This window comes from Zea mays, chromosome 4 (assembly GCF_902167145.1).
Source record: "Zea mays cultivar B73 chromosome 4, Zm-B73-REFERENCE-NAM-5.0, whole genome shotgun sequence".
Taxonomy (NCBI): domain Eukaryota; kingdom Viridiplantae; phylum Streptophyta; class Magnoliopsida; order Poales; family Poaceae; genus Zea; species Zea mays.
In genome coordinates, this window is record NC_050099.1 from 246,280,474 (window position 1) to 246,350,568 (window position 70,095).

At 44.9% G+C, this 70,095-nt stretch overlaps 6 protein-coding genes across 11 annotated transcripts; 4 read left to right on the forward strand and 2 right to left on the reverse strand.

Moving 5' to 3' along the window:
- Window positions 1-3,503: 3,503 nt before the first annotated feature.
- Window positions 3,504-9,600, reverse strand: LOC103654921 (splicing factor 3B subunit 1). 5 transcript variants are annotated; one of them, XR_566435.3, is made up of 3 exons: window positions 5,550-9,574; window positions 4,072-4,123; window positions 3,504-3,978 (listed from the first exon to the last, which is right to left on the reverse strand). XR_566435.3 is itself a non-coding variant. In XM_035967564.1 (2 exons), exon 1 carries the CDS (start codon window positions 9,395-9,397, stop codon window positions 5,555-5,557), a length of 3,843 nt encoding a protein of 1,280 aa, XP_035823457.1. In that variant the 5' UTR covers window positions 9,398-9,600; the 3' UTR covers window positions 3,504-3,855; window positions 5,550-5,554. The 5 variants fall into 5 exon arrangements, 4 of the variants coding, with proteins under 4 accessions (XP_035823457.1, XP_035823456.1, XP_035823459.1 ...); XM_035967564.1 differs by lacking the exon at window positions 4,072-4,123 and having other exon boundaries at window positions 3,504-3,855; window positions 5,550-9,600; XM_035967563.1 differs by having other exon boundaries at window positions 3,504-4,123; window positions 5,550-9,580.
- A 100-nt stretch (window positions 9,601-9,700) lies between these two features.
- Window positions 9,701-11,437, forward strand: LOC100273614 (DNA/RNA-binding protein Kin17 conserved region). Its single transcript, NM_001148030.1, has one exon. It carries the CDS (start codon window positions 9,855-9,857, stop codon window positions 11,124-11,126), a length of 1,272 nt encoding a protein of 423 aa, NP_001141502.1. The 5' UTR covers window positions 9,701-9,854; the 3' UTR covers window positions 11,127-11,437.
- A 1,638-nt stretch (window positions 11,438-13,075) lies between these two features.
- Window positions 13,076-15,386, forward strand: LOC103654922 (SAUR-like auxin-responsive protein family). Its single transcript, XM_020552932.3, has 2 exons — window positions 13,076-13,488; window positions 13,591-15,386. Exon 2 carries the CDS (start codon window positions 14,623-14,625, stop codon window positions 15,019-15,021), a length of 399 nt encoding a protein of 132 aa, XP_020408521.1. The 5' UTR covers window positions 13,076-13,488; window positions 13,591-14,622; the 3' UTR covers window positions 15,022-15,386.
- Window positions 15,387-19,601: 4,215 nt separating this feature from the next.
- Window positions 19,602-22,988, forward strand: LOC100191310 (uncharacterized). Its single transcript, NM_001136744.1, has 3 exons — window positions 19,602-20,172; window positions 21,209-21,467; window positions 22,437-22,988. Exons 1-3 carry the CDS (start codon window positions 20,074-20,076, stop codon window positions 22,745-22,747), a joined length of 669 nt encoding a protein of 222 aa, NP_001130216.1. The 5' UTR covers window positions 19,602-20,073; the 3' UTR covers window positions 22,748-22,988.
- Window positions 22,989-28,666: 5,678 nt separating this feature from the next.
- LOC103654924 (L-arabinokinase) lies at window positions 28,667-38,047 on the forward strand. Of its 2 annotated transcripts, XM_008681731.4 has the most exons (29): window positions 28,732-28,933; window positions 29,055-29,458; window positions 29,541-29,717; window positions 29,822-29,905; window positions 30,019-30,095; window positions 30,305-30,371; window positions 30,931-30,988; window positions 31,074-31,141; window positions 31,225-31,287; window positions 31,777-31,830; window positions 31,916-32,018; window positions 32,115-32,224; window positions 32,342-32,461; window positions 32,757-32,813; window positions 33,130-33,293; window positions 33,402-33,561; window positions 33,793-33,876; window positions 34,452-34,574; window positions 34,925-35,055; window positions 35,133-35,214; window positions 35,407-35,494; window positions 35,985-36,028; window positions 36,110-36,205; window positions 36,309-36,385; window positions 36,487-36,702; window positions 36,778-36,943; window positions 37,089-37,160; window positions 37,331-37,534; window positions 37,660-38,047. In XM_008681731.4, the coding sequence occupies exons 2-29, from the start codon at window positions 29,339-29,341 to the stop codon at window positions 37,780-37,782; spliced, it is 2,988 nt and encodes a 995-aa protein (XP_008679953.1). In that variant the 5' UTR covers window positions 28,732-28,933; window positions 29,055-29,338; the 3' UTR covers window positions 37,783-38,047. The 2 variants fall into 2 exon arrangements, with proteins under 2 accessions (XP_008679952.1, XP_008679953.1); XM_008681730.4 differs by having other exon boundaries at window positions 28,667-29,458.
- A 339-nt stretch (window positions 38,048-38,386) lies between these two features.
- Window positions 38,387-39,326, reverse strand: LOC100284923 (uncharacterized). The gene has a single exon (NM_001157818.2). It carries the CDS (start codon window positions 39,209-39,211, stop codon window positions 38,642-38,644), a length of 570 nt encoding a protein of 189 aa, NP_001151290.2. The 5' UTR covers window positions 39,212-39,326; the 3' UTR covers window positions 38,387-38,641.
- Window positions 39,327-70,095: the final 30,769 nt, after the last annotated feature.

Below are 70,095 nucleotides of genomic sequence, written 5' to 3' on the forward strand. Positions count from 1 at the left end.
TGGCGAACTGGCCACTCTTGGGAATTCGTCGGCGGCGTACGACTATAATTCACCGGACTGTCCGGTGGTGCACCGGACTATCCGGTGAGCCAACGGTCGCTAGCGCAACGGTCGGCCGCCAAATCCGCGGGCGACGTGTGGCTCGCTCCAACGGTCAGCAGGGGGCAACAGACTGTCCGGTGTGCAACGGACAGTGTCCGGTGCGCCAACCAGCCCGAAGATCCAACGGTCGGCTGCACCAGGAATGGAAGGAGATCCGCACCGGACATGCTACAGTGGTTGTCCGGTGCGCCACCCGACAGAAGACAAGAATTGCCTTCCTTGTTGGGTTCTAACGGCTCCTAGCTGCCTTGGGGCTATAAAAGAGACCCTAGGCACATGGAGGAGTCACCCAAGCATTCCTTAATCACTCCTAAGCACCAAGACTCCACTCTCGCGCATTTGATTCTTTGAGATAGTGACTTGAGCCTCATTTGAGTAGAGAACTCCTCGAGTTATGTTGTGAGCTCAAGTTGTGGCTTGTGTGCGTGATTGTGCTCGTGCTTTGAGTCTTGTATGTGTTACTCTTCCCACCCTTACTTCCGTGCTTCTTTGTGATCATCAATTGTAAGGGCGAGAGGCTCCAAGTTGTGGAGATTCCTCGCAATCAGGAGAGAGTACCAGAAAGAAAAACACCGTGGTATTCAAGTCGATCATTGGATCACTTGAGAGGGGTTGAGTGCAACCCTCGTCCATTGGGACGCCACAACGTGGAGTAGGCAAGTGTTATACTTGACCGAACCACGGGATAAATCACTGTTTCTCTTGTGCTTGTTTTCTTTGTGACCATTGTGTGTCACAAGAGTGCGGTCCTTAGCCACTTGATTCCATTGTGCTAACACTTAACCAAGTTTTGTGGCTACAAGTTTTAGATTTTTACAGGATCACCTATTCACCCCCCTCTAGGTGCTCTCATCTATAGCCTCTAAGTAAGCTTCTATACGAATTTTCCAATATGGAAAACCGTCTCCATAAAAAACGGAGAGGAGGTTCATCCCCGCTGACATCACTACTCTAGCGGTTAAGCTAATCTAAGAGCAACAAGGCTCTGATACCAATTGAAAGGATCACGATGCCCAAGAGGGGGGTGAATTGGGCTTTTCTAAAAATCAACAACAATTAAACCCTAAGCAAGAGTCCAACTTCACCTAACTACTAGCAATAAGAGAATACTACTAGAAAGACAGTAATACTAAGACATTACTTCAACTACTTGCTAAACAATTAAACAAGGTAAAATGCTTGATGCGGAATGTAGAGCAAAGTTTAGAAGACTCCTCCAATTTTTTGCCGAGGTATCGAAGAGTCGGCACTCTTCCCTACTCCTCGTTGGAGCATCTGCGCAAGGGTATCACTCCCCATTGGTCCTCGCAAGAACCAAGTGCTCATTATGAGATGATCCTTTGCTACTCCGGCGCGATGGATCCCTCACGACTGCTTACAATCTCGAGCCGGGTCACCAAAAAAACCTCCGAGGTGATCACCGTGCTCCAAACGCCACCAAGCCGTCTAGGTGATGCCGATCACCAAGAGTAAGAAGCCATATAATTTTACTTGAGCAAGAGAAGTCTAATGCATGCGATGTGTGCTCTAGGTGGCTCTCACTTGCACTAATGAGGTCCTAACGCGGGATTAAGATTTTCTAATCACCTCACTATGCTTTGTGGTGCTTGCAATGCTCTAGCAATATATGGTCATCAATGTGGATAGCAAGACACTCAATATGGTAGGTGGAGGGGGTATAAATAGCCCCACCCGCCAAAACTAGCCGTTACCCGGGTTTCCTGCGCATGGGCGCACCGGACAGTCCAGTGCGCCACCACTGCGCCAACAATGTGCCACCGGTCGATTCCAACGGCTAGTTCTGACAGTTAGCCGTTGGGCTGATGGCACACCGGACAGTGAACAATTCATATCCAGTGCACATCGGACAGTCCGGTGTAATCGCTAAAATTCAACTTCGCAACTCGTTGCTCTCGGGTTTTCTCGGGGGCAGAGGCACTGCCCCCAGGCCTGGCTGGCCCCACTGCCAGGGGAGTACCCCTAAGACAGAAACCCTAACTTCTTTTTCATTCTGTTTTTCGAATTCGTTTTCGTTCTAACTCGTGAGTGTGTTATCGAATGACACCTACCACTAGATGTGAGTGTGAATATACACCAACACTACACTAGAATTATCTTGGTCAAACTACTCATTCACAACCCCTCTTTATAGTACGACTAAAATAAAATAGAAGACCTAACTCTATATCGAGTGTCTGCAACTCCTTCGACACTCGGAATACGAAGACCTTCGTCTTTTGATTTGTCGTTTCAGCCGTCGCTTCAAGTTCTCATCTCAGGGATTGTTTTCACCGTTGTAGTACAACTTTCTGTAATGCGACTTAACTTACCATTTGCTCCGCAAAACACACGTTAGTCACATATAATATTACGTTGTCATTAATCACTAAAACCAACCAGGGGCCTAGATGCTTTCAAACATTTAGTCACTAAAACACTTAGAAATGACTCAATGACACATTTCCCTTTCAGCAGGTCAAGAGGAGACTCCTCGTGAAGCAGAAGGGGAATGAAGCTAAGGTCCGACGAGAAGGATTCCATTCCAGACGAGAAGGATTCCATTCCAACAACGTCGGGGAGATGCTCTGCCATGATAGCTGCCCCTCCGCTTTCCACCCAGCGTGCCTCGCCATGAAGGCGTGTGATGCAACATCAAAGGGTGTGATTGGTTGCCGTGCTCAACGGCGTCGGGCTCGCGGCGGCCTGGGATGGCTAGGGAACCTCCCTCCCCCGAGTCTCCATGTGCGTAGGTGGACATGCGAAAAAGCGCCTAGGTTGCATCTGCGCGTGCAGTCAACCAATCACGTGAGAAGCACAGTCAACAAGATGTAATGGGTCTAGGCACATGTTCAACAGGACACGATGGGCCTGAGCGCACCTGGCCGAGTAACCAATCACGCCTAAAGCTTCCAAAAATGTGAATCGATTTACTCGTGTTGCTTAGAGCATCTCCAAGAGTCTTTCTAAATTTCACTCCTATAATTATCATTTGAAGAGCCATTTGCATAAAAAATATTTTCTATATCTTTTTCAACCTCCAACAACTTTTCTATATCTTATTTAAACTCTAGATAAGAGATGACTATATTTAAATAGCCATTTAGATAAACTATCGAAGATTTTTTTTTTTACAAAAATCTCTATCTGTATATATTAGTAAGAATATAGAGAACCTGTTGGAATTGCTCTTATCTGGAAATCGATGGTAGCCATTCTGCCATCTGATTCCATTCGTTCAACCCAATCACAGGATCTGTTAAGGCTTTTATGTAGTACGACTGGAGAACATTTTATGTCCGTCTGTTTCTGTTGCTATGCCTATACCGAGTTACACCCTCGCGTAGTCCTCTAGCGCTCACCATAGCGCCAGATGGATTATCACAAACAAAATGCCAAGAACATAGGAGTAACAGATGGATTATCACCAGTAGCCTTTGCAAACCGAGATACACAAGCTATTTGATCAAGGCACGCTAATAACAGCCATCTCAGGAATACAGCGAGGAATCAAGGTCACAGAGGGGTTTGCAATGTTCCACTGTCCACACCTATATATAACAACAACATCCACGGCTATCACAAAAAGTTCAAGAACACAGAAGGTGCCAACGTCTAATATTAAGACAACACGCTAGGATCGTCATTTCTCCTTCAAAACATAGGATCATGATGGATTAATTAAAGGGTCCTCTGCAGCCTCGAAATCGGTCCTCAATCCAGTGGAACTCTTCAGCAGCTTCAACACGGACTATCCTGAAAACAGAACATTTCCCAAATGGTTAGTAGATCAGATTACGACAGTGATTTAGAGTTGCATTACAGTAAACCATAATAAAAATTCCTAAACATTGTGCACCCCCTTCGGAAGGAACAATCCTGCAAATACAGAAACAGATGCAAATTTAATTACATGCACATCACAAGAGGGGTCACCAAGTAACTTAAATATACAAGCTCTAACTCAAATACCACCCAGTTCAAGCTTCACAACAATATGGATGAAGATACATGGACATCCAGCCTGTCAATGCGTTTGCATATCAGATTCTTCCTTTGCATTCTTAACAAACAGGAAAAAACATAAGGCAGAAAATAAACACAATACAGTCATACAAATCAACTACTGCTTGATAATACATGTTCAAATGGTAACAAGTGCCCAACTAGCTGACAACAGTCAAGCATCACAAGTGAGTACAACCAGCAGCCCAAAACAGCGCCTCCCTCTGCAGGGACTCCACCAGCCACCTTTCCTCTCCGAGAGACCATGCCCCAGCCACCCGCCCGGCCTCCAGCCAGCACAGCCAACAACGGCCTGCATGATCAGCCGCCTGGCCCCAACCCTGGCCACCCTGACCCTGCTGGCTATTGTAGCCACACACAGCCGTCCCCTACACCCACCAATGGTCAGCCCCTACAAGCTTGTGCAGTTGTGCTGTTTAATGGATGGATATGTTTGCATGGAGACATATCAACACTCAATAGATAATCCCATTCCTATACTTTGGTGCTGAACTGGCAAAACATACATGATTAATCTACTTCATCTAGGCTGTTCTTGCACAGAGCTGTAAAAGCCAAAGCATCAGATAAAGTATGTAACAGGCTTTTAATGGGGCTTCAAACAAATGAAGAAAATGAAAATACAGTAGTTGTCTAATGTCTCATGCTTGTATTTTGAGTTTCCATCAGTATACAAGTCCAGAATCTAGTTTTTGTTGTGCTCAAATCAGTGGCCAAAGAACTTGATCCATGATTTGCTTCTTTCCTAGATTCACTTATTTGAAAGATTTGCATTTAACCTTAAGTACAAGCCTTTGGTTACCTAATTAATGTGTAGATTTCTCCATATATCTGTTAGCAGAATATGATACTTTAAAATTAATTCCAGATAGTTTCCTAATTACTGTAGTCAGATTTCTTAACTAGAGTACTATAAATATTCTAAAACTGACCATATATCCTCCTTTTAAAGGCTGGCACAACATATTGATTAGAACCAAAATCAGCATATATAACTTATTTTTTTCAAAAATAAATAAATCCAAGCATAATTTACCCAACCTTCATATTTGTTTATAACACTTTCAAATATAATGTAGAAATTGATTCAATTTGTAGCCAGCCACTGACATTGCCATTTTTGTGCTTTTTACTTATCATATTATCTATTGCTGTATGGCTAGCACGATTTGTAATCTTCTATTATTTAGCCCCCCTGCCCCATTTCTGGATCCGCCACTGATACACAGCATGAAGTTGTATATATTCATTAAAGAACAAGAAATCACTGTGGCGAACTAAAACCATACCATGAAGTTGGTTCCTAAAATACAGAAGTCATCTACGATAATAGATTTGAGCTGCATAATCTAAGGATATAGAAAAAGAACTCAAAACAGAAAAAAATATTATTGTACACAAAATTGGGAGTAAGAAAGACTCACGTTAATCAGACGAACATTGCCAACTCTGGGCGACTAAATATGTTATCCCCATCGTCTTCCAGGGCAGGATAAGAAGCAACAAGTGAATCCTGTGCACCAATGTACAGAGAGTTGTATATCTTCCAATAAACTTCACGTACTTTCCTTGCTGGATGGAAGAGACCTTGCAGGCAATAATTCAAAATCACAGCTGCACCTAGCGCAACCCTCATACCCTCAATTGCCTCCATGACAGCATTTATAACGTGGGGAGATGTCTCAAATATGTTGGGCCAAACATAGTTAAGCAGATGAACAAGAGCATCCTCACAACCCAAGCCAGCAACACCTAGAGCCATGTGCTTAACAGCAGATGCAGCAGTCTGCCGGTGAACCAGATCTCTATCCATTAAAGCATCTTCAAGTAAGGGAGTGACAGCATATATGTAATCTTTACCCATCTCACCAATATACTCAAAGAGGAAAGAGAGTGACTTCAGAACACCATTTTGGACATTGAGCTCTGGGACCCGGTACTCATTCATAAGGGCAGGTAAAACTGTGAAAGGTGAGCAAGTTTCAGCAACTATGGCAATTGCTACAGTTGTGCAGACACGGTTCTGCCGCTCCTGCACCTTCAAATTATTCAACAGGGTGGCCAGCACATCCTGTGGCCCTATAGCCTTTGCAATATAACCAAATGTATTCACAGTGGCTCTCCTAATACCTTTCTTATGAGCCTTCAACATCTCGAGCAGCTCAAAACAAATCCTCATCCATTCCCTTGCTGGCACAAATTCTGCTCCACGATCAGCAATCCTACCAACAAGATCAATGCAGTTCTCTTGGACCTTCTCATGCCTGTTCTTCAAGATGGGGGTTAGACGAGGAAGAAGATCCTTGATTGGAGGAGTCATTTTAGTCATACCGATGACATTGACGATAGCCTTCAAGGCTCCAAGAATTGAACCCAACACCTCAGGATACTCTTCTCCTAAGTACTCATACAGCACAACACCCAAGTGACCCATGAGTTGCTCCTCCTGGCACTGCTTCATGACAATGGCTATCCTGGAGATCAGATCAGCAGCTTGCTGCCTAACTTTTGCACTCTTATTGTTCAATCGCCACTTGATGGTACCACAAATCTGAGGAAGGTAAGGCTTAACTCTTTGTCCAAGTGCATTAACCACAGCTCCAAAACCATTAAGCATAACATTTGCATCATCACTAGTCTGCTCTTGGAAAGCATACAAGATACCATCAATAAGCAGCTCCTCAAGACGAGCATCGATATCTGAAGCACCCAAGTTGGCCACTACCTTCTCAATTGTTTCCATCACCATTCTTCTGTAAGGCTCGCTCTCATCTTTCAGATCCTCAACAATCCTCCCCACAATATCAGCAACTCCAACCTTGTTTGCTATCTCCACTGTAGTTTCCACAAGCTGCTTATAGTTCCTCCGATCTAGAGCCATTCTCCTCACCCAGAAGTGCTTGAAGAAATCTGGAAGGATGTCATTTCGGATATAATCAGCCTCCACACCCTCTGTACTGACACACTGTTTCACAACCTTGAGAACAATCTTCTTCATTTCTTCATCTGGAGATTGGAACTCCCTAATGAGGACCTGCATCACCTCCTTTGTGTAGTAACTAGCATACAGAGCATCCATAAGAGGGATGATGAAACCAATGGCCTTGAGGAAGGCAGCAAGGACTTTCCCTCGGTGAGATCTGATACCCTTCCACAAAGGCTTCAATACGGTATCAAAACTTTCTATACCATATGGTGCAGCAGCCTCAGCAAGTGCAGCAAGAGAAAGGGCAGTAATTGTCCGGACTTTCTGGTTTTCATCGCTCAGACCATGCTCAATGATCTCGACTAATGACTTGAGATGTGGCAAAACAGCACAACCCATGAGAATAGCAATCTGCTGCACGATTTTGATACCAGTGTGCCTAGCTTGCCAAGACTTCTTACTCTGACAGACAGCCTTCAGGAATGGTAAAAGGGCAGGGATGCCCAAAGCAGAAGCCACTACACTGAATGCCCTAGCAGTGGTGTTTCTCACATACTCATCAATGTTATCAATATCCGGTCGCATGGCAGCAATCATAGTAGCAAGCCCAGCTGCTTTACTAAGATTTGAGATGATCTCCCTGCCTTCAACACGAGCATAGTAGTCCTCATCAATCAACAGTGGTTCAATAACCACAAGAATCTTGTGCACAAAAGGTCGGACCAGCTCATCCAGCTTATACAGTACCCTATCAATGACCTTCACCAGAAGATGCCTCTCCTGGTCCTCCAGTGTTGGCTGCATGAGTAAGGGCAGGATTTTGTTGAACAGTGGTCCAGCACCGAACTCCCGGGCTTTGTCTGTCAATTGCCGAAGTGCTGTTTTACGCTGTGGAGGTGTACCATTCTTCACTTTGAGTAACAGTTTCATGATTTTCCTCTCCTTCTGCTCCTCTGGCGATAGCTCCTCCTCCTCTTCTTCATTCAGCAAAGTTCCAAAGTATTGGTAATCCTCTGGCTTCATGAGAGGCAATCCACCAGGCAGCTCCTTAGGCACATCAAAATGCTGCCCACGATTCTCCTCTGGAATAGCATAAAGTGGTGTCCCCAGAGGTGTTGGTGTCGCAAGGAGCTTCCTTGCTGGGGTCCTGATGGGCTGGTAGGAAGCCGGGGGCTCAAGAATCTTGTATCCTTCCTGCGGGAACATGGCATCGAGCTCCTCATCAGTGAGAGGCCTGTTCCTCTCCTCAATGTCCCGCTCCCACCGCATGAGCTGGTACTGCTCCGGAGTAATCGGTCCACGGGCAATCTGGCTAGGAGTTGGTGTGGCAAGGTTCTCTGCACCAAATGGCGTTGGACCAGGAGTATAACCAACAGGTGTTGCAGCACCAAGACCACCAGGGGTTGCACTCCCCATACTCGCTGGCGTCTCATCCCACCTTGACCTCTGCTTCTTACCAGGTGTTGGCGTGACACCACCAGGAAGCTTTGGAGTCGCATCCCAAGCCCCAGAAGGAGTTGCCCCAGGGGTGGCACCGCCAGCTGCAGGCGTCGCATCAGCATCAGCCATCCTACCTGGAGTCGGTGTCTCATCCCATCTGTTCCTTCTCACGGAGGGTGTGGCGTCTCCAACACGTCCAGGGGTGGCATCCCAACGCCCAATCCCAGGAGTCGCATCGGGGGCATCCCAGTCCGAGGATGTCTTTGCCTTCTTGCCACCGGCAGCAGCATCGCCATCCTGCGACTGATCCCACCTGTTACGCCGCTTCGTCGCAGCAGCCGGCTGCTCAGGCGCGGCAGCCTTCCTCTCCTTCTCCTTCTCCTCCTCTTCCTTCTTCTTCTTGGCAATCTCCCTGAGCAGGTCCTCCTTCTTCTTCTGCAGCGCCGCGTCGCGCATGACGTCGGCGTAGGTCCGCACAGAGGGATCCGGGGTGGCCTCCCCGGCAGCGAACGGGTCATGGCGCTCCGGCGAGATGATCTGGTTGAGGCGGCGGCGGCGGTAGTCGTCCTCGCGGTCGATGATGCGCTGGGACCTCTTGGGCAGCCCGTCGTCGTCGTCGGCTGACCGCGGGAGGTCGGCGGCGGCGATGGCGTGGCCCGTGTAGGCCGCGAGGCGGCGCGGTGCGGGGTTGGCCAACTCCGTGTCGTCCTCCGCGGCGTCATCCTCGGAGGCCGGGATGGAGGTGTCGTAGCCCGCGAAGCGGTTGGGGTCGGCGCCCCCGCCACCGTAGAGGTCGGTGTCGAAGGTGACGGAGGACACGGCCATGGGCGCGCCGGCCGCCAGCGCCTCCTCCATCTTGCGCCGCTCCTCCTGCGTGCGCGCTAGATCCGCGTCGATCGAGTCCATGGCGGTGGCGCGGGCGGGGGCGAGTAGGGTTTGGTTTGGTTTGGTTTGGTGGACGAAATGGAAGATGCGAATTGCGATGCGAGATTGGAGAAGGGAAGGGGACTAGCTAGCGGGACTGCGGGGAGACGGGAGACGCCCTTCACCCCTGACCAGTGACAACGTGTATTGGGTTGAAATGTCGGCACAATGGCTAGATCTTGTCCGTTGATTGTCGTAGACGCGATCTGGGCCGTTCATTTGTGGTACCGACTTCTCCAAACAAAGGCCTCGCCCCCAAACGGCCAACCCAATCGATCGTCCCCAATCCGTTCAGGCAGTCCCCGACATCGCCATCGCCGCCGCCGCTCTCCATCATAAACAATCTACTCCTCGTCGCCTCGCGTCCGTATACTTGACCGCCCCCTTCTCCTACTTGTAATTCCCCTCCTGCTTGTGTGGCAGGGGCCTCTCCCGCGCGATGGGGAAGCACGAGTTCCTGACGCCGAAGGCGATCGCGAACCGGATCAAGGCGAAGGGGCTGCAGAAGCTGCGGTGGTACTGCCAGATGTGTCAGAAGCAGTGCCGCGACGAGAACGGGTTCAAGTGCCACTGCATGTCGGAGTCGCACCAGCGGCAGATGCAGGTGTTCGGCATGGCGCCCGACCGCGTCGTCGAGGGCTTCTCCGAGGAATTCCTCGAGTCCTTCCTCTCCCTCATCCGCCGCGCGCACCGCCACTCCCGCGTCGCCGCCACCGTTGTCTACAACGAGTACATCGCCGACCGGCACCACGTCCACATGAACTCTACGCGGTGGGCCACGCTCACCGAGTTCGTCAAGCTCCTGGGGCGCGAAGGGTACTGCAAGGTTGAGGACACGCCCAAGGGGTGGTTCATGACCTACATCGACCGTGACTCGGAGCAGGCCGTCAAGGACCGCCTCAAGCGCAAGAGGATCAAGTCAGACATGGCTGAGGACGAGCGCCAGGAGCGCATGATCGCCCGCCAGATTGAGCGTGCGCACAAGTCCTTAGCCAAACCTAACGATGGTGATGCTGCCGAGGGCGAGCCCGAGTCTGGTGGTGAAGAAGAGTATTCAGGTTCGGATGATGATGGGGAGGAGCTGGAGGATGTCTCGAAAGAGGCAAACAAGGCAACAGGGAAGATTGCGATTGCGCTTCAGACGGCTGTGCGAGGGCCTAAGGTTAATCCTTTTGAAGATAAGCCGGAGGTGAAATTTCGTTTCGACGAGGAGGGCGACTTGGGTACCGGAGAGGAGAAGGATGAGCTGGCCAAGAAGAAGGGAAAGGATGTGAAGGCAGCAGATGCAAGGAGGTCAGCATTGGACGAGCTGATGAAGGAGGAGGAGATGGCCAAGGAGAGGAGCAATAGGAAGGACTACTGGCTGTGCCCTGGGATCGTGGTCAAGGTGATGAGCAAGTCATTGGCAGAGAAGGGGTACTACAAGCAGAAAGGGGTGGTAAGGAAAGTTATGGATAAATATGTTGGGGAGATAGAGATGTTGGAGAGCAAGCATGTTCTCAGGGTTGACCAAGATGAGCTCGAGACCGTGATCCCTCAGATCGGTGGGCTGGTGCGGATATTGAATGGTGCTTATCGGGGATCAAATGCCAGGTTGCTCTCAGTGGACACTGAGAAATTCTGTGCAAAAGTGCAGGTTGAGAAAGGTCTCTATGATGGGAAGGTTCTTAGGGCTGTCAAATACGAGGACATTTGCAAGATATCCTCATGATATACAGTGATCCATTCCATTTTCCTGGATCATCACCGAAGCAAACAAGCACTATGCAACCCAGTGTACTAGCTCTGCCAGTTACATATCTGATAGTGTTTGTGCTTGTTACTGCTTGTGATGGAATATCTTCTGTTGAAGCAGTGTTCAATATGTTGTTGTTTCTAGTTCATTGTAGCTGCTGAAAGGCTATGTGTGGGGAAACGGTGTCATGTATATTTGCTTGTTACTAGACCCTGATAATTTTGCAATATTTGGTTAACTTCTATATTTCTGTCTCTAGTTAACCTTTAACCAGATTTATTCTTGGTAGTTTGAGCATTACTTTTCAATCAGTTCTTTTGATCATGTTGTCATATTTTTGGATGCTGATATGAAAGTAAATGACTCAACTAAAAGAACACGGCCAAACCATAATTGGGAATCAGTATAAGTAGTTTTTATAACGGTATTTTTCTATGATCTATGATTTGCATCTTTTTTGTGAATTGTGAGTGTACTTTTGAAAGTTGTTTGATTTGATGACAACTGTGAAGTTTCTGCATTTGACTTCTGAACTGTAGCTTTAAAAGAAGTAGCAAAAGGTTGCATATATCTTGTTAACAAATTTATTGATGCAACATACATTGTCTAGCAATTCCAGATGAAATATACCTAGTTCAAATATCTCACAAGTGACAGCACGGTCGCCACTTCTGCTTTATCCCCAGGTTTCACCTAAAAAAGCTCCCCGAACTAGTAAAATTTAACAAATTAACACTGAAATGAAACTGCTATTACTCTCTGAAACTTGAGTTCTCTTCAGCCTAATAATAGCATATAAGAATGCTAAAATAGTTTCTTAAAAGCATCAATTTACATATATACTTTTTGTTGAGTATCTCTGCTCTGTTCCCGAACTGGAATTTCTGTAGAGTTGTATCTGCTTGGATGGAACAGAATGAAAAGTCTTCTTGGACAAGTACGACGTCCATACCACGTTAATCATTGGGTATAACTTATCTTGGACCTTAATCCTGATTCGTTGGTTGCATAGATTTGATATGTTTGATTGCTGGAAGTGACCGCCGTACCTTTCTCTATAAAAATAAAAAAAGAGGATGTTTTCATCTTGGACGCATCCAGGACCCCTTATCATTGTGAGTTGATATTTTCTCAAGTTATCTTACAGCCGAGCTACTTGGGTTTGTTTCAGATTCCATGTATACATTTGAATATCTGATAAAAAAAAGACAAGTTCTATGAGGTCTTTCTTGCCCTTTGCTATATGTTAGTGTTCTTCAGTTGCTAATAAGTTCTTAGTTACTGTTGTGACTAATGCCTGCGAGTCCAGTGATAATAATCATCTAGCTGTAACTGTAAGACCCTTTTCATATGCATGTGTTCTGTGACCAGTTACCATTCTTATGTTTATGTGCTTGAAAGCACCTGTAATCTACTACAACTAACTATAACTAAAAATGACAGACCTAGTGCCTGAGTCTCGCACATGAGTGGGATCTGAGGAAGAGATAAACTGAGGCAAGCCGTTCCCTATAAATGTGGAGAGGTTGCTTCGAACTCACAACCTGCTCACTCAGTGAGACAGTTCTCACCACTGCATAGGTCTGCCCTAAGTCTACTACCACTAAACACTGGAAATTTGTTTTTTGTTCAAGTTCATCTTGCATACTTTCAACAGTGATCTCCCGAAACATGAATGTGAAGTGTGGCATGACAATATGCTTCCCTTGGTATGCACATGCCATTTCCACCGTCCATGAAACCATGACACCAGATCTGGCAAATGTGTCAGCTTCCTCCATTGGGGATGCCATGGCATGTGCAACCGTTTGACTCTGTTGTTCTGTTCTTCGCCTATCGATCGTGAATGACTAATGTGTCAGGAAGAAGGCAGCAACTGTTACTTCAGTTATGCACTCTGATGCAGCAACGCGAGTTCACTTTTTTTTTTTGGCCACAGGCAAAGGCACCATCTATTTGTTTAAGGTGCATCCTCAGTAATGATAGTACTTTCTATTTGTTTAATATGTGTTTCTCAGTGAGCCAATAAAGTTAAGGTGCATGAACCTCTGATATAGCATTTGATACACTGTACTTTACACAGCACCCAGGAGGAACTCTTGTGTGGGTGTAGGTACGGCTAGAAGGAAGAACCATGCATGCTACATTCATATAACCTTTTTCAGAGGTTTAAGAAATCAAAACTAATCTGACTTTGATTGTCTGAAAGAATTTATGATGCTGCTGCTTACTTTTTGCTGTAGGGGGTCGATGCCTACTTTAGCTGTGCAATCATTCCTCAATATTAAACCGAGTTTGATCAAGTACCTTGAATCTACAAGTAGCAGTGATTTGACAGGTTTACTACTGCCTGAAACATGATTGCAAGTGTTCTTAGTATATAACTCTTCTCTGTTTCCTCTCCAACTGAAACTCAGAACTAACATATTATTTTTCACAGGCAAAAGCGGTAGCAAGAACTGCGCTTTCAGCAGTTGTACAGACATGGGAGATATGACATAGCCAAGGTCTTGGCGCTGATATTGACCTCATAACCCCTGAATAAAGAAAGATGCTACCAGAGATTAGTAAACGATCTTAAGCAGAAAAAGGTATCATTTGCGAATGATTAGCACCAGCAAAAAAAAACTGGGGACACATACAACTATCTCAAACACCAGGTCTTTCAGTGTTAGTTTCGGATGCCACCTAAAGCTAGGACTAGAGGCGTCCTTCTCCAATCCATGAACTGTCAATTGGTCTGCACTGCACCAATGATGAGGTCGAAGCAAATCATGCATGGTAGTTGCTAAGATAAGCGGAGCAGAGTTGGTGCTGATGGCGAACATCTGGGCCCTTTTCTCATCATTAGCGGAGTGGGGGGAATCTTTCATCAGTTGGATCGCACTTGCATTCTTCACAAGTTCGTCAGGTATTTGACATGATATGGAAAGATCAACTTAATATTTAGACGTATATAATTCAGGGAACCTTTTAGGCAACTTCACACTCAACTGGCTGTTAGCTAGTTGTTTTCTTTGTTGAGGAAATACTCCTGAACTCTGCATGCACAATGATAATGATGTCACTAAAGTTCCCCACGTTCTTCCATGTAGGCACATTCCAAGCTAATGAAACATGATGTCACTGCTGAAGGCAGCTGGTGGCTTTAGAATGCCACAGTTTTACATGCTTAACCAGGCAGTAGAATCAGAACACTCTGATCAGCTACTGGCTGCTGTCACATGTGCTCATACGCTTTTGCCTTAGTTTATTACATGTCAAGAACACCAACATAAAGAAAACCTGCCCACAGACTTAAACAAAATCGTCGTATCAAGCCGCTGATTAGTACGTCCAAACTAACCCGATGAACACGCTAATCCATGCTTAGACACTGGTCCAGCACTCCAGCACTCCAGCCTCCTATATATTGGCAGAGCAGAGAGGAGCAGAAAGCAGAGGCAGAGAAAGGCAGCTGCGTCGACTGGCAATGGGGGAGCAAGGCAGGCCAAGCAGCAACAGGATCAGAGACATCGTGAGGCTGCGACAGCTTCTCAAGAAGTGGAAGCAGATTGCGCTCTCACCGAAAGCCGGCAAGAGCGGCGGCGGCGGCGGCAGCCACGGTGTCCCGAAGGGGTTCTTCACGGTGTGCGTCGGCAAGGAGATGGAGAGGTTCGTGATCCCCACGGAGTACCTGGGCCACTGGGCGTTCGAGGAGCTCCTGAAGGAGGCGGAGGAGGAGTTCGGGTTCCAGCACGAGGGGGCTCTCAGGATCCCCTGCGACGTGAAGGCGTTCGAGGGCATCCTGAGGCTGGTGGGCAGGAAGGATGCGGCGGCTGCGGATCGCTACTGTTCTTCGCAGCATGGGATGATGATCTTGTGCAGATGATGAGTTTTCTTTCTTTCCCAACATCTCCTTTTTTATATATTTTATCCCCCACATTCTTTGTTCTTGGTGTTCCGTGGAGAAGAGAGGAGGAAGAGTCCACAGATTGGCAGGATTTGCGAAAATTCGTACCAGAGGATGAAAGGCGGCATTCACATTCTTTCCGTGTGAGATTCTAAAATTAAGGATTTGCTCCAAGGAGATTTTAGTAACAAATGTCTTCTTCTTTTTTTTCCACTTGAGAATTCATTTCCCATCTTGTTCTTTGTACTTCACCTTTAACTTCTTCTCTTGTAATCGTTCAGAAGTCGAACATTGTTCTCGCGCACTATTTCCTCAGTGAAGTGAACACTGCTTCTGAATTTTCAGCATGTGTGCACATAACTGATGCATCCTCGTCGCTCAACTCTTCGCAACGATGAGGTGGCAACTCCCGTCTGTCATTCTGTCCTTTTAAAAAAAAATAAAACGAAAATGCTTTAAAACGAAAATGATTCGTCTGTATTCAGTGTCCAATTTTAAAATATGCCTCTTGCTAAATTGGCTCTTGGCCTTGGCACCTCTTCTTGATTATTACCTTAGTCCCCCTCCATTAACAAGCGATGCTGCATAGTTTTTGCTATAAAAAAAAGAGTGACGCTACAGGTCCACGGCACAATATTTACTCTTAGACTACGTCACTGAGGCTCATGACATGAAACAGAGTTCCAGATCAAAAGAAATGCATGCCGTACAACTACACATGGCCTGGCCACTCTAGATCACAAAAAGCATGAAATCTTCTTCACGTGTATTCCGACAGGCAGGCGCTTCTCGAGACAAAGTAATCCTCGCGGATAGAATAGAAGATATTTGCAATCTTTTTTTGTTTCCCCAAGTTCTGCCAGCTCAAAAAGAATATTGTATCCCGTCGCAACTGGAAGAACAGCGAGCAGATCTCTGGTTTCTGAACAAGCCTGAACTCAGGATCATCGTCCGGCAAACTGTGTGCCGCTCTTATATCGCAATTTCACAAGCATGCGGTTCTTCTTCTTCTTCTTCTTCTTCTTCTTCTTCTTCTTCTTCTTCTTCTTCTTCTTCTTCTTCTTCTTCTTCTTCTTCTTCTTCTTCTTCTTCTTCTTCTTCTTCTTCTTCTAATGCGATTAGACAACTTTCAAAAATGTTGATGAATGCCATTAACTATTGTAGTTTAAAGTGTCCACGAACAGTGTCGCTGAAACTCGGTTCCAGGCTCAAGAACGTGCAAATGTGAGCCTTGGACCTGCCAGTTGTATGCTAAGTTATGCAAGTATGAGTTTTGGATTGACGAGGTGTTTGTTTCTTGACGATATTATCTCGAATGGAGGAGTTGTAGGCAAGGTCGTAGATGTTCTAGAGTGGAAAGATCCAAAAATAGTGAAGGGAAATAGGAGTTTATACCAGGATTCTCAAAGATAGTCAAGCCAATGGTTGTCTTGCTGTAAAAAAGAACACAACGTTTGTGTGGAGTGTGGACGATGGAGTGCCAAAAGGCATTCGAAGAACTCAAGAAGAGGTTGACTGCCACACTAATACTAGCATTACCAGAGAATCGTAAGCCTTTCTCGATGTAATACTAGCATTACACTAAGGTCCTGTTTGGAAACGTAGTATTTTTACAGTTTTGAAATAATACTATGGTATTTGATGATACTATAGTATTAGAACACAAAAGGTGTTTGATTTGTACAGACAAAACACAGTTTTAAATACCATGGTTTACCTGAAACCGTGGTATTTTTGGAGTTTTCGAAACTCCACTTAGGACCTCAGTTTTCTTCTCTTCTCTCTACATATACTTTGTTTTTCCAATGGAACCAAACAAATCTCGGTTTTGAGGAATACTATGGTTTTACTGTGGTAAAGTAATACCGTAGTATTTTTGTCATGTACAGTTGTAAACTATAGTATCTCAAAACTACATCATTTCAAAACTGTATTTCCAAACAGGCCCTAATGCTTCAATCCAAGGTTTGAGATGTGATTCGTATGCAAGAAGAAAAATAGAAAAAAATACCCTCCTACAAATACATTGTACGACAAATAACTAAACTGAGCCATCTTTAGACGACGTTTTTAAGGAATCACATTTTTAATGTTTTTTTCAAACTAAAAGATAAATTTTAATGTGTACACGTTTTCAGTGGAATCTGGATAGCAAAGTCAGATCAGATATAAAAAAAAAAAGTCAATTTGTGTACCGTGAAACGTTGCGTACTCCCGTGGAATGGCATGGAGCCGAGAAAAAAAAATAGGTGCGAACTGGCCGTAGACTCATCCCGTGCAATCCCCGGTGCTGGATTGCTGACGTGTGGCAGTAAAATCATCTGGCGTGCATGGACGAGAAGGCCCACGAAAGACGCTTTGCAGCCGGCCCATATCTGTAACCAGGGCAAGAGTCGGCTCTGTTTTACGACTCCGTATTTCTCTATCTCTACCAAACGAAACAGTCGCCGTCGTATTTCTTTCGATCGTGCGCCGCCATTCATGAGATTCCAATTCATGTGACTAGAAAGAGTACCACAAAGCACCGATCAGAAGTGCCAACAAAGACAAAAGTATTGTTCCAAAACTGACGATGGTAAGGCATTTGCCTTGCATCAGTTATATACTTTTTTTATATTATACTTACTTATATTTAAGTGTTATGTTAACACCACAGTGCCGAGCTTTAATATGCACATGAATAGTGGTGGGTCCAGGTTTGATCCAAGAGAGGGCTACTAAGCTAAGACTATATTTTTTAAACAAAACAAAAAATATAATTGATGTTTAATATGACACAAGAAGCAAGATATAATTTAAACATTCAAAATCTTTTCATCTTGAATATCTACAAACATATCCCGCTCAATATAGCATAGCATGCTGTTATTCATCCATTCATCACAAACTAAACATGGGATTACTACCAAATAAATAATCAAATCAAAACTTCAAATCAAACTTAAAATCACAAACCCCTGCTCTGCTCGGCTCGGGCTCACGGTCACGGGCTCACGGCTGCTCGGTGCACGCCTCGCCTGCTCCCATGCTCCGGACTCCGGTCACCGCGTGGTCGGCGGCTGGACAACGACGAGTCGGCGGTTGGACTCTGGGCGCCGGCGGGACGAGCGGCCTGCGACAATGCTCCGGTCGTTCGACGGTCTGGCCTCTGGGCTCCGAGCGAGCGGCGCTGCAGGCTACAGCGACGGTAGTGCTCTAGCCTCCGAGGTCCGGGCGTGGGCGGCGGCTAGAGCTGGGGGTATAGGATAGAGGGAGGATGTTCACGGGGCTGGGCGCGGCTGGAGCTAGGCTGTCGCGCGGTGATGGGCCTATTCGCTTTACTGGGCTGCAACCGGGGCTGCAGCCAAGGCAGTCCGGGTTGGAGATCCGCCACTGCACATGAATCATTCATGACAGATGATCATGTTATACAAGGAGGATACCGAGGCCTCTTATTTGGAGTTCATAAGGATGCTGCATCAGCCATGAGACAACTATAATTTGATGGAGTGCTAGATAATGAAAATGCATGGATGTACTCTTTGCCTTTAATTTGTATAAGGACTCAAACATTCGAGCTTTCCGATGAGGATGAAAGTTTCATATTTAACTTGCCTTGCTATTTTGGTATTTGTAATGACAGAACCACTTAGGTGATGGAATTGGGTTGTCGTGCATCCTGTTTGTTTACTTGTATGCCGACGATTCACTGAGATGGAATTAGACTTTAAGAAGGTGTTTGTTTAAAAAATCAATCTATTTTAGATAAAGTGATGCATCGTGAGTTCATCCATAAATTTGGTGGAATAAACTTATTCCTCATATTATTACTAAATATCATCATACGAGGAATGGAATGATGATGAATCAACTTATTCTATTTCACAACCCAAATAAGGAAGTGAGGAGTGAGAAGACGATAAACTAACTCATTCATCAAACCAAACATACTATATGGTCCTGTTTGGAAGTGTAGTATTTTTGCAGTTTTGAAACAATACTATGATATTTGATGATACTATAGTATTGGAACTCAAAAGGTGTTTGGTTTGTATAGGCAAAATATAGTTTTAAGTACCATGGTTTACCCAAAACCGTGGTATTTTTTAGAGTTTTCAAAACTCCAATCATGGCCTTAGTTTTCTTCTCTTCTCTCTACATATACTTTGGTTTTTCAATGGAACCAAACAGATCACAATTTTTAGCAATACTATGGTTTTACTGTGGTAAAGTAATACCATAGTATTTGTGTCATGTACAATTATAAACTATAGTATCTCAAAACTACAATATTTTAAAACTGCATTCTCAAACAGACTCTATAGGTTTCAGTGACCACTCAGGCAAATGCTCTTATCCCTTCATGCCTTCACGCTTAGGCACATCCGATTGCAGTATTTTTGTGTTTCAATGATGGAAAAAAAATTAAGCTAAAGTTTATGAGCCGAGCCGTAAACAGAGCCGAGCCTTGTTCTTGGCTATGGATGCGAGCCGGCTGCAAAGCGTCGTGGGTAAGCCTTCTCGCCTCTCCGGATGATTTGACCGCCACGCGTCAGTAATCCCGCCCGGATCGCACATGAGGAATCTGCGGCCAGTTAGTTCGCACCGAATTTTTCTCCAGCCGTCCCTCAAAACAAGGATGCAAATCTGACCCCACCTGCAAGCGACCAAGTGGTCCAGGGCTCGAGACCACCGCGTTTTTCTGGAACCAACCATCCTTCCTTCTCAAGAGTCCAGAGTCCAGACCTCCACACAACGCGAACCAAGCCAACCAACTAACCGAGCAAGCAACCCAACCACACGAGCGGAGGAGCGTGCGAAACCCAAAGCGCGAAAACCCTCCTCGCCCAAGGATCCCTCCCGCGGCGCGCGGAAGCAAACCCCCCCGACCGGCCGCCGTCGGGGGCCGCGGCAGGGACAGCGGAAGCAGCATCACTCCGGAGCGGCGGGGCTCAGCCAGCCCTCGACCGGAGCGGGGGGTTCCGTAATACTCTCCGAATCTGCGGAATCCGTGGCGGGATTTCGCGGGGCCTTCTAGTTTCGGGCGAGACAATGGTGGGGTTCGCGGGGAAGAGGAAGGAGTTGGAGCAGGTGATGGACGGCCTCTCTGACTTCTCCCTCTCCGGCCCCGCTGCCAAGAGCCGCAGATTGGTGAGTTGGTAAACTACTGTTTGTGCCCTTTTTTTTCAGGCTTCTATTAATTGAGGGCTCCTATCTGGTTTGATGGCGCAATCTTTTACCCTAATATTCTCGTGATGCTACTCTGCATCCGAATTCATCCATTTAATTGGTGATGATTGATGGACGCCTCATTAAGTCATTAGGGTGGTTGATTATAGGGATTAGGGAGCGGCTACATGTTAGCAAGTACAGCAAATATGTATACGTGTTTTTAAAAAAAATGGAAGGTACTGCTTCAACTATATATTGTTCCACATATACTGTCTGTTTTCTTATTTCTGATTAACTAGCATGATTTTACTCAGCTGTATCTGCTGTCAGAAACTCCCTGCTGAATGAGCTGACGAAAATGTCTTTCCTGTAAAGAGTGTATGCAATCAACAAGTCAGTAGCCTTTTCATAGGCCGCCCTATTTTATGAGGATGCTGTTTTGTTTACATGCGTATTGCCACATTTTGTGCTGCCGCCGTTGCTTTCTTGGAGTTATTTTTTTTTGGAGTAGAAATGTAGCCAGGTTTATCCGATGATGATGTGCTCAGGGTGCTCATATGGCATCATCTCTATACCTATACGTTTCTATGCATTTGTTGCAACAGTCCTGTTATCTACTTCCTTCATTCCAAATTATAAGACGATTTGACTTTTGTATTTACATAATTTTTGTTATGCACTTAGATATACATTATGTCTAGGTACATATCTAGGTACACAGTAAAAGCGATGTGTCTAGAAAAAAACAGCACATCTTATAATTTGGAACGGGGAGGGTAGCAAAAAAGCACCATGCTTTCTAGTCGGTCACTTCAAGTAAAGAAGGAAAAACCATATACATGTTGTGATTTTCCGCTGCATATTGCGAAGCAAGGTTTATCATGCATGGTGTATTGCATGTCTTGTTGTGCATATAGTTAAGCATCCTGTCATTTTGGTATTTTACATTCGTTGGAAGTGTTTATCACTGCATCTGTAATGCCTCTCTGAATGAAATGTTGTTTATTATTTATAGGATGCCGAGCTCCCACCAATTATGGAAGAAGAACCACCTGCTCCTTCAATGCCATTCCAGATGCTGGGAGAGAAAATCAATAACTGTGTTGACATACCCAGTATGGAATTCATGATGGAAGGTCTAACAACACATCATGTGCCTAGTGAGGACATGGCACTTGTTTTATACAAACCAGTAGATAATTCCGCACCATTTGGTCGTGGCATCTCAAGTTCTTCATTCATAGTGAGTTCAGACTTGATACGTGGTCTAAAGAGTAAGTACATCGTGATCAACCTTCTTTAGTCACCGTTTATATTTAAATTCACCATTCCTACGAGTCTTTGCTATTTTGGTCCTGCATTTTGTTAGGGGGCTTGCTGAAATCAGGGTGCCTGAATTTTAGTTATTGCATATATTTTATATTAAAATTGCAGATTCAGAGAACAAAAAAAATGTAGGCATAATCTGCAATTTTCAACTCTGAGAACAAAAAACCTGCTAAGCAAAATCACAAATCCGACAAAATCTGATCCATGTTGGTACAAAGACAATTATCTCTAGTCAAATAAGGACAAAAAAATGATTGGTTTTGATACAAAGAATCATAAATCATAAAAACAACAATTTACTTATACTAGTTGGTTGTATAAAAGTGTTGTCTAAAATCATTTAAAAATTCAGGCACCTGAAATATTGAAGTGTTTTGTTAGATTTTGAAGTGTCAAATGCATGTCCAGAACTTGTATGACTACAGGTATTATCGATACCTAAGTATTTGGGTGTTGCTTGTGCAAATATAAACTAACCTACTTAGATTTTTTTGTTAACTTCTATATCTATGACATGTCCAAACCTATCTCCTGATGCAGCTAGTTGGTGAATAAACAGGAAGCATGGAATGCCTGTTGGCCTAGGGGCTAGGGGCATGAGATGATTTGTTTAGCCATGGCATCACCTGCTTACATTGTGATTTGCGTGGGTGAACACTTGGTGTGCCCTTTTTCTAGTGCTGTAGTTGTGCTGCATTCTTTGGTGTGCAGAATATGACCCATGTCATGACTTTTAACGTGATTTACTTGCCAATGATTATCTTCTTTTGTTTTCTTTGGTTCTGCTGTCTTCTTGTAGAGCTTTTCCATTGGCTTCTATTTGGGTAATCTTCACATGCAGCATTTTTTTTCCAACTATACATGTTCTGAATTACAACAACCCCCCTTTTTTTTTTGCTGTTCTTACTTTTCAGACCATGCTTTTGCGAACTATCACGAGGTGGAGGATGAATCTCCTGAACGTAGGAACAGCTTGGCTTTAGTTCCTTGGAGACCACCACAAGTGTCTATAAGATCTGACTGGGTTGCCGTTGAGCCAGAGCGCACACGGATTTTTGAAGTACCTATGGACGCTGATGAGACTGAAGTAACTTCTATGGATGTCGAGGAAACGCCAGAAGCAGTTTCGGGCGGATTCAATGGCGAGAACCTTGGCCAGTGGCTACATTGTGTGACCCCGCCCTCGTTACCAAATCCATCCGCCCATGTTATGTGGTCAAGGTGACAACTGGGAGGCCCTGCGTGCTGACTACTGAATCATACCAAGGATGAAGAAATCCTCTAATAATCCTCCCCTAGCTGTGTGGTAGCTGTCTGTTTAGTTGAAAACAAAAAAAACTGGTTATGCTTAGCATGATGTTTCCTGGTGTAGTGCTGATCGTCCCCAGTAATATCAGTGTGAGTAGACTCCATGTTAGAACCTGGTTAGATTGGGATTCAATTAATTGAGGTAACCTGTTGGATTTAAAACATCTTAAATTCGATGCTGGTTCTTTTTTTTATTCATTTCAGAATTTAACGAAGGTGTTCTTGAATCGAGATTATTCGAACAAACCCTCAATGCGCTGGGTGGGTTCGTGCTGAAATTTTTATCAGCAAAAAACGTAGTGCGTAGGGTAAGTATGGGTTACAATTTTCATCTAGCAACAATCACTGAGTTAGGGCGTTAGGCCTCCTTTGGGAACGCAGGATCGAAAAAAACATAGGAATATGAAAAGTACAACAATAAGATATGGATGCATGTGAAAACTAGAGAAATAAAGAACACAGGAATTCTGTTAGAACGAGTGTTTTGGTTGAGTTTAGGAAAAAATCATAGGAAACCAAAACAATGTGTATTCTCTTCGTCAAAAATATAATTTGTTTTAAAGTAATCATACATTAATTAAAGTAACATATGAATATAATTTACATATATATCTATATTCATTATTATTTAAATGAATGTGGACAGAAAAAATGGGTTAAAGAACTATATTTTAGTGGCAGAGAGAATATTATACTGTTATCTAAAAATAATATTGCAATCATTTGGAATATCATACTAATATAATCTTTTTTTTATATAAAGCACTAAGTTCCAATCCTTCCTCTTCTCGCTTTTCCATTTTATAAAAATATAAGATAAATAAATGTATTTGATGTGTTGGAGGTCAAATTGAGCAGCGCGGACAGTCCGGCGCTGAGGCCGGACGGTCCGCGGTGGTGGCGCGGACGGTCCGCGCGCGCGCAGAGTCAGTTAGGGTTCCTAGTTTCTCGCGGGATTTGTTACCTAAAACCGCGGGATTAACTTGGGAAACAGTTGGAAACGGATCCAGACCTCCCCTTTATATAGATGAAGGGCTACAGCCGATTGAACCCCCAACAATCGAACAAATCAAGTCTATTACTCGTTTTTACCTTATGCATTAGGAGTAGTTCTAGTCTAGTTCTAGTGTAGCCCTAGTTTAGTATTCCAATCCTTAAATTCTCTGCCTCTCCTCGACTCTACGTCGATTAGGGGAGTCTAGGTCGGCCGGCCCGAGCCTAGACAACTCCTAGGATCTCTCCTCCCCGACGGGGTCCCTCCCGGGAGCGAGATCCAGGCGCCGCCGGCGATCTTCCGCCGCCCCTGCGCACGTGCGGACCGTCCGGCCCTAGGGCGTGGACCGTCCGGCCGTCAGGCAGGGAACCCGGGCTCCTGCACTAGGTCGCGGACCGTCCGGCCCTGTGCCGCGGACCGTCCGCGTCTGACCAGGGAGCACCGCCGCCTCACACCAGGTCGCGGACCGTCCGGCCCCAGGCCGCGGACCGTCCGCGCCTAACCAGAGAGCACCGCCGCCGGTTCTTCTTGAGTGATTGGCGCTCCGAAAAGGCGTCAACATACTTTTGGCGACTCCGCTGGGGAATAGGTGTCTAGATCTGCTAAAAATCGGCCCATAAATGGCCGGTTCTAAGGATCACACCAAGATCTCCACTACCAACATCATCAAGCCGGCCATGGAGACGCTCCCGGCTGATGACCAAAGGCCCTTTGAAGACCTCATAATGCGCGATGAGAAGGAGGTGATGCGGCAATGGAACGAACAACGCGACAAGGAAGAGGCGGAACTGCTGCATAAACTCTCCGAACGGCGCAAGGAGGCGGCGGACAAGTACTTGTCACACTTCACGGTGGATCGCCACCAGAAGATCGTCCGTCAAGGGGAGATCGATATGGAATCTCTCCTACCTCCACTGCAGGGTCCCGCTGTAAGTACTCCAGATCTATCTCTTACGACTTTCATGGATCAACGAGGAGATCAGTTAAAGCAATATGTAGATGAATCTATTAAAATGCATTTACGTGCATACGAGAAATCAGCTGCTCCTAATTTTCCATCGCGAGAGTCTAATACAGTGCCACCCACGTCAAACACATCGGCTATAAACGGGTCACCTTTGACCCATCCATCATATGGTATGCCGATGCATGCTTTCGTGTCACCATCACAGCCGCAACCACTAGGCACGCGGCAGGTACTGGACGCGACCGGACCATCCGAGCATCATCTCAGACAGTCCGGTTATACCGCGGACCGTCCGGCGTATTTCGCGGGACCGTCCGACCAGATGCAGGCCCGCACACAAAACACTCAGGTCGCACCGTACATGGCCGGACCATCAGGGTACAACCCTGAACACTTCGGCCCCATCACGGACCGTCCGGTGCATCACGCCGGACCGTCCGGTGCATCACGCCGGACCGTCCGGATATGTTGCGGACCGTCCGCCATCTTACGCCGGACCGTCCGGATATGGCATGAACCGGCCGACGTATTACGCTGGACCATCCGACTCTACACGAGTCCATGCGCAGACTGCCCAAGTCACGCCATATATGGCCGATCCATCCGGGTACAGCCCTGGACCATTCGGCCCGATCGCGGACCGTCCAGTTCTTTACGACAGACGGTCTGGGTACGAGACTACACACGTAGCACCATATACGGCTGGACAATCCGGATATACCTTCAGATCATTTGGCCAGGTCGCGGACCATTCGGCCTCTTACGCCGGACCGTCCGGATATGCATACGCAGAGCCGAGAGCTGTGCAATACGCACAGTTCCCACATTCATCGCAGCAACATTATGGTGCCCCACCAGCAATACATTATAATCATGCCATACCACCTCATGGACATAGGGCTAAATACTATTCGGCCACAAGAGAGCCTGAGGGGTATAGGGCAGGAGCTGGTGACATTAATAGGACACCTAACACACACCTCAAACATACCTGGGAGGAAAGCCGACAGAGTAATGCCAGGCAACCTGAAATCTCCACCCACAAACTCAATGGATGGTCGCCAGACATGGCAGAGAGGGTCAGAGATGAGGTAGCCGGGATGTTCAAGGACAAACTCGGTGTTAGTGTGTCAGGTACAGGGCAATCGTATCGGAAGCCTTATAGCCACCGATTCGACACCGTGCCATACCCACAGGGAACTAGAATACCAGACTTCTCTAAGTTTTCTGGTGAAAGTGGGAAAAGCACACACGAACATATAAGCCAATTCATAGCACACTTGGGAGAATTGGCTGATGGGGAAGCCTACCGCGTTCGTTTATTCTCGTTGTCCCTTACTGATACTGCATTTGCATGGTACGCAGCTTTGCCACCAAACTCTATTAACTCTTGGGAAGAATTAGAGCAGAAATTTCATGAACACTTCTTCTCAGGAGAACATGAGTTAGAATTGGCTGACTTAGCTTCAGTCCGACAGGGGCCTGAAGAATCGGTTAATGACTATATCCGGAGATTCCGGGACACTAGAAACCGATGCTTTCAGATTCATGTCGCAGAAAAACAACTGACAGGGCTAGCTTTCAATGGGTTGCGACCCTACTTAAAAGAAAAATTAGATGGCACCCAATTCTTTTCACTAGTGCACTTACACCAGCGGGCTATGACCTGTGAAAGCCGAAGTAAGGAAACATCAAAATCGGCTAGTTATAAGATGCATCTAGTGGGATACGATAATTCGGACGATGAATCCACGGATGTATACACCGCCGAACTGGTTTGGCCAGGACAGGCTAAACCTTCAGCGTGTTCTGCTTTACAGTCGATTCGAAAGAATCGACAAGAGGAAGTTAAGTTTACTTTTAATGTTGCCAAATGCGATAAAATATTTGACGAGTTACTGAAAAACGGCAACATTAAATTAACTCATACTATTCCTCCTCCTGATGAATTAAAGAGGCGTGCTTATTGTAAGTGGCATAATTCCTTTTCTCATGCCACCAATGATTGTAATGTTTTTCGTCGACAGATACAATCGGCCATAAATGAGGGTCGATTGGCTTTTCAGGAGATGCAAGTAGACACACAACCCTTTCCTGTTAATACAATAGAACTCACATGCAAAAAGGTCTTGGTTCGACCCGAAATGGCCGATAAAGGCAAAGGCAAGGGCATCGTCATCAGCAATCCTCGCATGTCGGATATATCACAAAAGGAGATTGCTCGAAAGGCTTTGGACGAGAAGGCTAAAAGGTCCGAAGACGCCGGGGGGCAGGCACAGTTAATAAACCAAACACATCAGCCTAGCCCCAGCATCGTAGATGGTCCGACACCTACGTGCGGACAATCCGGTGCTCAGACAAATGGTTCGGCTAACTCAGCCGGACAGTCCACCTATGACCAAAGGCGTCAACCTCTACACAAAGCAAGGAAAAAGACGCAAGGTCAAAGCACATATAATCGGCGGATCAAAGCCGATCCTACTTTTGATCAGTTGCTCTCCAAAAATACTAGCAAAAAGACTGTTCCACGTGATAGGTCAACAAAGAAACCCCGGTCACCTGCTAAAACAAAACGGTCAAACAAAACGACCCGAAAGGCGACACAACAAGCATCGCCTATTCATTCTATGAGACCAGGGTATTTTCCACCTATTTACTCATCGTCGGTATATTATCCTGTTCAAATATGGAATGGTACGATGATGAATCCATGGTATATGTATAGTCCATTTGTCTATCCAGGCTGGGGGCACCTCCATTCTATTCCTATTGATCCATTGATCAAACGGTCATGGCCGAGAAAGATACAATCTGAAACGGCCTTTATACATTGGTGCTTTATTGAATGAGCTCCATATTGAAAAGCCGGTGACTTACATCAGGCTTAGTTCATATGCTTTTGGTTCGTCAACCTTCACCAAAAGGCAGGGGGGCATATGTTGGAGGTCAAATTGAGCAGCGCGGACAGTCCGGCGCTGAGGCCGGACGGTCCGCGGTCCGGACAGTCCGCGGTGGTGGCGCGGACGGTCCGCGCGCGCGCAGAGTCAGTTAGGGTTCCTAGTTTCTCGCGGGATTTGTTACCTAAAACCGCGGGATTAACTCGGGAAACAGTTGGAAACGGATCCAGACCTCCCCTTTATATAGATGAAGGGCTACGGCCGATTGAACCCCCAACAATCGAACAAATCAAGTCTATTACTCGTTTTTACCTTATGCATTAGGAGTAGTTCTAGTCTAGTTCTAGTGTAGCCCTAGTTTAGTATTCCAATCCTCAAATTCTCTGCCTCTCCTCGACTCTACGTCGATTAGGGGAGTCTAGGTCGGCCGGCCCGAGCCTAGACAACTCCTAGGATCTCTCCTCCCCGACGGGGTCCCTCCCGGGAGCGAGATCCAGGCGCCGCCGGCGATCTTCCGCCGCCCCTGCGCACGCGCGGACCGTCCGGCCCTAGGGCGCGGACCGTCCGGCCGTCAGGCAGGGAACCCGGGCTCCTGCACCAGGTCGCGGACCGTCCGGCCCTGTGCCGCGGACCGTCCGCGTCTGACCAGGGAGCACCGCCGCCTCACACCAGGTCGCGGACCGTCCGGCCCCAGGCCGCGGACCGTCCGCGTCTAACCAGAGAGCACCGCCGCCGGTTCTTCTTGAGTGATTGACGCTCCGAAAAGGCGTCAACATGATGTTAGTGTGTTAGTATCGTAATACAATGTTTTCAGATGAGATTGGACTTAGCTATAGATGATGAATCTAATGAACAATATTTGATGTTAACATGTTAGTATCGTAATCGATTTTTACACCAGATATGTTGCCATTAAAATATAACTCAACTTTTGACGTGTAACTTGAAAGGTCAAGTTTATATTGCGAGAATCCCCTGTGTTTTTCAATAGTAAACAGACAAGTCTGTGATTTCTACTGCGCGTCACCGGACGGGCGTCTGACGATGATTACGGTGGCGGTGGGCGGTGGCCACGGTTACGGCGTCCTGTCGAGTGTCGACGAACTCGTCCGCCTCTTTTCTTTTTCGCGGTTGGCGCTGCCGCTACCAGAAAACAAGGGATGAGAAAACCGGGGATCGCGGGATTTTTTCTTCTTCTTCACGAGCGTTAATCGTGCCGTCCGTTTTCCTCCTCCATTCAGCCGGGTAACGATGGATGCCGCCAGGATACCATCTTGCCGAGTAGATAGAGATAGAAGACGATAAAAGTTGATCCTTTTTATTATTATCTGTTTTCCATTCCACCGTTTTGGTATGAATTGCACAGAGCGTTGCCGATTCCTACGCCTGGTTGTTGGCCAAGGTGGGTGGTCGTTGCTTGAGGCTCCGAAACTCCAGGACCTCCAACGTCACTGACGGCACGAGTCGTGCGCAACGCACGGCGCGTTGAAGCCGGCGCCCGAATCGGATAGGCTCGACGGCGATGTGATGATAAGTAGCAGATGACCAGAGTCTACTCTCCCCAGTCGAGCGAGAGTGAAGAGTCGTAGCGGAGCGGAGCGGAACTGAGTGTCGATCGCCGACTCGAATCGCGGAGGCCGGTACCCGGGGATGAGGGTTCAGGACGGGGACGTGGACGGCGGCGGCGAGGTGACCGCGCCGCCGCAGCACCTGGTGTTCGCCTACTACATCACCGGTCACGGCTTCGGGCACGCCACCCGCGCCCTCGAGGTCCGCCGCCGCTCCCTCCGCCCGCTTGCGGCTTGCCTGCCTGGTGCCGGCGCGTACCGTTTCCTGACCCCATCCTCTCCAGGTGGTGAGGCACCTGGTCGCCGCGGGGCACGACGTGCACGTGGTCACCGCCGCGCCCGAGTTCGTCTTCACCACCGAGATCGCCTCCCCCAGCCTCCACATCCGCAAGGTCCTGCTCGACTGCGGCGCCGTCCAGGCCGACGCCCTCACAGTGGACCGCCTCGCCTCGCTCGAGAAGGTTTGTTTTTTGTTTTTTTGTTTTTGGCTCTGCTTTGCAAAGCACAACTCGATCGCCCCCCTTCGTTTCTCGAGTTCTTAATAATAATGGTGCGCGGAGTGCAGTATCACCAGACGGCCGTGGTGCCCCGGGAGTCCATCCTCAAGACCGAGGCGGAGTGGCTCAACTCCATCAAGGCCGACCTTGTGGTACCAATACTATGATCACTGATCGTTACCGGTTCCTGTTGTCACTCTTCTGTCTGAACATCTCTGCACACCGAGTAGAGCTTAACTGAACCCACTTGAGCAAACGCTGGCAGGTTTCAGATGTTGTACCCGTCGCGTGTAGGGCAGCTGCAGATGCTGGCATTCGATCCGTGTGCGTCACAAATTTCAGGTAAGCGGCGGTCCCGTTGCTTGTTTGTTTCCGCGTGTCGTTAAGGGCATGGAGGAATGCTGATAAACACTAGAATACGCTATAGTCTGTTATATTTAATTTTGATTAGTGTCTGGGCGATCTGCCTGTAATTACTACAGGCAACATGTAAATTTGGGGATCGGATCCCCTGACGTCGAAGTCACCTGACGCACCTATATTTTCTGCAGCTGGGACTTCATTTATGCAGAGTACGTTGTAGCTGCTGGACATCATCATCGCTCAATTGTGTGGCAGGTACCTCACTCACATAGTTCGTGAATCGTGACACCTACATAAAATGGTTGGGCTGGTGGGGGTGTAAAGCAGCACAAATGATAAAATTCAGATCCAAGCTTCTCTCTGGGAGCGAATTTAAAAACGCATGGGTTAAAAGGCACTCTTTTTCAGTAGTGTTTCTGAGTTATACATGTAATCACCTAATGCGCTTTCCGCGAGATGCACATGGTCACAGACATGTGTTCTGCCCATCTGGCTGGGTGCTCAGTGGCCGCCGGCCTTCCGGTGTTACACGGCCTGTGTGTGAGAAGCATCTTCTTAGTGCAATGCAGCTGAAGCTGTTTTCTCCCTCCGTAGGTTTTTTTTATAGTTAAAGCAAGATTGCTGGCTGCAATTGCCTAACCTTGCTAAATTCCAACAGTCATGAACATACAAGTTTTTTTGGAAGAAAGAATTGCAGATAGTTCTTGTTTAGCATCTGGTTGTTCAATAATGTCACATTCTTTATGTTTATTTGCAATCTAGTAATTGTGCCGTCTGTTAATTAGCCATGTGTGCATCTTGACAACAATTGTAGATAGCAGAGGATTACTCCCATTGTGAATTCTTGCTCAGACTCCCCGGATACTGCCCTAGTATGTCACTAAGCCCGAATAATTGCTTTCTAACGATCTCAGCGTGCAGTTGTCATGAACAAGTTGTCAATTCTATTTTCTGCAGTGCCTGCTTTCCGTGATGTCATTGATGTTCCTCTGGTGGTCAGAAGATTGCACAGATCTAGAACTGAGGTCTGAACAACATTCTGTTTCAGAGTGGCGTCTTTGAAATTTGACACACTTGCTTTCTAAGTTCCATAATTTTCATGTTTCAGGTGAGAAAGGAACTAGGGATCGCAAATGATGTTAAGGTGGTCATTTTCAACTTTGGAGGACAGGTGAGAGAACTTGCTTAATTCTAGTATCTGATTGATGCCTGCCCACAACACATTTGTGTTCAATTGATTTGCCTATTTCCGGACTAGTACAGGTCAATCTGAATCAACTAGTAATCACAGATAACGTTCGTGGTATATCGCTACTCTATGATCAGATTTTGCATGTGTTGATGATGCATAAGCATCACTATATATTATTTTTCTAACGCAAATGGCAGGAGCTCTGCCTGTCACTTAATAGGGTGAGTTTTATATACAAGCATCAACTTATATTATACATGCCACAGTAGTTGAACTTAATATCATTATTAAATTTGGGTACTGATAGTTCCATTCCATGTTTCGACACAAGGTAGACTATCCAGGAAAAAACTGGTCCTCATTTTGTTTAAGTTATTTAAAAATATTTTCTATCTGTATGTAATTGTTCTAATTAGGACAATTGTACACATTAATAACATCGATTTTTTTTGCTATTTTCTTGTCTAGCCTGCCGGATGGGAACTGAAGAAAGAGTGGTTGCCTGACGGTTGGCTATGTTTGGTATGTTTTATATGATAGCAACATTTTCCCTGCCCCATTAATGCCTGACCAACACAGCTGACTAAAAATTTTATCTTTCTAAAAGGTATGTGGTGCATCTGATACTCAAGAGCTCCCTCTAAATTTCATTAAGCTTGCAAAGGATGCCTACACACCTGATTTGATGGCGGCATCTGACTGCATGCTTGGTAATGCCAACATTAAATTATTTGGTGTTTTGGGCTATTTAATGTCTTCTTTTTGTCTTGTCTGTCACTTACAAAAAAAATCGTGTTCCAATATAGGGAAAATCGGATATGGCACTGTGAGTGAGGCTTTGGCTTACAATCTGCCATTTGTATTTGTTCGAAGAGATTATTTCAATGAGGAACCATTTTTGCGGAATATGCTTGAGGTTGAAACATTTTGGGCCCTCACCTTACTTAAAGCTAATATAAAGTTGTGTGTTGTCATTAAGTACCTTGCCTGAGATTCTGTTCTGTGTTCTCTTCTGTTCCATAACAAAAAAAAGCATTATCAATGTGGCATTGAGATGATACGGAGGGATTTACTTACTGGCCATTGGAAACCTTATCTTCAACGTGCTATCACACTTCAACCCTGCTATGATGGTCCCATAAATGGTGGCAAGGTAATTCCTACTTATTCTCAGGCATGATCTTTAATATTATTCAGCAACTCATCAATCATGTTTTGCTTCTGTTTCTACAGAATAAATTGAAGTTGTCTGTGTCCCTTATTGTTAAGGGCCAAATATTTAGAAGCACTCAATTGCATGCAAATTAGTTCTTGCAAAGAGAAACTTAAAATCAACCTTTTGTTTTCATTGAACCAAATAGATAGAATGTGTGTGTGATTCATAAGTTGTTTAGATTGCATTGCATTACAATAGACTTATGTAGACAAGCTAATTCTGGTGTCAACAGGTAGCTGCACATATCCTCCAAGATACTGCTGTTGGGAAGAAGTATATTTCTGGAAAGGTGAGTTACTGTACAATTTATATTTAGACTTTGAGTCAAATTTGCCCTTTATGATGGACCTCCAAATTTCCGGCCAAGCTATGCCTTCTGAATTTTATTGTCAATAGTACAAGACTATTTTATTTTATGTTCAATAAACTTTCTTTTGGTTGCTAATACTTTTTGTTGTTTCACAATCCTACTGACCATGTTTTCCATGTGATTAGTTTTTTTTAAAAAAATTCTCATATAATTCATATGTGTTTGTTACTTCAGAATGTTCAATGACTGTCTGCATTTTATGTTACAATATTCTTGCTTTATTTAACAAGTGTAGTTGAGCGGAGCAAGACGGTTGCGTGATGCCATTGTGCTTGGCTATCAGCTTCAAAGGGCTCCTGGGAGAGATGTAGGAATTCCTTACTGGTATTCTCACTCTGAGAAAGAAATTAGTGTTGGCCCAGCGCCCACATCTCATGATATGAATGGAAGTGATGAGTCGTAAGTTTGTTTACACTTTTGTTCCCCTTTATGCTAACTGCGGTCTCTCTGAGATTAGTCTGCTGCATTCTAATACAAATTTGTTGACCTTTTTTGTTTTTCTCACAGATCGTTCGAGGACTTTGAGATACTCCATGGTGACATGCAAGGCTTAACTGATACTATGTCCTTTTTGAAGAGTTTATCAGGGCTTGTTGGAAATGACTTAAGAAGCCCTGAGAAGCAAACTCGAGAGAGGGCTGCTGCTTCTGTGCTCTTTGACTGGGAGGTACTCCTGCAGTGCGAATTCTGATAGTCTGTGCCTAGTTTTCTTCCTTCTCTATTTTAGGCAGGAAGAATGCATAAAATCTGATGGAACATCTTTCATTCCTTTATTTTGTTTGATAGATTCGGTCAATATGTTACAGAGAAATATTGTTGAGCAAAATTCTTATGCAATCATGAATTAAGAACAAGATTCATTTGTAATATTTAATTAATTGATTTTATTCTATTATAGGAGGAAATATATGTTGCAAGAGCACCTGGGCGATTAGACGTTATGGGTGGTATCGCAGATTACTCTGGAAGTCTTGTATTGCAGGTAAGTTTCACTGCAAAAGCAATCACCATTTGTTTCATAAATTACCATTACTAGTAATAACTATTAAACACATGTAAAACATGCTTTATATGCTTTCCTTTTTGTAACATTTTTCATAGCACTCTTTTTCTAATGAGCTCTATGGGTCCGATATCCACAAGCAAACCATTTTTTATTACTTATCAAGTTATCAACTATGGGGACACCACCTGTGTATCCGTAAACCTCTGACCCATCGATTTAATTTCAAACGTGGCAAAACAATGACTTTTCTTTTCATATTTAACATGCTAGATTTGTATGCCATTAATGCTGTATTGTCACATCTGATCCGGTTTATAAGGCATAATCTCACATGACAAGGTTTCCTAAATTATACTTCGACCATTCATTTATGTTATATTATATTGTTTATATTATGTTATTACAGGGACTGATTATCTCATAAATCTTAGTTACCTAGGAGCCTAGGACTACCTTCCCTAGTAAATTTGCACCTTTGCGCAATTGATCACTAAGCCTTCTGATGTGATATGGTGGTTCTTTTTTTGGCACGTGTTATTATTAAAATGTAGATGCCCATCCGAGAGGCATGCCATGTTGCTGTTCAGAGAAGTGACCCTACCAAACAGAAGCAATGGAAGCATACACAGGCTAGACAACTAGCAAATGGAGGAGCAGTACCAGTGTTACAAATTGTACGTTACAATCCTTAATCCTTCTATCCCCTTATCTTTTAAAAGCAGAGTCTTGTAATTCTGTGGAGATAAGACCCCCACATGTTTTCTAGAGTATATAGGCTTGGGTGTTTGGCCTTTGGGCCTTGTAATAGGGAGTTAGCCTTGTCTGTATTGTTTTGGTCCATTTTGGACTAAACTCCTTTTCTTCTTAATATAATGATGCACAGTTCCCTTGCACATTCGAGAAAAAATAGGAGCTGACAAGTGTTCTCTCGTATTTGTTTATTTCTCCTTAATGAAATGACATGCAGCTCTCTGTCTTGCGTTTGTTAAAAAAATAGGTGATCTTACTAAATATGTTTGCGCAGGTATCCTTTGGTTCTGAATTAAGTAATCGTGCACCTACGTTTGACATGGACCTTTCTGATTTTATGGATGGCGACAAACCAATATCTTATGATAATGTGAAGGAATACTTTTCTCGGGATCCATCCCAAAAGTAAGATGTTTTTATATTCGTCTACTATGAATAACTTTCATGTTTATTGATGTTTAATGAAACTTTTTCCATATCAGATGGGCTGCCTATGTTGCTGGAACTATTTTTGTATTGATGGCTGAACTAGGGGTGCGCTTTAAAGACAGCATGAGCATTTTGGTATGAGTAATCGCTAGTATGTGAAATTGCATCCATTTATCAACTTTTTGATATTGCGATATTAATGCTTGTATTAGTTCACATTGTTTTTCATATAATGTCCATATTAAGCAGTCATGCCTTCACATGTCAGACACATGTAACTGGAACATTTGTATCAGTTATCTTTGTTATTTTTGTTTGCATCCTCAGGTTTCTTCATCTGTCCCTGAAGGCAAAGGTGTCTCCTCTTCTGCATCTGTGGAGGTTGCTTCTATGTCTGCTATCGCCGCTGCCTATGGTTAGTATGTCTAGAGAGGATACATACAGCAATGTTTATTTCATTAAAGGAAGGCACAATTGCATAGGTGGCCTCACCTTGACCTCAACTTCGCATCCCCTCTTCCAACTTTGGCCCATTGCCCCTGCTTTGACTCATTCAACCGACTGCCGATCCTGGTTTTGCCTACTTTGGTGGCAGTGACAAAACCAGGGGCAAACATGCTGTTAGAGGTCAAAGTGAGAGCAGATTGCAAATTGCCCCTTGAGGCCTAGACCCTGTTTGGTTTCCAGGAATTGGAAAGCAATCTAATAATGAAATGAAAAAACCCTTTCTAGATATTGTTTCCAATTCATGGGATCCAAACATGACATTAAAAAAATAGCTATAGTATCTAGTTAATATATGTTGACATTTTGAGTCTCTTCAGGAATTATCCACGTCCTGATATTTTAGCTTTACATTTATACATGAAAAATGGCATCATTTCATGTGTTATTCTGGCTCCTAGGTTTAAACATTGCTCCAAGGGATCTTGCTTTGCTCTGTCAAAAGGTATAGTACACTGTCAAACTGTGTTAGGTTCATCGCTTTATCTATTCTCAAGCGAGTGAGTGTTGTCCGACATTTATACAGGTTGAGAATCGTGTCGTCGGAGCTCCTTGTGGAGTAATGGACCAAATGACATCTGCTTGTGGAGAAGCTAACAAACTCCTAGCAATGGTTTGCCAGGTTAGGAAGTCTTTTTTTTCCGACTAGCTGTTAGATCCAATCATTCCTCCATTTTGTCTCTATGCTGCCTTTCTGTATTTAATTAGTCAAAATTTCGCTGCAGCCTGCAGAAGTGAAGGAGTTGGTTAACATTCCAACTCATATAAGATTTTGGGGTCTTGACTCTGGGATACGTCATAGGTGCATAAATCGCTGACTGAGCTTTGTGGTTGGGATAATATTTTCTTGAACCTTGAATGGGTTAAGCTGGAGCTAATTCTGCTGTCTTTCGAGTTATGCAGTGTTGGTGGGACTGATTATGGGTCTGTAAGAGTAGGCACTTACATGGGCCGCAAGATGATCAAGTGTGCTGCATCCAACCTACTTTCAGAATTGTTGCTCTCGTGTACGTCTACGCAACCAGGCGACTCAAGTCCCGACGAATATGAAGGACATGGCGTCGACCTCCTGAAATCTGAAGCGTCAATGGAGTATCTATGCAACTTACCACCACATAGGTCAGACTCACCTTATTGAAATTGGCATGGAACACTCGTGTTGTGCAGTTTCTTATGGCTACATTTCTACTTCAGGTATGAAGCTGTTTTCGCGAAAGAAATTCCGGAGACGATCACTGGCGATGCGTTTTTAGAGAAGTATGGAGACCACAACGATGCGGTAACAGAAGTTGACCCAAAGCGGTCTTACTGTGTCAAGGCTCCTACTAGACATCCCATATACGAGAACTTCCGAGTCGAGGTTTGACATCTTGAAGCTCACTTCGATGAACCTTTATGGTCGTATCATGATCCTGTGAACTTGCTTTAACTAAGCCTCGTTTCTTCCCGACCCTGTCTGATAAGATCATTCTATCTCTGAGTCGTGTTATGCTTCTGGTGTGTAGGCCTTCAAAGCGTTGCTAACAGCTGCCAAAACAGACGAGCAGCTCTCAGCCCTTGGAGAGCTGATGTTCCAGGTAAATTTGTGCTTATCAGTAAAAAAAAACATCATTTTTTTATTTTCTCAAGGCAGCAAAAGGCTTAGCCTCAGTATTTTATCAGAACGAGAGAACAGAAACAAGAAGTGTTCTGTTGCAGTGTTGCACAGCTTATTTGCTGACATTTTGGGCCGTCTCTCTGATGGCAGTGCCACTACAGCTACAACGCTTGCGGGCTCGGCTCTGACGGCACAGACAGGCTAGTGAATCTAGTTCAAGAAATCCGGCACAGGAAGAGCTCGCGCGCCGGAGGGCCCAGCCTGTTCGGCGCGAAGATCACCGGCGGAGGGTCCGGCGGCTCGGTCTGCGTGATGGGGAAGAACTGCCTGAAAAGCAGCGAGGAGATCCTCGAGGTGCGACTGCTTTCCACCATTCACCAGAGACCCCCATTACGAACCAAATCATAGTAGTTGTGCGCGTGCGTGCGTGTTCATGGTATGATGCTAACGTATGTATGGACTTGTCTGGGTCTCTTCAGATCCAGAAGAGGTACAAAGCGGCGACTGGGTACCTCCCGACTGTTTTCGACGGCTCGTCTCCCGGCGCCGGCAAGTTTGGGTACCTGAAGATTCGGCGCCGGTCCACGTCGCCGTCTGATTGAAGAAGAAGAAGAAGGAAGAGCTCTGCTCGGTCGGCCGTACCCTCACGGTCGTATTGATCGTATCGTATCCCACGCACTACGCCCAAGATGCCAATAAATGGGACAGATTGATCGGCAATAATAATACTAGTAGCCATAGAAAACTCTAGTGATAAGCTGCGAAACAACTTGTATGTCGAAGAAAATATTTGAAACCATGGTATCTTTGTGGTCGATATCTGAAGTGAGATGATGTGAATGGCTATTGGCGTATGTTCATGTTTGAGCTGTACGGAGAAGAAAAGGCCGTATCCAACAAGAGTTCATCTGCATAGTTACCTCAAACACATTATAGAATGCACTGAATATAAGAGATAAGCAAGCTGATAAATATATCCTAAATTGTCATCTACAATAAATTTTAGGAAATGAAACCTCTTTAGAGGGAATTAAACGGCTTTAATTAGATTTAATCAATTTGCCTCACAGTTTAGTCTTCGTCTTCATCGATATAATTAGTTGTGATTATATTAAATTTAATACCTATAATTGATATTTAAACATTCAATGTCATTCTAAATTAAGCAAACACCCACATGGTTTCAGGTTACATCTCATCTCTCTTGTTAAAACTGAACTACTATTCCATTATGAGTTATGACTTTTATCAGAGCATCTATTTGCCTTTCATCTTCATGGTGTGCAAGTGCAAGTACAAGCTGCAGTCTCTCTCAGAAAGAAAGAAAGAAGATGGAGAACAAAATCAACGGAGATCGAGTAAGTAGTACATAGAATTTCATGAAACCCCCTGCTCCAATGGGTCGCGAGTCGCGACCGCGATGGAGCGACAGAGGGATCCGGGCGCCGCCATCCATCAGCGTCAAGCCTCCTGGACCCTGACCTTGCTCCCGCAGCACCCGCCCGCCGTCGCATCGCCGTCGGCGGAGTGGCGGTCCAGGAACTCGCGGTTCTCCTTCCAGACCTCGCCGTCGTCGTACACCTCCTTCTTCCAGATGGGCACGGACGCCTTGAGCTCGTCGATGACGTAGCGGCAGGCCTCCATGGCGTCGGCGCGGTGCGTGGCGGAGGCGGCCACGAACACGCTGGCCTCGCCGGCGGGGACGGCGCCCAGGCGGTGCGCCACGGCCAGCCGCCGCAGCGCGTGCCGCGACCGGGCCTCCCGCAGTATGGCCGCCAGGCGGCGCCGCGCCATGGCCGCGTACGCCTCGTACCGGAGCTCCACCACGCGCCGCCCCGCGAAGTGGTCCCGCGTCGTGCCCTCGAACGTCGCGATGGCGCCCGCCGACAGGTCGCGCACGTGGTCCACGTACCGCGCGATGTCCAGCCGCCCCGACCCTTCCTCCACGATCTCGATCAGGTCCTCGGCCGCCGCTGCCGGCGGCGTCTCTTCGGGAGGAGGAGGAGGAGGCGTGAGGTCGCCGCCCGCCATGGGATGGGAAAGCTGGGATCTTTGGACTCTTCGATTGACCTAGCGGAGCACGGATTGGAACTGGAGTCGTCGCGTCGGGTGGGGACTGGGGAGAGAGAGAGAGAGCAGATAAGGCTATGTGCTTGTGCGGCCGTGCGGGGAAGGGCCGAAGGAAGGTCAAGGCAAGGCAGGTGGAGGAGGAGCTGCCGGAATGACGAGACTGCCCTCCAGCTGATTACGAGTGCAATGAGGTAGGCGAAGGCGCCAAGCTGCTTCCTGCCTGCCAGTCTAAGACTCACTGTTTGATCGTGAACACCAACTGTTGCCAACATAATCCCCATGATATGACAGGTATGTAGCCGTCTCCAATAAAAGAAACCTCTTCTCTCACATTAGAAGCTTAATTCCGATCGGCCGGGACATGAGGGCATGTATTGGCTCGATCAAATATAAAAGATAGTTAAAAAGCTATATTATATAATCTTAAAATACTAGACCATAAATATAGTTAAAAGATAATATATATGAGCAGTCGTGTAAAGACATACTTTTGTAGAGTCTGTCTTTTGTTTTTTTAATTAGCTCCTAAAGATTGTTCAATAGACTTTATATTAAGCTCGTACTCTATATCGGTACTAGTGGCTAACGAGCCTAGCGCTCACAATAGTTTGTATGAACTTAAAAAAAAATACACATATAATAAGGAGATATTGTACCTAACGCTATTGATATAAATTAACATTGAAGGTTCTTTTTTGGCAGGGATGAGCACCGATATGATGCTATATATGTATATATAATTTTGATAGCATTTTCAAGTTGATCATCATTCAAAATACAAAGGATGAAACGATCAAATATTTTCAGTGTAAGTTAGTACGATCTAAAGGCTAATTATATATGCATGTATTGCACATTAGTTTAAAAAAGCAATCACATAAACAATCTTCGTGCTCCATCTAAGTGGGCCATTGTCCGAAATTAAGTATAAAATTGACCACACCAACTGACCTTAAATTCTTAATATGTAGTAGTATGGTTGAATGGTTATCTATATGTGCGGGCGATATAATTAGGTAGAAAAGGTTTGGTAGGATCGATAACAAAAGATGACACAAAATGTAGACAATAGCTAAATTTCATTCAGTTTCATGTGGTTCCATATAGCATTATCTTGGTGGTCCTTTTGATCCGTGGGATCTCTGATTTTGAATGGTCTTTGTTTGAGCCTGTTAAATGAAAGGTAGAACTCTAATAATCTTGCTGATCATTATGTAGCAAATGTATTGTTTATGTAAAAGCATACATAGGAATATTTAATACTTTTTATCGTACATTTTCTCTTCTATAATGATTTCAATTACTTTGTCAGATTATGTGTCTTTGTTTTTTATTTCAATAGTTGCATCATAGTTTCATCTAGGTGCATGAGTTGCAAACTTGAAGTCTTGGAAAGTTCCCCAAAAATATATTATTTAGGATCAACTGCATAAAGCAGCATATAGAAAAGTAATGCAAATGAGTAGATATAAAGACTGACCGATTCTAATTGTAAAAAGTAAACTGTGCGCAAAAGTACATATAAATAGAGCTCGTTGCAAAGCATGACTCCAATTTGTTCACAGGAACCAAAAAAAGAGGAGCACAATGAACATGTGGACATGGAAAGCATCCCTAAAGTATTTTAGCTACCTAACAGTCCAACAACTAATTTACTAAAAACGGCGAACAATTAAACTAAATAGGACAAATATTAGAGTATTGAAATGCTTATGTGACGAGAGGAAATGGTAAAACATAAAGGAAAAACATAAATCTAGAAGTAAGATTGGGATACGTATTTGTCTCCTAGGGTTTTTTATTCAGAGTTGAAAGTCGCCTAGAGGGGGGTGAATAGGGCGAAACTGAAATTCTCAAAAATAATCACAACTACAAGCCGAGTTAGCGTTAGAAATATAATAGAGTCCGTGAGAGAGAGTGCAAAACAAATCGCAAGCGAATAATGAAGTGAGACACACGGATTTGTTTTACCGAGGTTCGGTTCTTTTAAACCCACTCCCCGTTGAGGAGGCCACAAAGGCCGGGTCTCTTTCAACCCTTTCCCTCTCTCAAATGGTCCCTCGGACCGAGTGAGCTTTCTCTTCTCAAATGCTTGGAACACAAAGTTCCCACAAGGATCACCACAAGATTGGTGTCTCTTGCCTTAATTACAAGTGAGTTTGATCGCAATGAAGATTGAAAGAAAGCACGATTGCAAAAACCAAGCGACAAGAGTGACAAATAACACACGGATCACTTTCTCTCTCAAGTCACTAATCACTAAAGATCTCTTTTCTCAATTGTGAAACTTGGAGAGATGGAGGCTTTGAATGTGTCTTGGAATGGATTGCTAGCTCTTGTATTGAATGTTGAAGGTTGGAATGTTTGGATGTAGTGAATGGAGGTGGTTGGGGTTGTATTTATAGCCACCAACCACTTCCTAGCCGTTACTCCATTCTGCTGAGCGCGGACGGTCCGCCGGCCAGGTCCGGACGGTCCGCCCCTGTAGATCAACGGCTGAAAATGCAACGGTCAGCAGTAACGGCTATATCAACGGCTATATTGCATTTAATGCGTCGTCAGATGTCAGACAGACCCAGTCGCGGACGGTCCGGTCGTGCACCCCGGACAGTCCGCGAGGCCGCTATAATTCATTCTTCCGAACCCGTCACCTTCGGGTTTTTTCGGATCCTTGCCTACCGGACTGTCCGCACCTGAGGCCGGACGTTCCGAGCGAGGTCCCAGACGGTCCGCGCTTATCCTCCGGACGGTCCATAGTGCAGACTCGGATTTTTGCATTGGTTCTGTCCAAGGGTCATCCTTGTGTCGCGGACGGTCCGCCGCAAGGGTCCGGACGGTCCGCGCTTGGCCTGTTTTTCCAAAAAGCTTCTCCTGTCCGGAATAATCTACGGTATTCTGGACAGTCGATTTAGTATAGTTGTAGATGAACCTTTGACACATGTAGAACATATAATCTAGAGCAAACTAGTTAGTCCAATTATTTGTGTTGGGCAATTCAACCACCAAAATCAATTAGGAAGTAGGTGTAAGCCTAATTCCCTTTCAATCTCCCCCTTTTTGGTGATTGATGCCAACACAAACCAAAGCAAATATAAAAGTGCATAATTTGAACTAGTTTGCATAATGTAAGTGCAAAGGTTGCTTGAAATTGAGCCAATAAGAATTCTTGCATGGATTGTTTCTTTATTTTTAATATTTTGGACCACACTTGCACCACATGTTTTGATTTTGCAAACCATTTTGTAAATTCTTTTCAAAGTTCTTTTGCAAATAGTCAAAGGTAAATGAGTAATAATTTGTAAAGCATTTTCAAGATTTGAAATTTTCTCCCCCTGTTTCAAATGCTTTTCTTTTGACTTAAATAAAAAACTCCCCTAAATGAGATCCTCCTCTTAGTGTTCAAGAGGGTTTTGATATATCATTTTTGAAATACTACTTACTCCCTCTTTTGAACACAATAAGGTACTAATTTGAAATTTACCAATTGAAAATCTCCAATTTTAAAATTAGTGGTGGTGCGGTCCTTTTGCTTTGGGCTCATACTCTCTCCCCCTTTGGTATGAATCGCCAAAAACGGAATCATTAGAGCCCTGAAATACTATCTTCTCCTTTGGTCATAAATAAATGAGTTAAGATTGTACCAAAGACGAAGTCCTTTTGTTCTCTCCCCCAAAGATGGAGAGTGACATGGAGCGATGGCGAAGGATGAGTTACGGAGTGGAAGCCTTTGTCTTCGCCGAAGACTCCAATTCCCTTTCAAAACACCTGTGACTTGGTTTGAAATAGTCTTGAAAACATATTAGTCATAGCATATGAAAGAGACATGATCAACGGTATATAAATGAGCGATGTGTGCAACTTAGCAAAAGAAATTGCGCGAATCAAGAATATTGAGCTCATGCCTAAGTTTGTTAAAAGTTTGTTCATCAAGAGGCTTGGTAAAGATATCGGCTAATTGATCTTTAGTGTTAATGTAAGAAATCTCGATATCTCCCTTTTGTTGGTGATCCCTTAAAAAGTGATACCGAATGGCTATGTGTTTAGTGCGGCTATGTTCGACGGGATTATCCGCCATCTTGATGGCACTCTCATTATCACATAGCAAAGGGACTTTGGTTAATTTGTAACCGTAGTCCCGCAGGGTTTGCCTCATCCAAAGCAATTGCGCGCAACAATGGCCTGCGGCAATGTACTCGGCTTCGGCGGTGGAAAGAGCAACCGAATTTTGCTTCTTTGAAGCCCAAGACACCAAGGATCTTCCCAAGAACTGGCAAGTCCCCGATGTGCTCTTTCTATTGATTTTGCACCCCGCCCAATCGGCATCCGAATAACCAATTAAATCAAATGTGGATCCCCTAGGATACCAAAGCCCAAACTTAGGAGTATAAGCCAAATATCTCAAGATTCGTTTCACGGCCGTAAGGTGAGCTTCCTTAGAGTCGGCTTGGAATCTTGCACACATGCATACTGAAAGTCGCCTAGAGGGGGGGTGAATAGGGCGAAACTGAAATTTACAAATATAAACACAACTACAAGCCGGAGTTAGCGTTAGTAATAAAGAAATGAGTCGGCGAGAGAGGGCGCAAAACAAATCCCAAACAAATGAACAAGTGAGACACGGAGATTTGTTTTACCGAGGTTCGGTTCTTGCAAACCTACTCCCCGTTGAGGAGGCCACAAAGGCCGGGTCTCTTTCAACCCTTCCCTCTCTCAAACGATCCACGGATCGAGTGAGCTTTCTTTTCTCAACCACTTGGAACACAAAGTTCCCGCAAGGGCCACCACACAATTGGTGCCTCTTGCTTCGATTACAAGTGAATGTTTGATCACAATGAAAGAGTTCAAGAAGAAAGAAAGCAATCCAAGTGCAAGAGCTCGAAAGAACACAAGCAAATCACTCTCTCTAGTCACTATGGAGTTGTGTGGGAATTGGAGAGGATTTGATCTATTTGGTGTGTCTAGTATTGAATGCTAGAGCTCTTGTAGTAGATGGGAAGTGGAAAACTTGGATGCAATGAATGGTGGGGTGGTTGGGGTATTTATAGCCCCAACCACCAAATGTGGCCGTTGGGAACCTGTCTGTTCGATGGCGCACCGGACAGTCCGGTGCACACCGGACAGTCCGGTGCCCCCTGCCACGTCACACTGCCGTTGGATTCTAGCCGTTGGAGCTTCTGACTTGTGGGCCTGCCAGGATGTCCGGTGCACACCGGACATGAACTGTTCATTGTCCGGTGCACCAGAATGGGCGTGCCTGACGACTGCGCGCCACTGGCGCGCATTGAATGCGCCTGCAGGTAGCCGTTGGCGCGGAAGTGGCCGTTGCTCCGTGGTTCACCGGACAGTCCGGTGCACACCGGACAGTCCGGTGAATTATAGTGGAGCGGCTTCAATTAAACTCCCGAGGCTGGCGAGTTCCGGAGGCCGCGCTTCCTTGGCGCACCGGACACTGTCCGGTGTACACCGGACAGTCCGGTGAATTATAGCGCGCCGGCTTCCGAGAATTCCCGAGGGCGAAGAGTTGGAGTTGGAGTCCTCTGGGCGCACCGGACACTGTCCGGTGCACACCGGACAGTCCGGTGCCTTCAGCCAGAGGTGCCTTCGGTTGCCTCGTTGCTCCTTTGTTGAATCCAAAACTTGGTCTTTATATTGGCTAAGTGTGAACCTTTAACACCTGTATAATCTATACACTTGGGCAAACTAGTTAGTCCAAAGATTTGTGTTGGGCAATTCAACCACCAAAATTATATAGGAACTAGGTGTAAGCCTAATTCCCTTTCAATCTCCCCCTTTTTGGTGATTGATGCCAACACAAACCAAAGCAAATACAGAAGTGCATAATTGAACTAGTTTGCATAATGTAAGTGTAAAGGTTGCTTGGAATTTAGCCAATATAACTACTTACAAGATATGCATGGAATGTTTCTTTCTTATTTAGTATTTTGGACCACGTTTGCACCACATGTTTTGTTTTTGCAAATCCTTTTGTCAATCCATTTCAAAGATCTTTTGCAAATAGTCAAAGGTGAATGAATAAGAGTTTGCAAAGCATTTTCAAGATTTGAAATTTTCTCCCCTTGTTTCAAATGCTTTTCCTTTGACTTAAACAAAACTCCCCCTAAACGAGATACTCCTCTTAGTGTTCAAGAGGGTTTTGGTATATCATTTTGAAATACTACTTTCTCCCCTTTTTGAACACGATAGGAAAATCAATTGATAAATATTCAACACTAAGTTTTTGAAATCGGTGGTGGTGCGGTCCTTTTGCTTTGGGCTCCTTTCTCCCCCTTTTTGGCATGAATCGCCAAAAACGGAATCATTAGAGCCCTCGAAGTGCTTTCTTTCCCTATGGTCATAAAATAAATGCGTTAAGATTATACCAAAGACGAAGTCCTTTTGCTTGGTGCTCATGTTTTCTCCCCCTAGAATGGAGAGTTGCTTGGAGCGACGGCGAAGGATGAGTTATGTAGTGGAAGCCTTTGTCTTCGCCGAAGACTCCAATTCCCTTTCAATATACCTATGACTTGGTTTGAAATAGACTTGAAAACACATTAGTCATAGCATAGGAAGGGGATACGATCAAAGATATATAAATGAGTTATGTGTGCAATCTAACAAAAGAAATTGCGCGAATCAAGAATATTGAGCTCATGCCTAAGTTTGTTAAAAGATTGTTCATCAAGAGGCTTGGTAAAGATATCGGCTAATTGATCTTTAGTGTTAATGTAAGAAATCTCGATATCTCCCTTTTGTTGGTGATCCCTAAGAAAATGATACCGAATGGCTATGTGCTTAGTGCGGCTATGCTCGACGGGATTGTCGGCCATTTTGATTGCACTCTCATTGTCACATAGCAAAGGGACTTTGGTTAATTTGTAACCGTAGTCCCGCAGGGTTTGCCTCATCCAAAGCAATTGCGCGCAACAATGGCCTGCGGCAATGTACTCGGCTTCGACGGTGGAAAGAGCGACCGAATTTTGCTTCTTTGAAGCCCAAGACACCAAGGATCTTCCCAAGAACTGGCAAGTCCCCGATGTGCTCTTCCTATTGATTTTGCACCCCGCCCAATCGGCATCCGAATAACCAATCAAATCAAATGTGGATCCCTTAGGATACCAAAGCCCAAACTTAGGAGTATAAGCCAAATATCTCAAGATTCGTTTCACGGCCGTAAGGTGAGCTTCCTTAGGGTCGGCTTGGAATCTTGCACACATGCATACGGAAAGCATAATGTCCGGTCGAGATGCACATAAGTAAAGCAATGAACCAATCATCGACCGGTATACCTTTTGATCGACGGATTTACCTCCCGTGTCGAGGTCGAGATGCCCATTGGTTCCCATGGGTGTCTTGATGGACTTGGCATCCTTCATTCCAAACTTGGTTAGAATGTCTTGAGTGTACTTCGTTTGGCAAATGAAGGTGCCCTCTTGGAGTTGCTTGACTTGGAATCCTAGAAAATACTTCAACTCCCCCATCATCGACATCTCGAATTTCTGTGTCATGATCCTACTAAACTCTTCACAAGTAGACTCGTTAGTAGACCCAAATATAATATCATCAACATAAATTTGGCATACAAACAAGTCATTTTCAAGAGTTTTAGTAAAGAGTGTAGGATCGGCTTTTCCGACTTTGAATCCATTTGCAATAAGAAAATCTCTAAGGCATTCATACCATGCTCTTGGGGCTTGCTTGAGCCCATAAAGCGCCTTAGAGAGCCTATAGACATGGTTAGGGTACTCACTGTCTTCAAAGCCGGGAGGTTGCTCAACATAGACCTCTTCCTTGATTGGTCCATTTAGGAAGGCACTTTTCACGTCCATTTGATAAAGCTTAAAGCCATGGTAAGTAGCATAGGCTAATAATATGTGAATTGACTCAAGCCTAGCTACGGGTGCATAGGTTTCACCGAAATCCAAACCTTCGACTTGGGAGTATCCCTTGGCCACAAGTCGAGCTTTGTTCCTTGTCACCACACCATGCTCGTCTTGCTTGTTGCGGAAGACCCATTTGGTTCCTACAACATTTTGATTAGGACGTGGAACTAAATGCCATACCTCATTCCTAGTGAAGTTGTTGAGCTCCTCTTGCATCGCCACCACCCAATCCGAATCTTGAAGTGCTTCCTCTACCTTGTGTGGCTCAATAGAGGAAACAAACGAGTAATGTTCACAAAAATGTGCAACACGAGATCGAGTAGTTACCCCCTTATGAATGTCGCCGAGGATGGTGTCGACGGGGTGATCTCTTTGGATTGCTTGGTGGACTCTTGGGTGTGGCGGCCTTTGCTCTTCATCCTCCTTGTCTTCCTCATTTGTATCTCCCCCTTGATCATTGCCGTCATCTTGAGGTGGCTCATTTGATTGATCTTCTTCTTCATCAACTTGAGCTTCATCCTTATTTTGAGTTGGTGGAGATGCTTGCATTGAGGAGGATGGTTGATCTTGTGCATTTGTAGGCTCTTCGGATTCCTTAGGACACACATCCCCAATGGACATGTTTCTTAGCGCGATGCATGGAGCCTGTTCTTCACCTATTTCATCAAGATCAACTTGCTCTACTTGAGAGCCGTTAGTTTCATCAAACACAACGTCACATGAGACTTCAACTAGTCCAGTGGACTTGTTAAAGACCCTATATGCCCTTGTGTTTGAGTCATAACCAAGTAAAAAGCCTTCTACAGTTTTAGGAGCAAATTTAGATTTTCTACCTCTTTTGACAAGAATAAAGCATTTGCTACCAAAAACTCTAAAATATGAAATGTTGGGCTTTTTACCGGTTAGGAGTTCATATGATGTCTTCTTGAGGATTCGGTGTAGATATAACCGGTTGATGGCGTAGCAGGCGGTGTTGACCGCCTCGGCCCAAAACCGATCCGAAGTCTTGTACTCATCAAGCATGGTTCTTGCCATGTCTAATAGAGTTCGATTCTTCCTCTCCACTACACCATTTTGTTGAGGTGTGTAGGGAGAAGAGAACTCATGCTTGATGCCCTCCTCCTCAAGGAAGCCTTCATTTTGAGAGTTCTTGAACTCGGTTCCGTTGTCGCTTCTTATTTTCTTGATCCTTAAGGCGAACTCATTTTGAGCCCGTCTTAAGAATCCCTTTAAGGTCTCTTGGGTTTGAGATTTTTCCTGTAAAAAGAATACCCAAGTGAAGCGAGAATAATCATCCACAATAACTAGACAGTACTTACTCCCGCCGATGCTTATGTAAGCGATCGGGCCGAATAGATCCATGTGTAGGAGCTCCAGTGGCCTGTCAGTCGTCATTATGTTCTTGTGTGGATGATGAGTGCCAACTTGCTTCCCTGCTTGGCATGCGCTACAAATCCTGTCTTTCTCAAAATGAACATTTGTTAATCCTAAAATGTGTTCTCCCTTTAGAAGCTTGTGAAGATTCTTCATCCCAACATGGGCTAGTCGGCGGTGCCAGAGCCAACCCATGTTAGTCTTAGCAATTAAACAAGTGTCGAGTTCAGCTCTATCAAAATCTACCAAGTATAGCTGACCCTCTAACACTCCCTTAAATGCTATTGAATCATCACTTCTTCTAAAGACAGTGACACCTACATCAGTAAAAAGACAGTTGTAGCCCATTTGACATAATTGGGAAACGGAAAGCAAGTTGTAATCTAATGAATCAACAAGAAAAACATTGGAAATAGAATGGTCAGGAGATATAGCAATTTTACCAAGACCTTTGACCAAACCTTGATTTCCATCCCCGAATGTGATAGCTCGTTGGGGATCTTGGTTTTTCTCATATGAGGAGAACATCCTTTTCTCCCCGGTCATGTGGTTTGTGCACCCGCTGTCGAGTATCCAACTTGAGCCCCCGGATGCATAAACCTACAAAACAAATTTAGTTCTTGACTTTAGGTACCCAAACTGTTTTGGGTCCTTTGGCATTAGAAACAAGAACTTTGGGTACCCAAACACAAGTCTTTGACCCCTTGTGTTTGCCCCCAACAAATTTGGCAACTACCTTGCCGGATTTGCTTGTAAGCACATAAGAAGCATCAAAAGTTTTAAATGAAATAGCATGATCATTTGATGCAATAGGAGTTTTCTTTCTAGGCAACTTGGCACGGGTTGGTTGCCTAGAGCTAGATGTCTCACCCTTATACATAAAAGCATGATTAGGGCCAGAGTGAGACTTCCTAGAATGAATCTTCCTAATTTTGCTCTCAGGATAGCCGGCAGGGTACAAAATGTAACCCTCGTTGTCCTGAGGCATGGGAGCCTTGCCCTTAACAAAATTTGACAATCTTTTAGGAGGTGCACTAATTTTGACATTGTCTCCCCTTTGGAAGCCAATGCCATCCTTAATGCCCGGGCGTCTCCCATTATAAAGCATGCTACGAGCAAATTTAAATTTTTCATTTTCCAAGTTGTGCTCGGCAATTTTAGCATCTAGTTTTGCTATATGATCATTTTGTTGTTTAATTAAAGCCATATGATCATGAATAGCATCAATATCAATATTTCTACATCTAGTACAAATAGTGACATGCTCAATGGTAGATGTAGATGGTTTGCAAGAGTTAAGTTCTACAATCTTAGCACGAAGTATATCATTCTTATCTCTAAGATCGGCAATTGTAACTTTGCAAACATCAAAATCTTTAGCCTTAGCAATCAAATTTTCATTCTCTAATCTAAGGCTAGCAAGAGATACATTCAATTCATCAATCTTAGCAAGCAAATCAACATTATCATTTCTAAGATTGGGAATTGAAACATCACAAACATGTGAATCAACCTTAGCATTCAAACTAGCATTTTCATTCCTAAGGTTGTCAATAATCTCATGGCAAGTGCTTAGCTCACTAGACAATTTTTCACATTTTTCAACTTGTAGAGCGTAAGCATTTTTAACCTTAACATGTTTTTTATTTTCCTTGATTAGGAAGTCCTCTTGGGAGTCCAAGAGTTCATCCTTCTCATGGATGGCACTAATTAGTTCATTTAATTTCTCCTTTTGTTCCATGTTAAGGTTGGCAAAAAGAGTACGCAAATTATCTTCCTCACTACTAGCATTATCATCACTAGAAGACTCATATTTAGTGGAGGAGTTGGATTTAACCTTCTTCTTTTTGCCGTCCTTTGCCATGAGGCACTTGTGGCCGACGTTGGGGAAGAGGAGTCCCTTGGTGACGGCGATGTTGGCGGCGTCCTCGTCGTCGGAGGAGTCGCTAGAGCTTTCGTCGGAGTCCCACTCCCGACAAACATGGGCATCGCCGCCCTTCTTCTTGTAGTATCTCTTCTTTTCTCTCCTCTTGCCCTTCTTGTCGTTATCCCTGTCACTGTCACTTGATAATGGACATTTAGCGATAAAGTGACCGGGCTTACCACACTTGTAGCAAACCTTCTTGGAGCGGGACTTGTAATCCTTCCCCCTCCTTTGCTTGAGGATTTGGCGGAAGCTCTTGATGACGAGAGCCATTTCCTCATTGTCGAGCTTAGAGGCGTCTATTGGTTGTCGACTTGGTGTAGACTCCTCCTTCTTCTCCTCCGTTGCCTTGAATGCAACGGGTTGGGCTTCGGATGGGTCGCCAAGCTCGTTGATTTTCCTCGAGCCTTCTATCATGCACTCAAAACTTACAAAATGCCCGATAACTTCCTCAGGGGTCATTTTAGTATATCTAGGATTACCACGAATTAATTGAACTTGAGTGGGATTAAGAAAAATGAGAGATCTTAAAATAACATTTACCACTTCGTGGTCATCCCACTTCTTACTCCCGAGGTTGCGCACTTGGTTCACCAAAGTCTTGAGCCGGTTGTACATGTGTTGTGGCTCCTCCCCTTTGTGAAGCCGGAACCGACCGAGCTCCCCCTCGATCGTTTCCCTCTTGGTGATCTTGGTGAGCTCGTCTCCCTCGTGCGCGGTTTTGAGCACATCCCAAATCTCCTTGGCGCTCTTCAACCCTTGAACTTTGTTATACTCCTCTTTACTTAGAGAGGCGAGGAGTATTGTTGTTGCTTGAGAGTTGAAGTGCTCGATTTGGGCCACCTCATCCTCATCATAGTCCTCATCCCCTACCGACGGTACCTGTGCACCAAACTCAACAACATCCCATATACTTTTGTGGAGCGAGATTAGATGAAATCGCATTAAATCGCTCCACCTAGCGTAATCTTCACCATCAAAAGTTGGTGGTTTGCCTAATGGGACGGAAAGTAAAGGTGTATGTTTGGAAATGCGAGGGTAGTGTAGGGGGATCTTACTATACTTCTTGCGCTCTTGGCGCTTAGAAGTGACGGAGGGTGCATCGGAGTCGGAGGTCGATGTTGATGAAGTGTCGGTCTCGTAGTAGACCACTTTCCTCATCCTCTTGTGCTTGTCGCCTTTCCGATGCGGCTTGTGGGAAGAAGATTTCTCCTTCTTCTCTTTGTGGTGAGAAGAAGAAGACTTTTTCTCCTTCCGTTTGGAGGAGTCCTTCTTCTTCTCCTTCCTCTTGGTGCGGGACTCTTCCGATGAAGTGCTCCCGTGGCTTGTAGTGGGCTTTTCGCCGGTCTCCATCTCCTTCTTGGCGTGATCTCCCGACATCACTTCGAGCGGTTAGGCTCTAATGAAGCACCGGGCTTTGATACCAATTGAAAGTCGCCTAGAGGGGGGGTGAATAGGGCGAAACTGAAATTTACAAATATAAACACAACTACAAGCCGGAGTTAGCGTTAGTAATAAAGAAATGAGTCGGCGAGAGAGGGCGCAAAACAAATCCCAAACAAATGAACAAGTGAGACACGGAGATTTGTTTTACCGAGGTTCGGTTCTTGCAAACCTACTCCCCGTTGAGGAGGCCACAAAGGCCGGGTCTCTTTCAACCCTTCCCTCTCTCAAACGATCCACGGATCGAGTGAGCTTTCTTTTCTCAACCACTTGGAACACAAAGTTCCCGCAAGGGCCACCACACAATTGGTGCCTCTTGCTTCGATTACAAGTGAATGTTTGATCACAATGAAAGAGTTCAAGAAGAAAGAAAGCAATCCAAGTGCAAGAGCTCGAAAGAACACAAGCAAATCACTCTCTCTAGTCACTATGGAGTTGTGTGGGAATTGGAGAGGATTTGATCTATTTGGTGTGTCTAGTATTGAATGCTAGAGCTCTTGTAGTAGATGGGAAGTGGAAAACTTGGATGCAATGAATGGTGGGGTGGTTGGGGTATTTATAGCCCCAACCACCAAATGTGGCCGTTGGGAACCTGTCTGTTCGATGGCGCACCGGACAGTCCGGTGCCCCCTGCCACGTCACACTGCCGTTGGATTCTAGCCGTTGGAGCTTCTGACTTGTGGGCCTGCCAGGATGTCCGGTGCACACCGGACATGAACTGTTCATTGTCCGGTGCACCAGAATGGGCGTGCCTGACGACTGCGCGCCACTGGCGCGCATTGAATGCGCCTGCAGGTAGCCGTTGGCGCGGAAGTGGCCGTTGCTCCGTGGTTCACCGGACAGTCCGGTGCACACCGGACAGTCCGGTGAATTATAGTGGAGCGGCTTCAATTAAACTCCCGAGGCTGGCGAGTTCCGGAGGCCGCGCTTCCTTGGCGCACCGGACACTGTCCGGTGTACACCGGACAGTCCGGTGAATTATAGCGCGCCGGCTTCCGAGAATTCCCGAGGGCGAAGAGTTGGAGTTGGAGTCCTCTGGGCGCACCGGACACTGTCCGGTGCACACCGGACAGTCCGGTGCCTTCAGCCAGAGGTGCCTTCGGTTGCCTCGTTGCTCCTTTGTTGAATCCAAAACTTGGTCTTTATATTGGCTAAGTGTGAACCTTTAACACCTGTATAATCTATACACTTGGGCAAACTAGTTAGTCCAAAGATTTGTGTTGGGCAATTCAACCACCAAAATTATATAGGAACTAGGTGTAAGCCTAATTCCCTTTCACATACAGAAAGCATAATATCCGGTCGAGATGCACATAAATATAGCAAAGAACCAATCATCGACCGGTATACCTTTTGATCAACGGATTTACCTCCCGTGTCGAGGTCGAGATGCCCATTGGTTCCCATGGGTGTCTTGATGGGTTTGGCGTCCTTCATCCCAAACTTGTTTAGAATGTCTTGAGTATACTTTGTTTGGCTGATGAAGGTGCCCTCTTGGAGTTGCTTCACTTGAAATCCTAGGAAGTACTTCAACTCCCCCATCATAGACATCTCGAATTTTTGTGTCATGATCCTACTAAACTCTTCACATGTAGATTCGTTAGTAGACCCAAATATAATATCATCAACATAAATTTGGCATATAAATAAATCATTTTCAAGTGTTTTGGTAAAGAGCGTAGGATCGGCCTTTCCGACTTTGAATCCATTTGCAATAAGAAAATCTCTAAGGCATTCATACCATGCTCTTGGGGCTTGCTTGAGCCCATAAAGCGCCTTAGAGAGCTTATAGACATGGTTAGGATACTCACTGTCTTCAAAGCCGGGAGGTTGCTCAACATAGACCTCTTCCTTGATTGGTCCATTGAGGAAGGCACTTTTCACGTCCATTTGATAAAGCTTAAAGCCATGGTAAGTAGCATAGGCCAATAATATACGAATTGACTCAAGCCTAGCTACGGGTGCATAGGTTTCACCGAAATCCAAACCTTCGACTTGGGAGTATCCCTTGGCCACAAGTCGAGCTTTGTTCCTTGTCACCACACCATGCTCATCTTGCTTGTTGCGGAAGACCCATTTGGTTCCTACAACATTTTGATTAGGACGTGGAACTAAATGCCATACCTCATTCCTGGTGAAGTTGTTGAGCTCCTCTTGCATCGCCACCACCCAATCCGAATCTTGAAGTGCTTCCTCTATCCTGTGGGGCTCAATGGAGGAAACAAACGAGTAATGCTCACAAAAATGTGCAACACGAGATCTAGTGGTTACCCCCTTATGAATGTCGCCGAGGATGGTGTCGACGGGGTGATCTCGTTGGATTGCTTGGTGGACTCTTGGGTGTGGCGGCCTTGGTTCTTCATCCTCCTTGTCTTGATCATTCGCATCTCCCCCTTGATCATTGCCGTCATCTTGAGGTGGCTCATTTGCTTGATTCTCTACTTGATCAACTTGAGCTTCATCTTCATTTTGAGTCGGTGGAGATGCTTGCGTGGAGGAGGATGGTTGATCTTGTGCATTTGGAGGCTCTTCGGATTCCTTAGGACACACATCCCCAATGGACATGTTCCTTAGCGCAATGCATGGAGCCTGTTCCTCACCTATCTCATCAAGATCAACTTGCTCTACTTGAGAGCCGTTAGTTTCATCAAACACAACGTCACAAGAAACTTCAACAAGTCCTGAGGACTTGTTAAAGACTCTATATGCCCTTGTGTTTGAGTCATATCCTAGTAAAAAGCCTTCTACAGTTTTAGGAGCAAATTTGGATTTTCTACTTCTCTTAACAAGAATAAAGCATTTGCTACCAAAAACTCTAAAATATGAAATATTGGGCTTTTTACTGGTTAGGAGTTCATAGGATGTCTTCTTGAGGATTCGGTGTAGATATAACCGGTTGATGGCGTAGCAGGTGGTGTTGACCGCCTCGGCCCAAAACCGATCCGATGTCTTGTACTCATCAAGCATGGTTCTTGCCATGTGATAGTCGCCTAGAGGGGGGGTGAATAGGGCGAAACTGAAATTTACAAAAATAAACACAACTACAAGCCGGGTTAGCGTTAGAAATATAATCGAGTCCGCGAGAGAGGGCGCAAAACAAATCGCAAGAGAATAAGGAGTGTGACACGCGGATTTGTTTTACCGAGGTTCGGTTCTCGCAAACCTACTCCCCGTTGAGGAGGCCACAAAGGCCGGGTCTCTTTCAACCCTTTCCCTCTCTCAAACGGTCCCTCGGACCGAGTGAGCTTTCTCTTCTTAATCACTTGGAACACAAAGTTCCCACAAGGACCACCACAAGATTGGTGTCTCTTGCCTCAATTACAAGTGAGTTTGATTGCAATGAAAGAATCAAGAAAGCACGATTGAAAAGACCAAGCGACAAGAGCGACAAATAACACACGGATCACTTTCTCTCTCAAGTCACTAATCACTAATGATCTCTTTTCTCAATTGTGAAACTTGAAGAGATGGAGGCTTTGAATGTGTCTTGGAATGGATTGCTAGCTCTTGTATTGAATGTTGAAGGTTGGAATGTTTGGGTCACTTGAATGGAGGTGGTTGGGGTTGTATTTATAGCCACCAACCACTTCCTAGCCGTTGCTCCATTCTGCTGAGCGCGGACGGTCCGCCCGCCTGGTCCGGACGGTCCGCCCCTGTAGATCAACGGCTGAAAACGCAACAGTCAGCAGTAACGGCTATATCAACGGCTATATTGCATTTAATGCGTTGTCAGATGTCAGACAGACCCAGTCGCGGACGGTCCGCGAGCCTGGCCCGGACGGTCCGCGAGCCCGCTATAATTCATTTCTCCAAACCCGCCACCTTCGGGTTTTGCGGTTTCTCACCTACCGGACGGTCAGCGCCTGTGGCCGGACGGTCCGCGCGAGGGCTCAGACGGTCCGCTCTTTTCCTCCGGACGGTCCATAGTGCAGACTTGGATTTTTGCTTTGGTTCTGTCCGAGTGTCATCCTCGTGTCGCGGACGGTCCGCCGCAAGGGCCCGGACGGTCCGCGCTTGGCCTGTTTTTCCAAAGAGCTTCTCCTGTCCGGAATAATCTACGGTATTCCGGACAGTCGATTTAGTATAGTTGTAGATGAACCTTTGGCACCTGTAGAACATATATAATCTAGAGCAAACTAGTTAGTCCAATGATTTGTGTTGTGCAATTCAACCACCAAAATCAATTAGGAAATAGGTGTAAGCCTAATTCCCTTTCAATCTCCCCCTTTTTGGTGATTGATGCCAACACAAACCAAAGCAAGTATAGAAGTGCATAATTGAACTAGTTTGCATGAAGTAAGTGCAAAGGTTACTTGGAATTGAGCCAATATAAATACTTATAAGATATTCATGGATTGTTTCTTTCATTCTTAATATTTTGGACCACGCTTGCACCACATGTTTTGTTTTTGCAAACTCTTTTGTAAATCCTTTTCAAAGTTCTTTTGCAAATAGTCAAAGGTAAATGAGTAAGATTTAGCAAAGCATTTTCAAGATTTGAAATTTTCTCCCCCTGTTTCAAATGCTTTTCCTTTGACTAAACAAAACTCCCCCTAAATGAGATCCTCCTCTTAGTGTTCAAGAGGGTTTTGATATATCATTTATGAAATACTACTTTCTCCCCCTTTTGAACACAATAGGATACCAATTGATAATATACTTGGAAACACGAAGTTTTTGAAATTGGTGGTGGAGTGGTCCTTTTGCTTTGGGCTCATACTTTCTCCCCCTTTGGCATGAATCGCCAAAAACGGAATCATTAGAGCCCTCAAAGTACTTTCTTCCCCTTTGATCATAACTAAATGAGTTGAGATTATACCAAAGACGAAGTCCTTTTGCTCTCTCCCCCAAAGAAAGGAGAGTGGCCCGGAGCGACGGCGAAGGATGAGTTACGGAGTGGAAGCCTTTGTCTTCGCCGAAGACTCCAATTCCCTTTCAATACACCTATGACTTGGTTTGAAATAGACTTGAAAAACGCATTAGTCATAGCATATAAAGAGATATGATCAAAGGTATATAAATGAGCTATGTGTGCAATTTTAACAAAAGAAATTGTGCGAATCAAGAAAATTGAGCTCATGCCTAAGTTTGTTAAAAGATTGTTCATCAAGAGGCTTGGTAAAGATATCGGCTAATTGATCTTTAGTGTTAATATATGAAATCTCGATATCTCCCTTTTGTTGGTGATCCCTAAGAAAGTGATACCGAATGGCTATGTGTTTAGTGCGGCTATGCTCAACGGGATTATCCGCCATCTTGATTGCACTCTCATTATCACATAGCAAAGGGACTTTGGTTAATTTGTAGCTGTAGTCCCGCAGGGTTTGCCTCATCCAAAGCAATTGCGCGCAACAATGACCTGCGGCAAAGTACTCGGCTTCGGCGGTGGAAAGAGCGACCGAATTTTTCTTCTTTGAAGCCCAAGACACCAAGGATCTTCCCAAGAACTGGCAAGTCCCCGATGTGCTCTTCCTATTGATTTTACACCCCACCCAGTCGGCATCCGAATAACCAATTAAATCAAAAGTGGATCCCTTAGGATACCAAAGCCCAAACTTAGGAGTATAAGCCAAATATCTCAAGATTCGTTTCACGGCCGTAAGGTGAGCTTCCTTAGGGTCGGCTTGGAATCTTGCACACATGCATACGGAAAGCATAATGTCCGGTCGAGATGCACATAAATATAGCAAAGAACCAATCATCGACCGGTATACCTTTTGATCAACGGACTTACCTCCCGTGTCGAGGTCGAGATGCCCATTAGTTCCCATGGGTGTCTTGATGGGCTTGGCATCCTTCATCCCAAACTTGTTTAGAATGTCTTGAGTATACTTCGTTTGGCTAATGAAGGTGCCCTCTTGGAGTTGCTTCACTTGAAATCCTAGAAAATACTTCAACTCCCCCATCATAGACATCTCGAACTTCTGTGTCATGATCCTACTAAACTCTTCACATGTAGATTCGTTAGTAGACCCAAATATAATATCATCAACATAAATTTGGCATACAAACAAATCATTTTCAAGTGTTTTGGTAAAGAGCGTAGGATCGGCCTTTCCGACTTTGAAGCCATTAGCAATAAGAAAATCTCTAAGGCATTCATACCATGCTCTTGGGGCTTGCTTGAGCCCATAAAGCGCCTTAGAGAGCTTATAGACATGGTTAGGACACTTACTGTCTTCAAAGCCGGGAGGTTGCTCAACATAGACCTCTTCCTTGATTGGTCCATTGAGGAAGGCACTTTTCACGTCCATTTGATAAAGCTTGAAGCCATGGTAAGTAGCATAGGCCAATAATATTCTAATTGACTCAAGCCTAGCTACGGGTGCATAGGTTTCACCAAAATCCAAACCTTCGACTTGGGAGTATCCTTTGGCCACAAGTCGAGCTTTGTTCCTTGTCACCACACCATGCTCATCTTGCTTGTTGCGGAAGACCCATTTGGTTCCTACAACATTTTGATTAGGACGTGGAACTAAATGCCATACCTCATTCCTAGTGAAGTTGTTGAGCTCCTCTTGCATAGCCACCACCCAATCCGAATCTTGTAGTGCTTCCTCTACCCTGTGTGGCTCAATAGAGGAAACAAAAGAGTAATGCTCACAAAAATGTGCAACACGAGATCTAGTAGTTACCCCCTTATGAATGTCGCCGAGGATGGTGTCGACGGGGTGATCTCGTTGGATTGCTTGGTGGACTCTTGGATGTGGCGGCCTTTGTTCCTCATCCTCCTTGTCTTCCTCATTTGCATCTCCCCCTTGATCATTGTCATCGTCTTGAGGTGGCTCATTTGCTTGATCTTCTACTTCATCAACTTGAGCCTCATCCTCATTTTGAGTTGGTGGAGATGCTTGCGTGGAGGAGGATGGTTGATCTTGTGCATTTGGAGGCTCTTCGGATTCCTTAGGACACACATCCCCAATGGACATGTTCCTTAGCGCGATGCATGGAGCCTCTTCTTCACCTATCTCATCAAGATCAACTTGCTCTACTTGAGAGCCGTTAGTCTCATCAAACACAACATCACAAGAAACTTCAACTTGTCCAGTGGACTTGTTAAAGACTCTATATGCCCTTGTGTTTGAATCATATCCTAGTAAAAAGCCTTCTACAGTCTTAGGAGCAAATTTAGATTTTCTACCTCTCTTGATAAGGATAAAACATTTGCTACCAAAGACTCTAAAATATGAAATATTGGGCTTTTTACCGGTTAGGAGTTCGTATGATGTCTTCTTGAGGATTCGGTGTAGATACAACCGGTTGATGGCGTAGCAGGCGGTGTTGACCGCCTCGGCCCAAAACCGATCTGAAGTCTTGTACTCATCAAGCATGGTTCTTGCCATGTCCAGTAGAGTTCGATTCTTTCTCTCCACTACACCATTTTGTTGTGGCGTGTAGGGAGAAGAGAACTCATGCTTGATGCCCTCCTCCTCAAGGAAGCTTTCAATTTGAGAGTTCTTGAACTCCGTTCCGTTGTCGCTTCTAATCTTCTTGATCCTTAAGCCGAACTCATTTTGAGCTCGTCTCAAGAATCCCTTTAAGGTCTCTTGGGTTTGAGATTTTTCCTGTAAAAAGAACACCCAAGTGAAGCGAGAATAATCATCCACTATTACAAGACAATACTTACTCCCGCCGATGCTTATGTAAGCAATCGGGCCGAATAGATCCATGTGGAGTAGCTCAAGCGGCCCGTCGGTCGTCATGATGTTCTTGTGTGGATGATGGGCACCAACTTGCTTTCCTGTTTGACATGCGCTACAAATCCTGTCTTTCTCAAAATGAACATTTGTTAATCCTAAAATGTGTTCTCCCTTTAGAAGCTTGTGAAGATTCTTCATCCCAACATGGGCTAGTCGGCGGTGCCAGAGCCAACCCATGTTAGTCTTAGCAATTAAGCATGTGTCGAGTTCAGCTTTATCAAAATCTACTAAGTATAGCTGACCCTCTAACACACCCTTAAATGCTATTGAATCATCACTTCTTCTAAAGACAGTGACACCTATATCAGTGAATAGACAGTTGTAGCCCATTTTGCATAATTGAGATACAGAAAGCAAATTGTAATCTAAAGAATCTACAAGAAAAACATTGGAAATAGAATGGTCAGGAGATATAGCAATTTTACCAAGACCTTTGACCAAACCTTGATTTCCATCCCCGAATGTGATAGCTCGTTGGAGATCTTGGTTTTTCTCGTAGGAGGAGAACATCTTCTTATCCCCAGTCATGTGGTTTGTGCATCCGCTGTCGAGTATCCAACTTGAGCCCCCGGATGCATAAACCTACAAAACAAGTTTAGTTCTTGACTTTAGGTACCCAAATGGTTTTGGGTCCTTTGGCATTAGACACAAGAACTTTGGGTACCCAAACACAAGTCTTTGACCCCTTGTGCTTGCCCCCAACATATTTGGCAACTACTTTGCCAGATTTGTTAGTCAACACATAAGATGCATCAAAAGTTTTAAATGAAGGACTATGTTCATTTGATGCATTAGGAATTTTCTTCTTAGGCAACTTAGCACGGGTTGGTTGCCTAGAGCTAGATGTCTCACTCTTATACATAAAAGCTTGGTTAGAACCAGAGTGAGACTTCCTAGAATAAATTTTCCTAATTTTGTCCTCGGGATAACCGACAGGGTATAAAATGTAACCCTCGTTATCCTGAGGCATGGGAGCCTTGCCCTTAACAAAGTTGGACAATTTTTTAGGAGGGGCATTAAGTTTGACATTGTCTCCCCTTTGGAAGCCAATGCCATCCTTGATGCCAGGGCGTCTCCCACTATAGAGCATACTTCTAGCAAATTTAAATTTTTCATTTTCTAAGTTATGCTCGGCAATTTTAGCATCTAATATTGCTATATGATCATTTTGTTGTTTAATTAAAGCCATGTGATCATGAATAGCATTAACATCAATATCTCTACATCTAGTACAAATAGAAACGTGCTCAACATTAGATGTAGAGGGTTTGCAAGATTTCAATTCAACAACCTTAGCATGTAATATATCATTCTCACTTCTAAGGTTGGAAATAGTAACATTGCAAACATCAAAATCCTTAGCCTTAGCAATCAAATTTTCATTTTCTACTCTAAGACTAGCAAGAGAATCATTCAATTCCTTAATCTTAGTAAGCAAATCATCATTATCATTTCTAAGATTGGGAATTGAAGCATCACAAACATGAGAATCAACCTTAGCAATTAATCTAGCATTTTCATTTCTAAGGTTGTCTATAGTCTCATGGCAAGCGCTTAGCTCACTAGACAATTTTTCACATTTTTCAACTTGTTGAGCATAAGCATTTTTAACCTTAACATGCTTTTTATTTTCCTTGATTAGGAAGTCCTCTTGGGAGTCCAAGAGATCATCCTTCTCATGGATGGCACTAATTAATTCATTTAATTTTTCTTTTTGTTGCATGTTAAGATCGGCAAAAAGGGTGCGCAAATTATTCTCCTCATCACTAGCATTATCATCACTAGAGGATTCATATTTAGTGGAGGATTTAGATTTAACCTTCTTCTTTTTGCCATCCTTTGCCATGAGACACTTGTGGCCGACGTTGGGGAAGAGGAGTCCCTTGGTGACGGCGATGTTGGCGGCGTCCTCGTCGGAAGAGGACTCGGTGGAGCTCTCGTCGGAGTCCCACTCCCGGCAAACATGGGCATCGCCGCCCTTCTTGTAGTACTTCTTCTTTTCTCTCCTCTTTCCCTTCTTGTCGTCGCCCCTGTCACTGTCACTAGATATAGGACATTTTGCAATAAAATGACCGGGCTTACCACATTTGTAGCACACTTTCTTGGAGCGGGGTTTGTAGTCCTTCCCCCTCCGTTGCTTGAGGATTTGGCGAAAGCTTTTGATGATTAAAGCCATTTCCTCATTGTCGAGCTTGGAGGCGTCAATTGGTTGTCTACTCGGTGTAGACTCCTCCTTCTTCTCCTCCGTCGCTTTAAATGCCACTGGTTGTGCTTCAGACGTGGAGGGTTCGTCAAGCTCGTTGATCTTCTTTGATCCCTTGATCATACATTCAAAGCTCACAAAATTCCCGATAACTTCCTCGGGGGTCATTTGAGTATATCTAGGATTACCACGAATTAATTGAACTTGAGTAGGGTTAAGAAAAATGAGTGATCTAAGAATAACCTTAACCACCTCGTGGTCATCCCACTTTTTGCTCCCGAGGTTGCGCACTTGGTTCACCAAAGTTTTGAGCCGGTTGTACATGTCTTGTGGCTCCTCCCCTTGGCGAAGACGGAAGCGACCGAGCTCCCCCTCGATCGTTTCCCGCTTGGTGATCTTGGTGAGTTCATCACCCTCGTGCGCGGTCTTGAGTAGGTCCCAAATCTCCTTTGCATTCTTCAACCCTTGTACCTTGTTGTATTCCTCCTTGCTTAGAGAAGCGAGGAGTATGGTTGTAGCTTGAGAGTTGAAGTGCTCGATTTGGGCCACTTCGTCCGTATCATAGTCTTCATCCCCTACGGATGGTACCTGCGCTCCAAACTCAACAACATTCCATATACTTTTGTGGAGTGAGGTTAGATGAAATTTCATTAAATCACTCCACCTAGCATAATCTTCACCGTCAAAGGTTGGCGGTTTGCCTAATGGAACGGAAAGTAATGGAGTATGTCTAGATGTACGAGGATAGTGTAAGGGAATCTTACTAAACTTCTTACGCTCTAGGCGTTTAGAAGTTACGGAGGGCGCATCGGAGTCGGAGGTCGATGTTGATGAAGTGTCGGTCTCGTAGTAGACCACTTTCCTCATCCTCTTGTGGTTGTCGCCTTTCCGATATGACTTGTGAGAAGAAGATTTTTCCTTCTTCTCTTTGTGATGTGAGGAAGAAGATCTTTTCTCCTTCCGTTTGGAGGAGTCCTTCTTCTTCTCCTTCCTCTTGGTGCGGGACTCTTCCGATGAAGTGCTCCCTTGGCTTGTAGTGGGCTTGTCGCCGGTCTCCATCTCCTTCTTGGCGTGATCTCCCGACATCACTTCGAGCGGTTAGGCTCTAATGAAGCACCGGGCTCCGATACCAATTGATAGTCGCCTAGAGGGGGGGTGAATAGGGCGAAACTGAAATTTACAAAAATAAACACAACTACAAGCCGGGTTAGCGTTAGAAATATAATCGAGTCCGCGAGAGAGTTCTCAAAACAAATCGCAAGAGAATAAGGAGTGTGACACGCGGATTTGTTTTACCGAGGTTCGGTTCTCGCAAACCTACTCCCCGTTGAGGAGGCCACAAAGGCCGGGTCTCTTTCAACCCTTTCCCTCTCTCAAACGGTCCCTCGGACCGAGTGAGCTTTCTCTTCTTAATCACTTGGAACACAAAGTTCCCACAAGGACCACCACAAGATTGGTGTCTCTTGCCTCAATTACAAGTGAGTTTGATTGCAATGAAAGAATCAAGAAAGCACGATTGAAAAGACCAAGCGACAAGAGCGACAAATAACACACGGATCACTTTCTCTCTCAAGTCACTAATCACTAATGATCTCTTTTCTCAATTGTGAAACTTGAAGAGATGGAGGCTTTGAATGTGTCTTGGAATGGATTGCTAGCTCTTGTATTGAATGTTGAAGGTTGGAATGCTTGGGTCACTTGAATGGAGGTGGTTGAGGTTGTATTTATAGCCACCAACCACTTCCTAGCCGTTGCTCCATTCTGCTGAGCGCGGACGGTCCGCCCGCCTGGTCCGGACGGTCCGCCCCTGTAGATCAACGGTTGAAAACGCAACGGTCAGCAGTAACGGCTATATCAATGGCTATATTGCATTTAATGCGTTGTCAGATGTCAGACAGACCCAGTCGCGGACGGTCCGCGAGCCTGGCCCGGACGGTCCGCGAGCCCGCTATAATTCATTTCTCCAAACCCGCCACCTTCGGGTTTTGCGGTTTCTCACCTACCGGACGGTCCGCGCCTGTGGCCGGACGGTCCGCGCGAGGGCTCAGACGGTCCGCTCTTTTCCTCCGGACGGTCCATAGTGCAGACTTGGATTTTTGCTTTGGTTCTGTCCGAGTGTCATCCTCGTGTCGCGGACGGTCCGCCGCAAGGGCCCGGACGGTCCGCGCTTGGCCTGTTTTTCCAAAGAGCTTCTCCTGTCCGGAATAATCTACGGTATTTCGGACAGTCGATTTAGTATAGTTGTAGATGAACCTTTGGCACCTGTAGAACATATATAATCTAGAGCAAACTAGTTAGTCCAATGATTTGTGTTGTGCAATTCAACCACCAAAATCAATTAGGAAATAGGTGTAAGCCTAATTCCCTTTCACCATGTCCAATAGAGTTCGATTCTTCCTCTCCACTACACCATTTTGTTGTGGGGTGTAGGGAGAAGAGAACTCATGCTTGATGCCCTCCTCCTCAAGGAAGCCTTCTATTTGTGAGTTCTTGAACTCCGTCACGTTGTCGCTTCTAATTTTCTTGATCCTTAAGCTGAACTCATTTTGAGCTCGTCTCAAGAATCCCTTTAAGGTTTCTTGGGTATGGGATTTTTCCTGCAAAAAGAATACCCAAGTGAAGCGAGAATAATCATCCACAATAACTAGACAGTACTTACTCCCGCCGATGCTTATGTAAGCGATCGGGCCGAATAAATCCATGTGTAGGAGCTCCAGTGGCCTGTCACTTGTCATGATGTTCTTGTGTGGATGATGAGTGCCAACTTGCTTCCCGGCTTGGCATGCGCTACAAATCCTGTCTTTCTCAAAATGAACATTTGTTAGTCCTAAAATGTGCTCTCCCTTTAGAAGCTTATGAAGATTCTTCATTCCAACATGGGCTAGTCGGCGGTGCCAGAGCCAACCCAAGTTAGTCTTAGCAATTAAGCAAGTGTCGAGTTCAGCTCTATCAAAATCTACCAAGTATAGCTGACCCTCTAACACTCCCTTAAATGCTATTGAATCATCACTCCTTCTAAAGACAGTGACACCTACATCAGTAAATAGACAGTTGTAGCCCATTTGACATAGTTGCGAAACGGAAAGCAAATTGTAGTCTACAGAATCTACAAGAAAAACATTGGAAATAGTATGGTCAGGTGATATAGCAATTTTACCCAATCCTTTGACCAAACCTTGATTTCCATCCCCGAATGTGATATCTCGTTGGGGATCTTGGTTTTTCTCATATGAGGAGAACATCTTCTTCTCCCCTGTCATGTGGTTTGTGCACCCGCTGTCGAGTATCCAACTTGAGCCCCCGGATGCATAAACCTACAAAACAATTTTAGTTCTTGATTTTAGGTACCCAAACGGTTTTGGGTCCTTTAGCATTAGAAACAAGAACTTTGGGTACCCAAACACAAGTCTTTGATCCCTTGTGTTTGCCCCCAACAAATTTGGCAACTACCTTGCCGGATTTGCTAGTAAGCACATAAGAAGCATCAAAAGTTTTAAACGAAATAGCATGATCATTTGATGCATTATGAGTTTTCTTTCTAGGCAACTTGGTACGGGTTGGTTGCCTAGAACTAGATGTCTCACCCTTATACATAAAAGCATGATTAGGGCCAGAGTGAGACTTCCTAGAATGAATTTTCCTAATTTTGCTCTCGGGATAACCGGCAGGGTACAAAATGTACCCCTCGTTATCCTGAGGCATGGGAGCCTTGCCCTTAACGAAGTTAGACAAGTTTTTAGGAGGGGCATTAAGTTTGAAATTGTCTCCCCTTTGGAAGCCAATGCCATCCTTGATGCCAGGGCGTCTCCCATTATAGAGCATACTTCTAGCAAATTTAAACTTTTCATTTTCTAAGTTATGCTCGGAAATTTTAGCATCTAATATTGCTATATGATTATTTTGTTGTTTAATTAAAGCCATGTGATCATGAATAGCATTGATATCAACATCTCTACATCTAGTACAAATAGAAATGTGCTCAACGGTAGATGTGGAGGGTTTGCAAGATTTTAGTTCTACAACCTTAGCATGCAACATGTCATTCTTAGTTCTAAGGTCGGAAATAGTAGTATTGCAAACATCAAAATCTTTAGCCTTAGCAATCAAATTTTCATTTTCTACTCTAAGGCTAGCAAGAGAATCATTCAATCCCTTAATCTTAGCAAGCAAATCATCATTATCATTTCTAAGATTGGGAATTGAAGCATCACAAACATAAGAATCAACCTTAGCGATTAAACTAGCATTTTCATTTCTAAGGTTATCAATGGTCTCATGGCAAGTGCTTAGCTCACTAGACAATTTTTCACATTTTTCAACTTGTAGAGCATAAGCATTTTTAACCTTAACATGCTTTTTATTTTCCTTGATTAGGAAGTCCTCTTGGGAGTCCAAGAGATCATCCTTCTCATGGATGGCACTAATTAATTCATTTAGTTTTTCTTTTTGTTGCATGTTTAGGTCGGCAAAAAGGGTACGTAAATTATTTTCCTCATCACTAGCATTATCATCACTAGAGGACTCATATCTAGTGGAGGATTTAGATTTAACCTTCTTCCGTTTGTCGTCCTTTGCCATGAGGCACTTGTGGCCGACGTTGGGGAAGAGAAGTCCCTTGGTGACGGCGATGTTGGCGGCGTCCTCTTCGGAGGAGGAGTCGGTGGAGCTCTCGTCGGAGTCCCATTCTCGGCAGACATGGGCATCGACGCCCTTCTTCTTGTAGTACCTTTTCTTTTCTCTCCTTTTGCCCTTCTTGTCGTTATCCCTGTCACTGTCACTTGATAATGGACATTTAGCAATAAAGTGACCGGGCTTACCACACTTGTAGCAAACTTTCTTGGAACGGGATTTGTAATCCTTCCCCTTCCGTTGCTTGAGGATTTGTCGAAAGCTTTTGATGATTAAAGCCATCTCCTCATTGTCGAGCTTGGAGGCGTCAATTGGTTGTCTACTCGATGTAGACTCCTCCTTCTTCTCCTCCGTCGCCTTAAATGCCATCGGTTGTGCTTCGGACGTGGAGGGTTCATCAAGCTCGTTGATCTTCTTTGATCCTTTAATCATACATTCAAAGCTCACAAAATTCCCGATAACTTCCTCGGGGGTCATTTGAGTATATCTAGGATTACCACGAATTAATTGAACTTGAGTGGGGTTAAGAAAAATGAGTGATCTAAGAATAACCTTAACCACCTCGTGGTCATCCCACTTCTTGCTTCCAAGGTTGCGCACTTGGTTCACCAAAGTCTTGAGCCGGTTGTACATGTCTTGTGGCTCCTCCCCTTGACGAAGACGGAAGCGACCGAGCTCCCCCTCGATCGTTTCCCGCTTGGTAATCTTGGTGAGTTCATCACCTTCGTGCGCGGTCTTGAGTAGGTCCCAAATTTCTTTTGCATTCTTCAACCCTTGCACCTTGTTGTATTCCTCCTTGCTTAGAGAGGCTAGGAGTATGGTTGTAGCTTGAGAGTTGAAGTGCTTGATTTGGGCCACTTCGTCCGTATCATAGTCTTCATCCCCTACGGATGGTACCTGTGCTCCAAACTCAACAACATTCCATATACTTTTGTGGAGTGAGGTTAGATGAAATTTCATTAAATCACTCCACCTAGCATAATCTTCGCCATCAAAGGTTGGCGGTTTGCCTAATGGAACAGAAAGTAATGGAGTAGGTCTAGATGTACGAGAATAGTGTAAGGGGATCTTACTAAACTTCTTGCGCTCTTGGCGCTTAGAAGTTACGGACGGAGCATCGGAGTCGGAGGTCGATGTTGATGAAGTGTCGGTCTCGTAGTAGACCACTTTCCTCATCCTCTTGTGCTTGTCGCCTTTCCGATGCGACTTGTGGGAAGAAGACTTTTCCTTCTTCTCTTTGTGGTGTGAAGAAGAAGATCTTTTCTCCTTCCGTTTGGAGGAGTCCTTCTTCTTCTCCTTCCTCTTGGTGCGGGATTCTTCCGATGAAGTGCTCCCTTGGCTCGTAGTGGGCTTGTCGCCGGTCTCCATCTCCCTCTTGGTGTGATCTCCCGACATCACTTCGAGCGGTTAGGCTCTAATGAAGCACCGGGCTCTGATACCAATTGAAAGTCGCCTAGAGGGGGGGTGAATAGGGCGAAACTGAAATTCTCAAAAATAATCACAACTACAAGCCGAGTTAGCGTTAGAAATATAATAGAGTCCGTGAGAGAGGGTGCAAAACAAATCACAAGCGAATAATGAAGTGAGACACACGGATTTGTTTTACCGAGGTTCGGTTCTTTTAAACCTACTCCCCGTTGAGGAGGCCACAAAGGCCGGGTCTCTTTCAACCCTTTCCCTCTCTCAAATGGTCCCTCGGACCGAGTGAGCTTTCTCTTCTCAAATGCTTGGAACACAAAGTTCCCACAAGGATCACCACAAGATTGATGTCTCTTGCCTTAATTAAAAGTGAGTTTGATCGCAATGAAGATTGAAAGAAAGCACGATTGCAAAAACCAAGCGACAAGAGTGACAAATAACACACGGATCACTTTCTCTCTCAAGTCACTAATCACTAAAGATCTCTTTTCTCAATTGTGAAATTTGGAGAGATGGAGGCTTTGAATGTGTCTTGGAATGGATTGCTAGCTCTTGTATTGAATGTTGAAGGTTGGAATGCTTGGATGTAGTGAATGGAGGTGGTTGGGGTTGTATTTATAGCCACCAACCACTTCTTAGCCGTTACTCCATTCTGTTGAGCGCGGACGGTCCGCCGGCCAGGTCCGGACGGTCCGCCGGCCAGGTCCGGACGGTCCGCCCCTGTAGATCAACGGCTAACAATGCAACGGTCAGCAGTAACGGCTATATCAACGGCTATATTGCATTTAATGTGTCGTCAGATGTCAGACAGACCCAGTCGCGGACGGTCCGGTCGTGCACCCCGGACAGTCCGCGAGGCCGCTATAATTCATTCTTCCGAACCCGTCACCTTCGGGTTTTTTCGGATCCTTGCCTACCGGACTGTCCGCGCCTGAGGCCGGACGGTCCGAGCGAGGTCCCAGACGGTCCGCGCTTATCCTCCGGACGGTCCATAGTGCAGACTCGGATTTTTGCATTGGTTCTGTCCGAGGGTCATCCTTGTGTCGCGGACGATCCGCCGCAAGGGTCCGGACGGTCCGCGCTTGGCCTGTTTTTCCAAAAAGCTTCTCCTGTCCGGAATAATCTACGGTATTCCGGACAGTCGATTTAGTATAGTTGTAGATGAACCTTTGACACCTGTAGAACATATAATCTAGAGCAAACTAGTTAGTCCAATTATTTGTGTTGAGCAATTCAACCACCAAAATCAATTAGGAAGTAGGTGTAAGCCTAATTCCCTTTCAAGAGTTACCAGCATAAACAATAGAACAATAAAATGTTCGTGAGACAGACAGGCGAGGGAAAACTTTAGTTTCTATTGATTGTAGTGGAGAAAATGCTAATGTAAGTGGCAAAGCCTTTCTAAAAAGAAAACATTAGAAATGTACCTTTTCGCATTATTCAATAATTCTTCGAAGTGTCGATGAGGTTCTGAAGATGTTCTGAAATTACAACATAAATAATCTAAAAAAGTTAGTGACAATTAGCCATTATGGAAAAAGAAAGCGTGACATGAAAACTATAGAACATAAAATACAATGAGTGGTCAAAATGAAGAGGCTCGTGTGTGCATGCAATGCATGTTTCCTATGTACTTTCAAAGGCATTTTGTTAACCAAATCACAGGCTTCCTCTATAGACAATCACCACGGCCAAGTAGATGTATCATGCACTGGTAATATTCAACTTATGGCCTAATCCTGCAATGGCAACGACCCTGATCAGCTCACTACAGTAAACGGAACAACGTCCGACGGCCAAAACCGTCGGACATAAGGATTAAACCGTCGGAAATAGGTTATCTCCGACGGCTTTAAGCCGTCGGAGATAATTCGTCGGAAATAGTGCAATGTCCGATGGCAGCCGTCGGACATAAGTTATCTCCGACGGCTGCGTGAGCCCGTCGGAAATAGTAAATCCCAACCGTTTTACCGGTCAGCCTGTGGGCCCCACAATCTTACGTCCGACGGCCCAGCGCTAAGCTGTCGGACATAACACATGGTTATGTCCGACGGTATAGAATGCCGTCGGACATAAGGAATGGTTATATCCGACGGTATAGAATGCCGTCGGACATAAGGAATGGTTATGTCCGACGGCTACCACTAGGCCGTCGGACATAACAACTTACAGAATTTACACAAAATTCTGTTTTTTAAAAAATCTGACATTTACAAAACAAAAACAGATTCATGCACATATACACATTCACATTCACAATCACAAATATACAC

What these genes read in the sequence shown, in the direction of transcription:
- LOC103654921 (XM_035967564.1), bottom strand. Translation starts at nt 9,397, where the DNA reads ATGGACTCGATCGACGCGGATCTAGCGCGCACGCAGGAGGAGCGGCGC.
- LOC100273614 (NM_001148030.1), top strand. Translation starts at nt 9,855, where the DNA reads ATGGGGAAGCACGAGTTCCTGACGCCGAAGGCGATCGCGAACCGGATC.
- LOC103654922 (XM_020552932.3), top strand. Translation starts at nt 14,623, where the DNA reads ATGGGGGAGCAAGGCAGGCCAAGCAGCAACAGGATCAGAGACATCGTG.
- LOC100191310 (NM_001136744.1), top strand. Translation starts at nt 20,074, where the DNA reads ATGGTGGGGTTCGCGGGGAAGAGGAAGGAGTTGGAGCAGGTGATGGAC. An exon ending in CTGCCAAGAGCCGCAGATTG is followed by an intron (nt 20,173 to 21,208) that starts GTGAGTTGGTAA and finishes TATTATTTATAG; the next exon opens with GATGCCGAGCTCCCACCAAT. An exon ending in CTTGATACGTGGTCTAAAGA is followed by an intron (nt 21,468 to 22,436) that starts GTAAGTACATCG and finishes CTTACTTTTCAG; the next exon opens with ACCATGCTTTTGCGAACTAT.
- LOC103654924 (XM_008681730.4), top strand. Translation starts at nt 29,339, where the DNA reads ATGAGGGTTCAGGACGGGGACGTGGACGGCGGCGGCGAGGTGACCGCG. An exon ending in GGCATCTGACTGCATGCTTG is followed by an intron (nt 32,019 to 32,114) that starts GTAATGCCAACA and finishes GTTCCAATATAG; the next exon opens with GGAAAATCGGATATGGCACT. An exon ending in TGCTATCGCCGCTGCCTATG is followed by an intron (nt 35,495 to 35,984) that starts GTTAGTATGTCT and finishes TCTGGCTCCTAG; the next exon opens with GTTTAAACATTGCTCCAAGG.
- LOC100284923 (NM_001157818.2), bottom strand. Translation starts at nt 39,211, where the DNA reads ATGGCGGGCGGCGACCTCACGCCTCCTCCTCCTCCTCCCGAAGAGACG.